General features: G+C 45.2%; 1 protein-coding gene across 5 annotated transcripts; it reads right to left on the reverse strand.

Annotated features, from left to right (window-relative positions):
* Positions 1 to 2,769: 2,769 nt before the first annotated feature.
* On the reverse strand, positions 2,770 to 56,736 carry HLF (HLF transcription factor, PAR bZIP family member). 5 transcript variants are annotated; one of them, XM_041724830.1, is made up of 4 exons: positions 56,077 to 56,736; positions 53,258 to 53,593; positions 11,846 to 12,066; positions 2,770 to 7,164 (listed from the first exon to the last, which is right to left on the reverse strand). In XM_041724830.1, exons 1-4 carry the CDS (start codon positions 56,189 to 56,191, stop codon positions 6,949 to 6,951), a joined length of 888 nt encoding a protein of 295 aa, XP_041580764.1. In that variant the 5' UTR covers positions 56,192 to 56,736; the 3' UTR covers positions 2,770 to 6,948. The 5 variants fall into 5 exon arrangements, with proteins under 5 accessions (XP_041580764.1, XP_041580768.1, XP_041580766.1 ...); XM_041724834.1 differs by lacking the exon at positions 56,077 to 56,736 and adding an exon at positions 55,799 to 55,817; XM_041724832.1 differs by lacking the exon at positions 56,077 to 56,736 and adding an exon at positions 55,336 to 55,609.
* Positions 56,737 to 72,089: the final 15,353 nt, after the last annotated feature.

Below are 72,089 nucleotides of genomic sequence, written 5' to 3' on the forward strand. Positions count from 1 at the left end.
CCTGGGAATCACTAGGACTTCTCATCCCTGTGTGAGCAGGGGACATTCTCAAGCTACAAGTGTCACCATTTTAGCACCATTCAGTACACTGATTCAAAAAAAGTTCTCCAAAATCCCAATCCAAGGCAGCATAATTGGCTTCAAATTAGTGATGCTTCATGAATTTTATGATTATAAAATCCATCTCAGAAACACAATTTGTTTCATGAAGTGGCCACACTCCCTCCCCAGTTCACTCATCCATGTAGAACCCGGATGTCTTGAAAACACAGCAGTGACTCTTGAATCAAGTATTTGCAGAATGAAAATGCATCCACTAAAATATATAATATATGGTCTGACTCTGTCGTAGCACATCGCCAGCGGTTTTTACTAACAATTACTATTATTATTACAAAAAGGAAATACTGAATCCCTATCACACTCTGAGCATCTATTTTAAGTGTTTTAGATGCACGTTCTCACTTAGTTCGAGTAAGACCCCTACAAGGAGACTACTGTGATCCCCATTTTACAGTTAAAACTCAGAGCGATTTGGTGAACTGTCCATGTTGGATGGATGGTGAGTGAGGGATCTGGGACTCACGTCCAGGCTCACCTGCCCCCTGCTCACCCTCCTAACCACGGCAACTGCCGTCTACCTTTGCTGAGCACGGACTTGAAAGCGTGCACTGGAGTGGTGTAGAACACAAACTCTCAAATCAGCCTTTCAGCCTGGGCTTAAATTCTCCTACTTCCTTTCTTGAGCCCATCCTTCATCTGCAAAACAGGGATAAGAATATTACCTATTTTGTAGCATAAGGATTAAATGAGATGTGGCAGGTTGAGGGTTTAGGATTCAGTGACTGTTAGCTTTTCCAATTGTTTCCTGGCACTGAGCCAGGGTTTGCAGGATGAAAAGAAGTCAGAGAGAGGGGCCTTTGGTCCCAAGTCCTCACTGACTCAAAGCCCAGAGAGGCAGAGGAATCTCACCACCATCTTCACTCAGGCCTTTCTTCTCTAAAAGGTCCTTTTGATTTATTAGCAAGAAGCTATCTCCTGACTACAAAGGCAAGATTTCAATAATTCTCACCCAGTCCCTGGCTAAAGATGCCCAAAGAGACTTCTAAGCCAGTGATTTTCAAAGAGGGAACTTAATTCATATACTTTGAAGAGGGGGGCTTGATGGTTGGGCAATTGGTTATATTTTAAGTTTGAATGGAAGAGCCATCCCCCATGGGCAGCAGGCAAAGGACCCTGGGGACGGAGCGCTTGTGAATGACTGGGCTTCCATACAGCTTGGCTTCCTACCAGTTCCTGCCATCTTGGAGGCCAGAGCCTCTCCAGGCATGGGGGAGGCAGTCACCTCCTCTAAGAGATTTGAAGATGCCATATATAAAATCAGTCACCCAAAGAGAATCTTAAGGTATCTGTGTCTACTCCCACTCTCCTCAGAGAGGAGAGAGGTGTTTGGTGATGAAAGTAGAGCTGAACCCTAACTGCTCAATCTAAATGGGAAGATGCCATGGAGTGGATGCCTACTGACCTGTGTTCCAAGCCATGATCTATTAGGGATGTCAGAATACGAAACCACATCTATGTGGCATCCCTCATTCCCACACCTCCAGCCACCTGCTCCTTCTTCTGAGCAGGAGAATTGTTTCCTGTCCTCTTTGAAGGAAAAAAATGGTCTGAGATAGTGAATTGGAAAAATTGCTCCTAGCCCACATTCCCCTTCCCTGGGTCCCCATGACAGGTATTTGCTGCGGGCTTATGATCTTTTATGAAGCCATTCTCCCCGCAACCCTCAGAGGTAGAAATTATAACTTCATCCCACAGATGAGGAGGTCTAGGTCAAAAAATGCTTAGTGCTGCTCAAGGTCATACACCTGCTAAGTGACAGATCTGAGTCACCGAGATCCTCACCCCAGAGTCCCCTTCTCTCATGCCCAAGATGCTGAGTTCCTTGGCCTGGGCTACAGCCCATGCAGTGCCAGTGTTTGGAGCTCCCCAGGTGAGACTAATGGGCTGCCAGGCCTGGGCACCACTGCACTGCGTCTGCCCTTCTATAAATCCGTACACGTGGTTTTTATTCCATCTTGCATTACAGATTCCTTGGGGGGAGGGTGGTGGAAGGGGGAAGCTGTGGATCTCCCCTACAGAAAAATAAATATGTTTATATATGAAAAGTTGCATACAATTTCAGGTAATTATGGTAATTTTGAAGCTTCTGCATGGCTCCCCCGAGTCATGAACTCAAATTAAGGTCAAGTCTGTAAATCTTCACTTCCAATTACTTGGCCACACATGGGAGTTAGCTGGAAGCCTTTAAACAATTCATTTTCTTTCTAGTGACTCAGAATTACTGGATCTGCAGTCCTGGGATATGTTCCCGGTTTATTCTTATACATCCAACCAGTCTTTGGACTGGTTTTTGGGAACCAGTGCTCTAAATGATGCCCATCCAATGGGCCAGCATTCATTTCTGTCACCTCTACCTACATAATGTCAGACAAATTGCTTAACCTCCCACACCTTCTCTTTTCCCTTCTGTAAAATGGGAATAATGGTAGACCCCACCTCATAGAATTGATATGGGATTAAATAAAATATTCCATGTCAGTGTTTAGCAAAGAGTCTGGCACATAAGTACTCAATAAATAGTAATGTATCACTGATTACATAGTAATATTATTTATCATCGAAGTAATTAATCTCTAAATGGTCTCTTGGTGATAGGATTGGGAACAGAATCTAATTTCTAATAGACGTCAATAAAAATGCATGAAAGAAAGGAAAAAATTCAAAGTTTATTAAGCATTAAGAATAACAGACAGATAAAGGTTTGGACTTAACAGCATAAACACCACCAATATCTTGGTGTACAATTAAACTGACCTCACATTAGTTTGTACCTGTTTAACAGATGCAACCTTTGTGGTGTTGCCAAAAGGATAATGGTTATGGTTATTGTTACGTTTGGTAAGGTGCTCCAGAATTAAAGATGTTACGATTAGACTTAAATAGTCACACACACACACACACACACACACACACACACACACACACGCATGCACTCCTCTACCCACACCTGGCCCTCTGCAAAATGTACTGACTTCAGTTGGCAAGTCCAATTCAACCAAGATCTAAGATAAGGCTTTGCTCATTTTTAGAATGACATTATTAATTATAGAGAAAGCTAAGAGGAGACCATGGCCTCTCCAGTGAGGCCCAGGAACCCTCAGCAGGAAGCTGGCGCCCTGAGAACAGAAGAAATCTACCACACAGTTTCCTATCACCTGCAGCTTGCTGGCCCCGGGTTAAATCCCAGCCTCTGCATGCCACACCCGCAAAGAGGCCAAGCCAGCCTGCCTTGGGAATGCTCTGGTTAATTCTGCTAAAGTGTGAGTTTTCCTAAAAGGAACATTGGAGGGAAACTAGAGAAACTACAAAAAACAAAAACAAAAACAAAAACAAAAAACAAACCCAAAACCAAGCATAACTGCATGTTACAAAATGCCTGTTGTTTTACTCGGGGTGGGTGAAAGAGAGAGGCTCCACCTAAAATTCTTTTTGACTCTTCCAAAATCAGAGGACCTTCCATATGCACATTTAGAATTATTGTGTGTTCCCTCACAAAACCAGTGAGTTGGAAGGAAACTGTGGGTTATCTAGTAATAGAATCCTACCCACCCAATGCCAAATCCCATCCGTGCTGTCCTCAACCAGTTGTTCTGCTTTGAGAGATGGCTTCACACAGGCCTGTCACATTGGAAGACGAAAGGCCCATCACAGTCTTGCCCATTGGGTGTTTTGAATGGTCAGAAGGTGGGCACTTTCTCAAAAGGAGGATATGATCATTTACAGCCCTCCCACCCCTCCCTACAGCCTCCAGTGGCAGGGGCTGCAGGACAGGCTGATCAGCTGTTGCCTTCCTCTGCAAGTCTCGTCCACAGAAACGATAGTGTGACCTTGTCAGGAAGTCCTAGGCCGCTCATTCCAAATTGTGTCTAAATGATGTTGGCATGATATGATTTGGATTCATTTTTAATGGCCAAGTAATTAATCTCCCAAAGATGCTTATGATGAAAAGGTGAAAAATGACAACAGGACTTTTTAATAGCTGCAGTCTGCAGGACTCATTTGACCCTGGTTGATCCAAGTCACTCCAGATCGGGCCATGACTTCCCACGCCATTTAGCAGAATTGCCTTATTTACTAGTTAATTGCCCTAGACAGAAAGCAGTGAGTCCAGGAATGAGTGTTCATGTGTGTGTGGTGACAATGACCTACATAGAAGGCACGCATACAGACTCCAAAGTTTTTACATTTTAAGACGAGGTAGGTTTTCTGAAACCTCTCCTGGCACACCAAAGAATACGTTTTATTATAATCTTTTTATTTCTTCTGCAGAGAACATTTGCGATCCTCATTTGATACAAACAGCCTAATTCCAAGAAAGACCAGGGCTCAAATACGGTTTTTCAGCTACCATTTCATACTGTAGTGAACTTGGATGGTCCATGGTGCCTCACTTCTCCACTTAAAGATACTGCTTGTCTTTGTTTTAGTAACTACTGCCACTTAATAATTCTGCTGCCATTGGTCTCTTTACCTATAAAAAAGCCAACTTTGCATGTCCACCCGTGTCTCTTACTTAATATCACTTATTCAGTTCTGCTTCGGAACTTGGCCAAAGGTTTTATTTATTTTACTGGTCGTATACCTGAGCCATGCATTTTGATTCCAATGCTCTCCCATTTCCCACCACAATCTGTAGCTCGGAACAAAAGGGATTTCTAAGTAGGAATATCCTACTGGTCAGGGTTACCACGACTATGACCCTATAACAGAAGCTTTGCCGGTGGACTGACCAGGAAACCACCAGGTCATTAAATAATTAGATACTCTGGAGGCAGGAGAGTAGAAAATCCCACTGATGAAAGGGTGTCTTAATCTAGCACAAAATGTTTCTTTGCAATAACAGCAGAATCTCTTGACATTACACAACTTTGTGAAACAAAAGAACAATCATCTTTAAAGTCAAAACATCTATCAAATTATAAACCATACACATAACACCAATATCAACCTTATATTGCATTAGACGCACGTGCCCACAGAGGAGAACAGAATTGTCTGGGGTGCTTGCAGTGATTATTTCATTCCAGGAACTCATAACTTTGAAGTGAACATTTTCGTGGCAGATGCTTTTCCTAAAAAAACACTGTATCATCCAATAAATATTTGACTAACATCCACTTTGTGCTTTTGGGTGACGTTAACTGACTTCTCTCCGAGACCTAATAGGAAACAAGAAAGCTCCTTATATATTTTAGAGCAGGATTCGTCACACCAAGCTTCGATACTGTCATAAAATTTTAATTTAAAGCAAAAAACATGCTGATGTATCAGTGATAGGCTTAAAATATTAAAGACTTCAAAAACCCCCAAGCGCTTCTTCTCTGTACAACATTGATGAATATATATCTTTGCTATATAATTTTAAAACATGGAATAGTTTTCCTTTTCTCTTTGCTATATATAATATATGTCTTCCAAAATACATTGTCAGTATTTATATCTGAAAAATACTGTACAAAAAAGAACTTCCTATAATTACTCTGTATAAACATTAAACAATTTAATAATCTCTCCTTTTGGTCTATAGTAAACATTTAAATTGATTGGATTAACCACAGTTTGTGACAACACCATCCTCTTCTGAGATACACCAGTGTCTTTTACATTCATTTTTCAGAAGTCCACTTTATAAGAGCACATACGTTCAAAAAGCAAACAGAAAATTAGAAACATAAGCTCCAGAACCATTAATTTATGAAGCATTCAAAAATGACACCACTAGGGAAAAGGGTCTTACAAAACATCAACTTATTAACTTAATTAACTGATTTTTAAAAACGGCAAGGTGTAATTCACAAAAATATATATATTACCAAAAAAATGGGGAAAACTGAATCTTAAGTAATTGTTTTGAATATCAAGAGGGTATGGAAAAAGGTATCTAGAAAAGTGGGAGGGTGAGGGACGGGAGAAAACAAAACCAGACATATCAATGTCAAAAGCTGTTCCAAGATGCAATTTATTTTGGCTCCTACACTGATAAATTAACCCCTCGTTCTGACACCTGGCATTTCCCTGTGCTTCCCTGTCCTGGGGATGTTCTGGGCATGCTCAAATGCATTACTGTAATTTTTGTGTTTTAAAAGACAGTGAAATTCTTAGGTAGGGAACATATCCTATGTCCACTAGTAATACTCAGGCAGCATGCTCTAGCGTACGATAGGATTATTGCTTTAGGTACAGACGGTGCAAAAACACACTCTGTGTTCTAGAAGAGTACTCTTACTTATCTGGGGTTGGTAGAATTAAAAGGAAACTTAGTAGATAGCAGTAAGTAAATATGGGAATCTAATAAATCTAAACAGCACTTTAAATTTGAAGACAGTTATCACCAAAACGGAAAATAGGAGGAAAGCAACCTATAACCGAGAGAGAGAGGGCGAGAGAGAGGAGAGCGAGAGAGCGAGAGCTGCAGTGTAGTGCTAAGTGATTTCTGTGCACCTTATCAGCATGGTCACTTACGGGTTAAACAGAAACGAGAGCTCGTGGTCTGGACAGGTGAGAGCCACCAGGGCCCCGCGGGGTGATGCCCGGCAGAGGCCTCCTGGGGGCAGGAGGGGACGGGGGTGGGTGCGGGCCTCCGCAGTCCGGTAGAAACACGGCACCTTTCCTTTTCGGAACTGAGAGACGACGAGAGGGCTGCCTGAGGCGGCAGGTGCAAGGGCAGGTGCGCCCGGGCCGCACGGGGCAGGTGCGCCCAGAGCGCGGTCCGGGTCGAGGCCTCCGGTAAAGTGCTGATGGCAGAGAGGTTGGTCCGGGCCACGTGCTGTCGGGCGGGAAACACTCGGCCCCTCCGTTCGAGAGCCGGCCCACGGGACCGCCGCCCTACAGGGGCCCGTGCCTGGCCTCGTACTTGGCAAGGATGTTCTTGCATTTGCCCAGCTCCTTCCGCAAGTCAGCCACCTCCTGGCGCAGGGCCGAGTTCTCCTTCTCCAGGAAGGACGCCCGGATTGCGATCTGGTTCTCCTTCAGCCGCCGGGCGTCGCGGGAGCGCTTGGCTGCCATGTTGTTCTTCCTGCGCCGGGCCCAGTACTTGTCGTCCTGCTCATTAGTCACAGGGAGGGAGAGACAAGGCGTTAGGCTTCAGGTGTCCTCCCCGGGCCCGCCGTGACCTCGGCATCTGCCTCCCGCGCGAGGGCGCACCTGCCGGGCCGGGTCCCAGGGCCGCCCTTCTCTCTGCCCGGCAGGTGGGTGCCCGCCCAGGCCCAGGCCCAGGCCCAGCCAGAGGCCGACGGGAGGCCGGGGGCCCACCTCACAGCCCGGACTACACCAGGCCCCTCTGCGCTCTTGGGGAACAGTGTAAGAGCCTTTGCTCCCACGGGGGCTGGCGGGTCAAAGTCCTTCCCACCCTGTTGCAAGGCCACCTGGCGCCCTGGCTACCAGCCGCGGAGATGCACCACCACCGATGGACCAGCCCCACTCCTGCGACCTCGCTGTCCGCCCGTCTGCACGCATGTGCACACAGGCACGGGCACAGCATGCTTACGGCGGCATTGCTTCTAATGGGGAAACTAATCAGTAGGAGATTTAATGACTATATGATGATGGGAGTCATACAAAAGGATACTCTGCAGCTGTTACAAATAACGATCCAGCTGAACCAAAGAGATGTTCATGACATACCACTCTGTGGGTGGAAACAACGGCAATTTGCTGATTAATATGTATGGCCTCATCCCACTTTGGTTAAAAAAAAAATCATAATATTGTATATTCATAGAAAGAGGCCCAGAAGGATTTGTGCCAAGCTATTAAAAGTGGTGCCTCTACAAGGGGGATTGCAGGAGGGACGCCAAGGAGAGAGGTAGGTAGGATCTTTCACCTTTTCTATCTTTCTGATCTATGCCTTGGTCATTAAAAACAGAAATTAAAGAACAAACAAAAAACTTCCACCCGCCTCTGATCAATATTGATGGCTAGCATTTAAAGAATTTAATTTCCTATTTAACTCTTAGGCCTTTATTCACCTGGGTACTAGTTAAACACGGTCAGTGTGAAAGCACTGTGTGCAGTCCCCCTCATCATCGCTCTCCTTGCCAAAAAAAAAGGGGGAAACTTTCCGAGGAAGATGAAGAAATATAAATCTTCTTTTAGGCCTAACCAATTCATCTGTGGTGCCACCTGGTGTGTTCTGCAATTCTCTCTTTTCAGCAACTTGCAACAGCAAATCCCTCCATCCTAGCAAGGCTAATCCTTACAGTTACCGGTCACCTAGAGTAAGTGAGTTGAAGACAGTTCTCACCCTCCCCCCAGGATTGTGAGGGGCAGCTGGCATTGGAGGAGGTCACATGAGTGGGGACCAAGGCTGCAAGGACGTCTCAAGATCAGTGGTGCATCCCATGCCTGCCCATTACCCTTGACAAACATGTGCCCTGCAGAGAGACACGAAGTGTGAGAGAGAAGGCAGGTGCAGGCACCTTCTGCCGGCCAGCAATGATCTGATACCGGCACCTTATTTATAAAGCACTCCTAGCTTTCTTCATGTTTCATAATAATACGTAACTAAGTGAAAAAGATGATCTTCACAATAGCTGGTACTAGCATCCTTCTTCCAGAGAAGAGGGCTGTCCTTTGAAGAACAGCTGGCTACGTCAGCTCGGGGCTAGAATGGGGTGGCCATTGGTGGGATTTGTTGTTGTGCTTGAGGAAGGGGACAGAGGACTGAAGGAAGGGGAGAGAGGCCAGGCCAGCTGAATGGGGTGATCTAGGAGGAGCAAAAAGAGTCAAATGACTCCCCTAAGGGCATATTAACAACAGTGAAGGTTCCAGTTTGGATGGCAGCTGTTGGGTTACTTCAATGTAAGCCCCAATCTTAACCCCTCATAGTCTCGGTAAATCTACCACAGTCAGCGTTCCTTGGTTGTGTGGTTTCCAAGATCATTCAAAGGAGGAGGAACTGACTTAGAATGTATCTGAACCTGACCCAGGGGAACAGGAAGGAGCCTGGGAGGTAAAGGGGTGGGGTGCAAGAGAACAAGACCCTGGGAAATGGCAGAAGCTGGGGGCGGGGTGGAGGGAAGGGAAGGGGTGTACTGCTGTAGGCCACAGACTTAGAGGTGTGTGACTGGGTGTTAAGGACCAGGGAGTCAGCAGCTTTTCTCAGGATAACAACCAACTTTTCTGTCTCTTAGAGTTCTTTTTGCTTCTGTTTTCATTTCACAGCCTCGCCTGTCCACACAAGCAGGTGAGCTGGAAAGGTGTAAAATGGAGACCATCTCGGGTGGGAGGGGAGCTAGGAGGAGGAGTGGAGCAGAGGACGCAGAAGGTCAGAATCAATGATGGAAGAGGGGGCTGCCCTGGACCAGAAAACCAGCTTCCTTCCCTTTGTTACCACGGAATGGTTGGAGGAGGGGGAAGCAGGACATTGAGTGGGGCCGACAAATTTGGCACTGTCCTCTTCTCCCTTGTTCCCAGGAGCAGGTGCCATCTGCTTACCAGGTTACCCCACCCAGCAGGGGCCCCCCAGTCCTGCCCCATCATCTTCCTGAAGGTCTCATGTTTGACATTGCCTCCCCTTGCCAAACCCCTCATGACAAGTCAACGATCCCTTTTTCTTGCCAGACTAGAAGTTCCTTGAGAGTAGGAACAATGTTAGTTCTGGCTCACTTCTGGATATCCCCAGGGCTTGGAATACACAAGCATTTGAAAAATATTTGTCAAGTGAGTAAATGAGCAGTAAAAAGTATTAAGACATCAGAGTGATTAAACTGATTCTCAGCTAGGAATCCCAGGACCCACATTGCTCATTCCTCCCAGGAGACACATGCTAACCCAAACGAATGGTTCCAGGGAGGGTGTAGGCACCTGAGGGGAAGACTCCTCTCTGCCAAAAGAAGAAACACGTTACAGCTCTGCTTCTTGTTTCCATATGAGATCATGGTCTGTGGCCTGAGCCTTTACCCACAACCAAAGGAATCCAAGGACACTTGGCAGGAGAATGTTCCTGCCCGCTACCCACCTGCTATGGGAGAAGGTCAGGCCTGGCCATGACAGCAGTACCGTGCATAATTCCAGCATAGACTGTTTTCCCATGACCTCTTTGTTGCCAGGGTTACCTGGGTTATTCAGTAAGTCTGCTCTTTTGCTTTGAACTTGTAAATGTGGAGACCCCGGGAAGGTCTGGCTGCAAATTAGAGCTACTGCTCAGGATTATCAAAAAGAGATCCATGCTGCCATGGTTTAGCTGAAGAGATGAGCTCTAAGATACACACAGGACCAGACAGCTCAGGGGAGGAAAAGCGTTCAGCTGAAAGAAGATACCCTACTGCCCAGGACCTAGTCCCAGTGGTTCTTTCTTACCCTTACTCTGACCATCAGTTCCCTAACTAACTGGCTTAGTTTTCGTGGTGTGTTTACTATGAACTTCACTCTTTGGATTATTAGGGTGACAGCTACTAGTCTGTCACCCAAGGGCCCCTCTTGTAGCCTGTGTCCCAGCCAACATCCCGCAGTGATATTTCTGGACACTAGAAGACTCAGGGACGAGGCCTTCCACTAACTAGCAGTGTTCACCCTATTTTACCCTACTTCTTGTTCCATTTCCTCAACTGCAAAATGGTAATTTTGATGTAAGGAGCCTCTGAGGTCCCATTCAGCCCTGACATTTGATGAGTCCTCCCCACTCAAAATAATCTTGGGTATGTAGATGACAGCAGTGATTTCAATCTGATTTCCTTTTCCTCCAGTGCTCTTTCTAGATGGCAAAAACAGGTACCTGGTCCAAATTGGTTCCAAGAAGATATGCCCAAACTCCCATGTTCCCAGCCTATAATGACTTCCCATCCGCATCACAATTAATTTTGAGAAATGGGCAGGTTAGAAGCTAGAAAGAGGCTAATTATGCCTGGTTTCAATGCCTCGATTGTATACAATCATATCCCTATTGTCCATATGATTGGAAGGAAGCATAAACAAAAAATTCTAAGCCATAGCTAATCAGAAATGGTTCTATTTTGGGATAAGTGGACATGGCATAATTTTGGAGAGAATTCTCTTCCTAATTATTATTAAATGTGTCAGATTAATTTTGTTTTAAGTTGTATCAGACTTTGTCAGATAAATCTATTTTCCTTTATAGATAATGTGTCCTCTCAACATAGCAGAAAAGAAACAACAACCTGAAAGTAACCTTTTCTTGAGAAACTCAAATGACCATTGTTTAAGAGACAGAGTACACAGTACATATAAATTACACCAGGGGACCCACAAGCTTCCTTAAGAAAATCCCACCCAAGTCATCCATAGGTGGAGAGAGGCCCGGTTTCCAGTTGTTACTCTCTGAGGCCTATACGGAAAAGGCAGCAATTACTTATCAATAAATCTCCTAAGGGAAGTAACCCTTGGAGGACTTTGTGGTCCAGATGTTCTTCACAAATAATTTCCTTTCTCTTTCCAACCCTGAAAGATTTTGGTTTGATTTTATTGGGCTTTCACAGGCTTCCCTGCAGATAGTAGCAGGTTTGTTTCCTTCATGGGTTGTAAATCACTCCAACATTTTACGGCTTCTCCTTATTTCTGTGCTATATCAAGACATGAAAGGCATATTTCAGAAGGCACCCAGGGAGAAAGCAACTTGCCTAGAGTCACATGCCAAGAAATAGGATCAGAAATCACAAGTCCTTTGTTCACTCGCTTATGTGATCTTCCTGGAGGTCACCCTTTTAATCTGCCTCTTGAGCCCACCTTCCATTTGCCCAAAGCCTGATGACCAGTTCCAATTTACCTTCAGATCATCGGGGATGAAGACTTTGCGCGCTTTCTTAATCATGGGCTGTGGCTTCAGTTCTTCCTCAGAGAACTTGCGTTTGCGAGGGTCAAACATTTCCTGGCCAGGGATGCTGGAGAGGGCCAGATCTGCTGGGTCTGGCTCGTAACCCACCGGGACCTGGATGGTGTCAGGATCGATGGGACTCGGTGTATTGCGGTTTGCTGGCAACAGCTGACCTGGAGCAAGACAGGAGCTTTAATTCAGAAATACTACCGGAGCCCCATTAGACAGCTACCAGATGATACTCCAGGATAAGTGGCAAGAGGCTTCAGCGTAATACATGACTAACATTGTTCATTGTATTCATCCTCACCACATTACTGAGGACCCAGCAGGTTGAGTATGACTTTCCTCATGTCACATCAGGCAAAATAAAGACCCACACACATGTGTGCAAACTCAATTTTAAAAAAATACACGCACTCATTCCTCCCTATAACACATTCATGGAGCACCAGCTGTGGGCCAGCCACTGATTTTTACCTAAATTTAAGGTGTCTTCCAGGCAAGTCAGGGAATCAGACCCATAACAAGTCAGTTAGAATATAGTGAAGGTTCTGGGACAGAAGTGTGCTTCCAGAGTGTGGGGGACGGGTACCTAACACAAAGGTGGTTAGGGACACTTTCTAGAGGTGACACTTGGTGTAGGTACAGCTTGAGGTAAACAGTAATTAGCAAAAAAGGTAATCCAGGGACAAAAACAAGCCGGAGGGTTATCTTTTGGATAGCATGGACACAGAGCACAAGACAGAGCAGAGAGAGGCATAAATGCAAGAGCTGTAGTCAGGCGGGTGGGCAGTGGGGCTACTTGAAAAGGATCCCGAGCTCCCAGTGACAAGCAGAGCTTGAGGCTGGAAAGAGGACTCAGGCCGTGTGAGGGATGGACTGGACGAGGCAGGGCTGGAGACAGGAGCTCAGCCTCCAGCTGTTGTGATGACCCGCCCAGGCGGGTAGTTTCAAGGAGCATTTCACAAATTAGAAAGGACACATTGGAGAGGCCCCCACTTCTACGGGAGGGTACTGCAGGCCCAACCAGGGAACCGCACAGACGTCCCAAGAACAACAGAATGTGTCCTACTGGTGAAAGTGAACTTAATGACAGACTGCAATGTTTACATAGGCAGCTCTGAATCTCAACTTCTAATTTCATCTGAATTCTACAATTGCTCCTTTCACACCCAGAAAATAAATGAGAGGATACAGCCTGGCTGTGTTTGGCACACCGCTCCCCCAATTCCTCATTGCTAATGGTTGGACGATGTGTGAAATATCCTTCAGGTTTCATTAAAACCTACCCCAGTTTGAAGCACGAAGCCACTGGCTCACATTCTAGCTGAACTGTAAAACCACGCTCATCTGTTTTCTGGAAAGGCCTGGTGGGGAGCCTGCAAATGAATGTTCTGGGTGACCTTTCAGGTCCTCACTCTGCTTTGAGCTCTCTTTGTGTCCTGCTTGCCAAAGAGGAAGAGATGGGCCCCTGAGGCATTGGCAGAGGACAGAGATTTCTCATTAGCCAAGCCGCAGCTCAGCTATAGCTTCTAGAGACTGCTGGGTTCGGTATTGGATGGTGTCAAGCTAGATTTGATCTTGTGCCTCTTGACATTGCCTCAGAAAATGAGCCATATCTGAGTCAAACAGGGATTTTATTTTCCCTTTAGAAATTCTCTTTGAACTTAGTAACAAAGCTACCCAATGCCCTATCACCACCGGCACCATTCCACCACCACCTCCCCCATAACACTAGCACATGCTCAGGCATATGCACCCTCTCCTACCCTCTGGAAGCATCTCGTAATTAATATTTCCCAAACTTAATTGCTTCAAGTTATTTCAAGTTCCTCCTAAGTACTTCAGAATTCTATAATTATGCTATATTGCAATGTTCTCCTTTTTGTTTTATAAATATTAAACTTGACATACATACACACACACACACACACACACACACGCACCCCTCCTCTACTGGACAACATGGTCTTTCATGTTTTATCTACTTTATGCCCACTCCACTCCTCACCGTGGTACCTACTTCAGAGGTCAGCTTCTACAAAGAGTATTCCTCATTTACCAGTGGCCCTCTGAGATGCTGGGCTCTGACATTCATTCGTGGACATTCTAACAAAACCCCCTCACATTCAGGCAGAAACTTTCTTCGTATTCTTTCTTTAAAGGCAGTAGGTCAGGCCTACCTGCAGAATGCAGAAAACCTAACTGGACCATAGATGAGGTCAGTGGCTTCCCCAGTGTCAGACAGCAAATGGCAATGCACCCAAGTGAACCTGAGGAATACAACCAGGTCCTCTTTCTCCCCAAAGATACCCTCATGCCATCTTGTTCATCTCAATGTTTTACTGGGTTAACTCTGTTGGACTCATTTTTCCCTCCTTTATTCCAAAAGGTCAACACTGCCATTGGGTAATGGAAAGGAGGGTCTTTAATTTTGTCCTACCTTTGTGGGTTTTCAAAATTTTAATGGAAAAATTTTCAACCTAAGAGTGTATCATTATATAAATTTTTAAAATTACTGAAGATGTTCATTGCAGAATTTCAACAAATGCAGAAATGTGTCAAGATGTGTTCCTGTCCCCTGTCCATCTTGCTCCTCTTCCCAGAGGTGACTGCCTTTAACTGCTTGGTGTGAACCTTAGTTTTTACACAAATAATTTAACCCAAATAGGATTATACTACCCGCATATCTTAAATCACTTTTTCAATATACCATATACCATGTCAGTGCAGAAAGAACTACTTTGTTCTTTTAAAGGGTAAGGGGCACCTGGGTGGCCCAGCTGGTTAAGCATCTGCCTTCAGCTCAGGTCATGACCTCAGAATTCTGGAATCGAGCCCTGCAATGGGTTCCCTGCTCAGTAGGGAGTCTGCTTCTCTCTCTCTCCCTCTGCCCCTCCTCCCTGCTCTTGCATTCTCTCTCAGTTAAATAAATAAAATATTTCTATAAATAAATAAATAAATAAATAAATAAATAAATAAATAAAATCTTTTAAAAAGGGTGGGGGAGGATGAGTATTTACCTGCTTATTCCCAACAGAGAAGTTTTTAGGTATTTTTGTAGAAGGGATTCCGAGAAGTGGGGCTGCTGGTCCAAAAGGTACGTGCATTTTATAACTGTACTGCTAAACTGTCATATCTACTTACACTTGTACCAGCATTTGAGTGCATTTCCACACAATATTAATTTTTTAAATGTTGGCAGTCTGATATACATAGATATCACCACTGTTTTAATTTGCATTTCCCTTATTACTACTGAGACTGAACATCTCAAGTATTTATCGAGTATTTATTTCTATTGCTATGTACTACCTCTTCCTGCCTTTTGTCCCCTTTTAAATGGATTTTATTGCTTACTCGTTTGTAAGAACTCTACAGACTGGATATAATTCTTTCATCTGGTTTATCTACAGAAAATATTTTCTCCCAGACTATTGTTTGTTTACTGACTTTGCTTATAGAGTTTTTCAGTATTGGCAAGACCTCACATTGTAATATAGTAATATCGTGAAGTCTCCTTTATGGCTTCTAACTTCTGTATCTTCCATGCAAAAATTATATATGCACATAAATGTATGTATCTATATATACATATATGTATTTTTTCATATATGTATTTATATATGTATATTACTCTATACTTTTCTCTGAACAACTATAATGGATTTTTAGAATTGTGAGTCACCTAAACTTTAATTTTATTTATTATTTTTTAAAACATTTTTTTAAAGATTTTATTTATTCATTCATGAGAGACAGAGAGAGAGAGAGAGGTAGAGACACAGGCAGAGGGAGAAGCAGGCTCCACACAGGGAGCCTGACGTGGGACTCGATCCTGGGACTCCAGGATCACGCCCGGCCAAAGGCAGGCGCTAAAGTGCTGAGCCACCCAGGGATCCTGAATTTAATTTTGTGTATAATATAAACAAGGGGTTTTACTTAATGTTTTCCAAATATCTTTACTTTTTTTAAAATTTTTATTTATTTATGATAGTCACACACAAAGAGAGACAGAGAGAGAGAGAGGCAGAGACATAGGCAGAGGGAGAAGCAGGCTCCATGCACCGGGAGCCCGACATGGGATTCGATCCCGGGTCTCCAGGATCACGCCCTGGGCCAAAGGCAGGCGCCAAACCGCTGCGCCACCCAGGGATCCCCCAAATATCTTTATATAATGGTATCAGTAAGGCTTGATATTTGACAAAGCAAATTCTATACCCTTTACTGTTCTTTTTAGAAAAATTTATTTGGTATTATCCTTATAGTCTTCACAATGAATTCCAGAATATATCTACTAAGTTATATTTAAAATTATTACTGAGATTTTTGAATGAAGATTGCATGAAAGCTATAAGTCAATTTAGGGACAAGTGAGGTCTTTAAAATTTTGAGTATACCCACAGCATATCTATCCATTCTTATTTTTATTTTTTTGTCTTTTTCTTACATCTAGCAGTTAAAGTTAAGGCTTAAAGTTTTCTTCATTTTAACTATTCACATTTATTGCTAGGTATATCTCTTAAACGTTTTGTAGTTGTTCCTAGTGTGAATTTTCTGTTATACCTCCTAATTGGTTAATGCTGGCATAGAGGAGCTACTGGTTTTAAAAGGCTGGGTTTAAATCCAGCCACTTTACTCTCTTATTAGTCCTAATTGCTCCAGTATTGCCAACTTAGTTTTCTACAGGAAAACTAACACAATCTTATCGTCTGCCTCTAGGGACAGTTGTTGCTTCCTTTCAGTGTTTGTAATTCCTAGTTTTTATAAAACTTCACTGCATTAGCTAGACTCTGCTACAAGGAGGAGTAAGATGGGTAGAGATTACTGCTTGTCCCAGCTTTTAAGGGAAAAAGTTTTTAATATGAAGTGTTCAAGTATGAAGTTTGTTCTAGCATCCTGACTGCCTGACAAAGTAAGGCAGTTCCCACATATGGTACCGAGAGATTTTTTTTTTTTTAATCAGAAACGGTGCATTAAATTTCCTCAAGTGCCTTTTTTAGAATCTGTTGAGATGATGGTGTGGTTTTCTCCTGTATTTGTTAACTCTGAGCCTGGGGTTTCTCCAAGGCTTTCTTTGAAAGATCCAGGGTAGACCAGATCAACCCCATGATGCAGACTCTGCAGTTTGCTGGCACATTGTTTTCTTCTTTTTAAAAAACATCTTGATGAAAGTCACTTCCAAAAGGGCCAGGGAGGATTTCTGGAGGAAAGGGTGGAACAAAAGAACTTCAATCTGGAAGAAGATTAGAAATGACCTTCAAACCCAGAATTGGCCTCCACTTTTGTCACAGGTCAGGCATGACTAAACCTCCAAACACTAGAACACACGATTGGCTATTTCTTATTCTTATATGCTTTAACAAGAAGTGAGCACCTTGAGTTCAGTTAGCTGATTGGCTAGAAGTCATCAGTGAATGGGAACAGCAGCAATATGTGTCCTGTGTCCTTATCTCTTTTCAAGTCAATGGTTTAATTTATGGCTGCGTCAAAGCAATAATAACTCATAGTTGTATTTGCTATTTCATCCTCAAGACTTATTGCCACACCTCCAACCTTTCTGTTTTGCTTCTCATTCAGGCAGTTAAAGAAAACAAAACCTTAGATCTGCAGCTGTAATGTCAGGACAGATGATACTCCAGTGTTTATCACTGATGAGTATTATTCTCTATGAAGGAAGGCTGAGAGAAGAGAAAGTAATCTGGTTTTGACCAAAGTGTTCTCTATTAGCACAGAGGGTGAACTTCCTTGTGATTCAAAGGTTGTTCCCAGATCTTGGTCCAAGCTCTTTCTCTCTCCATAACCAGTTTGTGGTCCGTTGCTTGCAATCACCTTCTGAACCCTGGATGGTCATAATTTGATTTGAAATAGCACCATTTACCCTCTTTGCACCCACTGCTTTCAGAAGAAAACTGCCATTGAGGTCACAGCCTATTTTGCTACAAAACACCCCTGCTTCTGAGAATGTCTTATGTTACAGGGGGCCAATTAACTTAGAAGACTGTGTAACACTAGCAAGTTTCTAAAGAGTGCTCACGATATGTGCAGAGATTAAATAAAAATCTCACAAGTACATCCTAAGGATATGGGCTTTGTGGATTCTGAGGCCAATTAGCCAGTCTCTGTTCCGGCGGCAGGAACAGCTTTCTCATGTTCATCAACCAGGTCTGCATAAGCAGCTACCTCCTAATGGTCAAAGGCCTCACCCTTCCCTCTACCCATGTTCTGTTCCATGTGGCTTTGCAGTTCCAGGCAGAGCCTCTCTCTCTAACTCCTTGAATCTGGGCTGGCATTGTGACTTGCACTGGTCAACAGAGTGTGACAGCTGTGACAGTGTCAGTCCTGTGGCTGGACCTAAAGAGACTTTGCACACTCCTGCTTCTTCTCTCCAGCACTTCTGTCCTCCCAGACATAAGCTCGATCTAGCCTACTGGGGAGTGAAGGGCACATGGGCACATGGAACAGGCCAGTCTAGGTCAGCTCCCTCGTGGTGAGTACAGTCGTGGTCAGCAGAGCCATGTGACCAACCCACAGCATTTCCAGGTAAGTAAACAATGAACCTTCATTTATGCATGTGACTATTTGGTAGGTATAAGCATAAGAACACATGAGTGATCTACAAAGCTGAATTACTGCCTACGGGGAGATGCTTATACAGTAACTTTAAGAGTCTAGCAGGATTTACAACATACAGGATGGCAGTTAAAGTGAAGGGAGTCAGACTTGGGTTAGAATTCTGGTTCTGCCACCAGTATGGTACAAACCTGGGTGTTGGCGAATAAAGGACCAAACAGAAATACCCCACCCCCAATTTCCTAATAAGGTCTGTTTTAAAGAACAAGGATTATTGGTCCTCCCCCCCCCCAACTTTCTGTTATTTCCCTGAGTTTTGGTTTCTTCATCTGCAAAGGAATTACTATGCCAGCCTCAGAAGGCTGTGTGAAAAATGAATGAGATAATGTATATATAAATAAAGTGCTTAACACAATGCATAGTGCCTGGAAAATACTCAATAAATGATATAGATATATACATAATTACACAATGTAGATCCTATAATCACAGATACTTAAAAAAAATTAAAGACTATGCCCCCTTGTCCAAGCCAGCCCAGTCTCCCCCCAAACTACTGTCACATCCCCCCAACCGCTCTTCCTCCTTCCATTTGTGTCTCTACAATGCACTCTCCACGCAGCTACCAGAAGGTATTCTAAAAATGCAGACCTATGCAGGGCACTCCCCCATACCAAAACCCTCCAAAGGCTTTCCATTGCCACATATGATAACATTCAAGACTCCTCCTCACTCAATATGCTTAGCCATGCTGGCCTTCTTTCTGCTCCTCATATACCCCAAGCAGGACCCCACCCAGGCCTCTGTACTCAGCCTTCTTTCCGTGTAAACCATTCTTCCCCTGCTCTCTGCCTGCCCAGTCTTCCTGAATCATTGAGACACCAGCTTGTGGTGTCTCCTTGATCCTGTGACTTAACCCCCTCCTGCACCCACCTTTCCAATCACCCATCTAGTAACCTTTACAATATTTATCTCCAGGGCACCTGGGTGGCTCAGTGGTTGAGTGTCTGCCTTTGGCTCAGGTCGTGATCCCAGAGTCCCAGGTTCAAGTCCCACATCAGGCTCCCTTCATGGAGCCTGCTTCTTTCTCTACCCATGTCTCTGCCTCTCTCTCTCTCTGTGTCTCTCATGAATAAATAAATAAAATCTTAAAAAAAAAACAATATTTATCTCCCCCCCAAAACTGTCTTTTGTATTTGCTTGACGTTTGTTGACTGCTTCCTTCCACCTAGATGGAAGCTCCACCACCAGGACAGGGAACCTTGTCTTGTTTGCTGCTTCTTATCCCTATTCTATATGGAGCCTGCATGGAGGCGGCATTTGGTACAAACTATTGAGTAACCAGAAATAAATACTCCCAGATCCCAACAAGGACTGTTTTAGGGAACAGGGACTATTTTCTCTTTTTATTATATTTTGCAAATTGTCTATAATGAGCATCTTTCACTTTTAAGGTCAGAAACTAAAATATCATTTTTTTTAAAGAAGGGACTCTGCTTCACTCTGTACATAATACTTTCAGGAGCCGGTGTTAAATGTTGTTCAAGAGAAGACCATTCGAGTCCCTAGAAAGGAAAAGGAGGAAGAAGAGGAGGAGAAAGAACAGACCAAAGAGAAGCAGGAGAATGAGGCAGAGGAAGAACAGGAAGAGAAGGAAGAAGGAATCAAAAAACTAAAGCAGAAACACAAGGATGAATGAAAACAGTGAAGGAGGGAGGGAGGGGGGAGGGAATGTGGAAGAACAGAAGGGCATAGAAAGGAAGAGAAGGGAGAGGGGAAGAAAGATGATGGGAAAGAAAAGGGTTAGCTGAAGACTAAAATGGGAAATGTCTTCTGGATCCCAGCTGCTGGGAAGTGGACGTGACCCTGAGACTGTTCAGATGTCCTGAGCCACCTTACACAGCCGACACATGGACATGAGGCAAGACCGACTCTCTCTCTCTCTCTCTCTCTCACACACACACACACACACTGTGTCAGATTCAGACAAGGTTCCCAGTAAGCGCCATCCATGACCATTGAACAGGTGCCCCAAAAGGCATAATGCAAAGATGGCTTTTGTCTAAGCAGCTCTTCTCCCACAACTCTCTCCACACAGTAACAGACCATCAACAGAAGTCTGAGGTAAGCTTGATGCTGAGAGGCCAGCTCAGTCCCTTACGTGTGACCATCAGGGAGCATGCGGTGCCACCCCGGGGGCTGGTAGGCAGGCGTGCCCAGCCACTGGGCAATCATTCTCCATCATACCGATGGCTGACTGGGGGGGGGGGCGGGGGGGAGGGGGCGGCACTTATTCCCCACCAGGCCCCACTGACAGGCCGCCTCATCTAATCCTCACAGGAGCTGTGTGAATGTGGAATTATTAGTATCTTCTTGTTCCAGATGTGGAAAAAAAAATGGAAATGATTTAAGACAAGTTCAGAAATGCTAAATAATTTGCCAAAGGTTGCCCAATTAGCAGATGAAACAGGGACTCACCTCCCCATTTTTCTGACTCTGAAAGACAGGTTTTGTTGTTGTTTTGTTTTTTAAAGATTTGTTTATTTTAGAGAGGGGGGGAGGGCAGAGGGAGGGAGAATCTCAAGCAGACTCCACACTGAGCGCAGAGCAGAGCCAGATGTGGGGCTCAATCTCATGTCCCTGAAATCATGACCTGAGGTGAAATCAAGCACCAGACGCTCAACCTACTGGGCCACTCAGTGCCCCTGAAACCCAAGTTTTTAATTGTGCAAATGCCCCAGAAATGGAGGCCAAAGGGCCTAGCTCTGCATCAGTGGAAAGTGAGAGACTTTGTGCTTCAGGAGTGAGAGTCCTGTAGTGGGACCTGGACTAGGAACCTAATGTAGAACATTCCATTGAACCATCAGCCCAGCCCAAAGGGGTAGATAGTGTCCCACATTTTATGGATGAGGAAACGTTTGTCAGAGAGGTGAAACCAACTGCATAAAGTCATGCAGCTAGAAATCTGCAGGGGCAAGGTGAGGTGGAATTCAGACTCAAGTCCACTTGATCCACAGCCCATGCTCTTTCTACTCCGCTTTCCTCTCAAAGGAGCAGGAGAGCATGGGGAGGACCCCTCAGATTCCCTTCCCTGTAGCCCAACATGGGCCAGCAGCAGATGGACCCCCAAAGAGGTGGAAATAGCCTCCATGGACAAGAGCCTCCATGGACAAGAAGCTATGGGCAGCCAGCCACTCATTTCCTTGCCCTCTGTTCCTTCTTCTCTTCCCTCCGCTCCTCCACTGCCTCAGTCCCCCTGAATGGCCAGCCTGTGCTAAGGGCACGTCTCTGACAACACCACTGCTGGCCACGGGGTCGGAGCTCCCTGCAACACTATGTCTCCTCACTGGCATCTTTAACAAGTTGCGGGATGGCCAAAGACCATGGCTCACAAAGAGAAGGGTGAGGGTTCCTGGCAGAGAGGGTGTCTAACATATTGTTGTGTGGCCATGAAGTTGGTTGCAAAGGTCGCTCGCTTCATGGGGAAGGCATATTCTTCTACATCTATACCCTTAAATTGTCACTATGCCAATTAGTGCTTGCTCTGGGTTTGGGCAACGAAAGACAGCTGGAACTCTGTTCTGAGGCTCAGCCCCAGCCTTCATGCCTCTGCTTCGACCTTCCTGGGAGACAGCGCGGCTCATCAGAAAGCTCAGACAGACGTGGACGCATCACGACTTTGCCCCTGTATGGCTGCCGCCGAGCAGTCTTGTTCCCTCATCTGCCGTGGGGCTGGACAGGGTGGGCCGTGGAGGCGGGACGGGAGCCCCGCAGCAGGCATGGAATCCACGTGTCCCTCCCTCATGCTGCCTGGCGCCGGTTCTCCTGTAGCTGCAGCCCAAGCCACGGTGTCCCTCTCTGTGACCCCATGGCCAGGACAAGCACTTTGCCCTAGGACTGTGCCTCAGGACCCGAAATGGCCCTGACTTGACTCGGCAGCTCCTAACTTGGCAGGAGCTGGGACCGGATTAACGAGGCCTCTCATTCCGAGCCTGTTTATCACCACGCTTCTTGCCAACGGTGTCAGCAAGAAACCTGCCTCCTTGAACTGAAGGTGAAGCCAGAGGAGCTCACAACCACAGCCTGTTGCAAGTCAGTCAAACGGCAGGCAGAACAGAAGTTCCAGCCCAGTGGTCAGGGCCCAGGTGGGCCCACCGGCCTTCTCGCCATGGCCCCTGAGGCCCAGCACCCTCTGTCTCCTCCCCGGTGGGCCAAGGCCCTCTCCCCATCACTGGCACAGCACCTGAGAGTGCAGAGAAGTCAGACTGGCCAGAAACGAACTCAGTGTCAGAAACTGAGGCCTAAGTGAGGCGTATCTCAGATGGGGCAGCCCTGCCCCTGGGGGTTTTGAGCAGGGAACAAGAGGCATCATCCTCCTCTCACACACTCATGCCCCTGCCCCTGCCCCCACTCCACCCCAAAGCTGTGGAGCTATAGTGGGAAGAGATCGGCTCCCTCTGCAAGTGCAGGGAGTGCACAGTGGGATGAAGACCCAGGAACTAGAAGGTTAAGTCCCAGCCATCTGCTGGCTAGCTCAAAGTCTTCAAATTGTTTTGTGCTCCAGCTCTCCCTTCTGAAGGGGGGGAGGCCCAATGCCTCCCAGAGCTGCCAGGGTGATGATGGAAGTGACAAAAAATGACCATTTCACACACCAGACTCCACATACCAGAAATGCAGTAACAAGAGACATGTGGAGAGGACAGAGCAGATCCTGAATGTCCAGTGTCAGACCCCTGCCATGGGGTGCGTGGTAGGGATGCCATCCAGACTGGCCACCTTCCACAGAGGAGCAGTTGACAGAAGAGGCTCCTGCTTGCACCTGCCACTGCATCTGGACCTGGTTCAACAGCATGTTGCATCTCTCCAGCCTCATTCCACCCTCCTGACAACCCTGGGTTGGTAGGAGGCAGGTAGGCAGGACCAACGGGCATCTTTTCCAATGGAGAAAGTGAGCCACGAAGCAATTTCCCTGGGTCCCCGTAGGATGGGGCTAACTTTGATCAAGTAGAGAAACAAGCTCTCCCAACCTGGAGTCTATTTTCAGAGGCTCTTTCCATTTTTAATGACAACGTGCACCACTAGAATCAGCACCACCTAGGTCCCCAGAGTCTCTTTAATTGTCTGAGTTGGTGAAAATGTGCAGGCCTAGTCATTTGAAACCGGCAGTTTTCAAAGTGCTGCCATGGCGAGTAATTAAACTGTCTATTCTCCTTTGGGCTATGTTAAAGTTTTTGTTTGGATTTAGGGGAGGGAGTGAAACAGGAGACCAGATAAGGGGCGAGGCTGGCTGACGCTCCCTGCGAACCCAGGAACCTGTGGCAAACAAACAGCCCATACTCTCCCTGAACAACACCCTTCCTCCTCCCCCAACCCCCAAACCAAACCAAACAAACATAGGAAGAAAAACAGGATTGCTTTAAAGCCCTAGTTTCCGGATGAACATGAATAGGATTCAGGTGTGTCTGTGGTTCTGCAGCTTCTCAAGGAGATTCACAAAAATTCTTTCCTGTGCAGGACTCCAAGCTGAGCACCCAAAAGTAAACATGCTTTTCCAGAGCCTCCTTGCCTTGGCCCCCAGCCAGCGCTCTCTCCTACCAAAGTTCACAGAGTCCTGGCCCCAATCTGGGCGTCACTGCACATTGCCCCCAGGCTCACCGTCACCTCCAGGCCAGGGTGTTTAGACCAAGCCCATCCTCTAAGCTTCCAGGGACCATCAGCCTCTCGTGCCTGCCAACTGTCCACTTCTCCATTCTGTCAGGCTTCAAATATTAACCACACACCTCTCATGCTGGAGGGAAAAGTGAGCTATGGATCCGAATCTGAAGACTCCATCGGTGATGGAAACCTTGGAGAGGTTCCCTGGGCTTCCCTTTGGCCACCCATTAAATAACAGGATGCCAGGCTGGAATGACAGCAAAGGCTCATTCCAGCTCTGGAAATAAATTATCCCTGGAAGCTCACGGGAGGTTTTCCTTTGTGGTTTAGATTCCCATTTGGGGGCTGGTGCAGGCCATTCTATGAAGGACCCAGACCATCATAGTACCTTCCTCCCTGGCCTCTCTGCCACCTGCAATCCTGTCAGCCAACAGAGCTACCAGGTTACTCTTCCTAGAACATCTCCAGGATCAAAGGTAGCCAGCCAATGGCTCCCCACTGCCCCCCATTTTCACTGCCGACAGTCATGGTGCCCTCACCTTGTAGTCTCTGCTCAAGCCAAGCTGCTCTGCCTTGCTTCCTGGACATTCTTGCTTTATATCCGCTCTACCTCTACCTGTCCTGCCACCCACTGGGATTTAATTCAAGCTCGCCTCCTGCTAACTGCCCGTGTTGGTGGCAAATTTTAACATCCCTCACATTTAATGTCTCTATCATATTGTACTACACACATGCCAGCCTAGAGTTTTTACCAGATTAAGTTACTCTACAACTTCTAAGCAATCCAACTTTCTCAGATTAGAAACCTTTTCAGGGGAAGGCCAATGCCCTCAAAAAGATTGGCTGATTAAAACATTCATTTGTGGGAGTGCCTGGGTGGTTCAGCATCTGACTTTTGATTTCAGCTCAGGTCGTGATCTCAGGGTCCTGGGATTGAGCCCTGCATCAAGCCCCGTGTTGGGCTCTGGGCTCAGCACAGAGTCTGCTTGAGACTCTCCCTCTGCCCTCCCCCTGCCATGCACCCACACTCTCTATCTTAAATAAATAAATTAAAAAAAAAACAGAAAGCATTCATTTGTGTAACAAACATTCACTGAGCACCTACTATAGACTAGGCTCTGGGAATTTATAAATAAAACCCAACCCCTCGGAACATACAGACTGGAGGTGGTAACAGTGAGCAAGCAGATGATTAGAATACAAGTGCTAAGTGCTCTGAGAGAGCCTTGCCCAGGGATCCAAAGGTTGGAGTTCAAGGCTGATCATTAACCCAGATACCTGCAGGGACATCAGGAATAGCTTTCTCTGATAGAGCGGGCATCTTGGTGGACTCCTGAAATTGACCAGACGAGTCAAGGGACAGGAGGTGGTCACGGCAAAGGGAATAGAATAAAGCATGAAGATGCGAGAAAATTCATGGGCCAGTCATGGAATTGAATGGTTGGTATGACTGGAGCTCAGAGAGCAGAAAGGAGTAGTAAGAGTGGAGACCAAAGAATGGCTGCAGGTGGTCAGATCTTATCCTCGAGGGAATGGGAGCAATTGATGAAATATTGCTGTGACACCCAAGTGGAAGAGAGATCAGAGGGGAGTCTAGAGATGAAGGTCCCACACCAAAATGGTAGAGGACTGGGTAGGTTCAAGAGTTACTGATGAGGAGGGTTCACTATGAGCCAACTCAATATGGGGAAAAGAGGAAAGAGCAAGATAAAGACAGTGTCTGGCTGTGGGCCCATTGAGTCTGGGGTGCTGGTGCATTCCAGATGAAGAAGCTGGAGCACACGGAGCTCAGCTTTGTACATGAGTCTACGCTTCAGGAGAGCAACCCTAACGACACATACAGACTTAACCTTGAAATCCCCCCAGGAGAGGACACAGAGAATGAGAAAAGATCCCAGGGAACCCCTGATGCTTTAGGGACATTTAGGGACAGGGAGAAAAGCACTCCGTGGAGGATACTTCGGAGAGCCCAGAGACAGAGGAGGTAAACTAGTTCTTGGACAAGCTGGTGAAATGGGACTGACCAAAAAGATGGTTCTGCTAATTATGTTGTTAATCCCGTATGGGCAGTCACTGTGCCTCCTAATCAAGGAGCTACATTATTACCTCCATTAAACAAATGAGAAACAATACAACAAGACAGATCAAATAATTTGCTCAAGGTCAAATAGTTGGAAGAGCCTACATTCATATTAGGGCTAGCTCCAAGGCCCAAACGTTCTTTCTACATCTCTACCTGTATGCACACATATCCCTCAGCAAAAGTGGTGCCAACGGCTGGTGTCCAACAATCTCCTCCAAGCAACACTCCCTGGCCCCTACACGTGCCACAAGGATCCAAGGGTTCTGACACGTGTTTTGGGATGTTAGGTGTCTATTATTCCAAACTCTTGGGGGGTATTTTGTGAGGGGTGCTCGCAAGGGCATTTATACACTGAGCAACCCAGCCTAACAGAGATATTTCCCTTTGCTGTCTGTCCACCACTCCTACTGCCTAAAGTTCCCATGACTTTTTATTTATTTTTTATTTTTGATCTGGCAAGTGTATCTTTGGAGGGTATGGGCAGTGGAGGCAGGGAGGCTGGGGGATGAAAATGCCTGGGGAGATCCCCTCTCCAGACCACAATCAGAGATGTCTGTACCACAGGCTGTGTATATCACATGGAACAGGGACATTCTCTCTTTCCTTCTTAGTTAATGATAATTCTGAAAGGTTGCTAAATAAGAGTTGCTAGGCAATAGGAACTGCCTAGAGGGGTTTATGCTAAGCCAGGGGTGTGGATTCTTGGGGGGGAAAATGTCAATTTAATTCCATGGAGTCAGCTGTTACCTAAACAAAATGGATGTTGTGCCTTCAGTGTCTCATTTGTGGTGAGGTGAGCAATCCCCTAATAGTACCAGCCCTTGTGATTGCTGCCCCGGGGGCGGGGAGGGGGAAGGGGACTTCAGCTTCATATAAGTATTCACTGCACAAGTCTTGTCATCGCCTGATGGCATACACCTTTGTGATGAGGCGTCACAGAAAGGATTACATTATAAAGAAGTGACAGCTCAGGCTCAGTCGTTTAGGGAGAGGGAAAGGGAAAGTTATGGAGTAAAATATATAGTTACAGCCATCTACTGATTTTTACATTCAAATGCAAGCCAAGGCTTGGGAAAAGACATACACTCAGGTTTTCTTAAGTAAATTCAAGTCCCACATAGGGGGGAAACAGCCAAACAGCTGCTGATTCACATGAGTAATAAATGTGGAGGGGTTTATTAAATCTAGTTCTTACCACCATGTTGGTGGGGAGGGGGACACAATAAATTGTCCCCATATTTATAAGCCTGCAGTAAATCAGCCTATCATCCTACAGTTCCTACACTACAATAATATCCTAGACCAGTTTCTTAGAAATGTGCTGTTTCAGAAAAACTGAAAAATTTCCACCTTGCACAAAGGGTCTGTAGCCAAGCTAAACCCATCTGGCTCCTGCCTGATGTGATCTGGGGAGAAATCACAATGGGACAAAAATCTACCTTTACATTTCTCATGAGGTGAGATCTGTGTGCCTCTCGGGTAAACAGAAACTAGATACTAAGTCATTATGGGCAGCCCGGGTGGCTCAGTGGTTTAGCGTCGCTTTCAGCCCAGGGTGTGATCCTGGAGACCTGGGATCGAGTCCCGCGTTGGGCTCCCTGCATGGAGCCTGCTTCTCTCTCTGTCCCGCTCTCTCTCTCTCTCTCTCTCTCTCATAAATAAATTAATTAAAAAATAAATAAAAGCCATGTCATTATCAAACACTTTCTCCTTTAGTTCCTCAAGCCAGTGCCCTCTAGGAACATGCATGGCAAGGGAAGCCCCACCATAGTCTGAAATGGACCAAGAATATCCCAGTACCTCTGGAATCCTCTGCCATTCTGACGTGGTGATAACCCCCCATGCCAAAAAGCTCAGATTTCCTAACACGAAACTCCCTTCGCAGAAGGCAGTTCTGACCTAATCACTGGGGTGAGCTGGTTGACAAGGACACCAACTATAAAGATATGCCATGAAAATGACAGGTGGGAGGGGCAGGAGACAGTTTCCTTAAAAAGGAAAAGACATACATGCTGTTCGATGAAGACAAATGCTCCTTGGGTGGGTCGGGGGTGTGAAGGGTGAAGGTGTCATGCGGCTTCCTAAAGCCACACAGCCAGGGGCACCGTCTTTGGCAGCAGCTCAGTGGACAGACTTACAGAAGAAGATGGGAAGGCATGGCCTCAAGGGGAAGGATTAAAAAAAAACCCCGATGGTTGGTGAATTTTTTTTTTCTGAAACGGTATGAAAGGTCAATAACTGAATAATTCTTTAAAAGATGGATAATTCTTAAAACCAGTTTCCTGGAGAAGAAATGCCTATTCTCATTCTCTTTCCCTCCTCCATCCCTCCCCCTACCCCAATCTATTGAGGCTAACTAAGCACGAGAAAAAAGACAATTTAAATTCCCAGAGCTGGCAAGCCCGTGTGCCAGCCTGGGGACTTTTCCTACTGATATCAGAGAAGGAGGAGGTATTGACTTTTAATACCCACAGACTCTACCTACTATTTCTGATGGAATTGGAGGCCATACCACAAGAACAAAATGATTCTTTCTTAAAGGTCTATAAAAAGAGGAAATGAGTTATGGCTAAATAATTAAAGAATAGTGAGAAAAGTCTCAAACTGTACCTAGGTGTTCACTCTCTGGCTCTTGTAGTTTGAATCCTACACTATTTTAATACTCATTTAATGTTTATATCTGTCTAAAGAAAGACCTCCATCCAGTTCAACAAGATCTTCAGAGAAGATGGATGGTTCCATTTCTCCAACCCACTGACCACATGAAGGGAAGTCTTGCTGTATGGATCTGAAAGGGCATGACCAAGGCATCATCACTGAGAAGCACAGTCTCTTAATTTTATTCCGTCTGTGTAAGGTCACAGTTCCCAACCCTGGCTAAGGACCAGATTCACCTGTGGAGCTTTTAAAAAAATGCAGGTGCTCAGCACCCTTCCCACTTCAGTCAGAAGCTCTGAAAAGGGGACCTGGGATCCGTAGCTTTGTTGTGTTTCGTTTGTTTTGTTTTAATGAAAGAGGGAATAGTCTTTTCACACACTTTTGGTGGGAGTATGAACTAGAACAATTCCTTTGGGTCCTATACATTTTGATCAAGCATTCCACATCTAGGAATTTAAATGTTGGATATGCCACACGCATGTACAAGAAAAAAAAAAGGCAACCAAGGATGAAAACAAGCTAAAGGTACTTGCTAAATAAATTACAGCATAGCCTGACAATGGGATTCCATGCAGTTAGTAGAATAGCTATATATGTTATTGTGGAAATGTATCCAAAAGGTATTAAATAAAAAGGGGAAATTGCATAACATTTTGTATAGCGTACAACACTAATCTTTTTTTTTTTTTTTTTTTAGAGAGAGAAGCAAGCGTGTGCACACATGTGTGAGCTGGTGCTGGGAGGAGGTGAAGGGGCAGAGGGAGAGGGAGAGGTAGAGAATCTTAAGCAGGCTCCATGCCCATCTCAGAGCCCAAGGCAGGGCTCCATCTACTGACCCTGAGATCACGACCCGAGCCAAAATCAAGAGTGGGACGCTTAACCAATTGAGCCACCCAGGCACCCTAGTATGCACACTGTTCTATATATAGTGTGTATATATACATATATTTCCATAATCCCCCCCACACACGTGCTTATAATAACAAAGAAAATGGAAGAGTGTCCAAGAAACTGTTGACACTTAAATCTGGGAATGAGATATAAGAACTCAAGCTGTACACGTGTACAGTTCTGACTTAATTTTACGACGACCCTATATTACTTTTGCAATTCAACATTTTAAAAGAAATGGTTTCAAAGAGCTCCACTGGCAACTGGGGCCAAGGCTGAGAACCAATGATCTAGGGGAAATAGCCCCTGTGGATGGAAGGCCAGCAGACACTCCAGCTTGTTAATAAGGAAACCCACCACCCACACAGCATTCACACCATGTCATGCTCCCCACCTGCCAGAAGATGGCGCCCCAGAGGCAATCATCCAGCGCTTCCATCAAAACTTGTCAAAAGCAATTTTTCATGAACCCAAGTCTTTTTACTACTCTAAGGACGATTTTATTTATGCCCAAAGCATTCTTTGCTGCTGCTTCCATAAACAGAGGTTTACACATATTTATGTCACATGTATTTTTTCACAGAAATCCATGGGCTGTTCAATATACTCAAATACAACACTGGGGAGATGTTTTCCTCAAAGGAATTGGCAATGCTTGCTCAGACCACCCCCTCCTCCTCCGCACCGTTTCCCTGTTGTCTTTGCTCTGGTTTACTCACCTCCTTATCTCATTCCAGAATCAATGCCACAAAGGCAAGCCAGGCGGTAGTCAGCCATGTGGGGCATTTGTCCTAAATCTATCCACACCTTTGGCCCAGAAAGTATGGGGCACAGGGCAGCCCAGGGCAAGTGCCACGAGTTTTTCTCCCCTCCCACTAACACTGATTTTCTGGAAGTGGGTGTGTTGCCACAGCAACTGTCAAATCACATCAATTATGCCGCCTCTAACCTCCCAACATCTTCTTTAAACATACCACGCTCAAGACACGTGGCTCAGCTGCCCTGGAAGTGCAGAGCACCAGGTCCCTCACCATACAGCAAAGTTTCCCTTTTCTGAGTAGGAAGGAGCTAGCCCCTTTGTGGATCAACCACCATATGCATTCGTTTTATGCTTTTATTTCCCCTATTTTCATTCCAGGTCAGTGTTATCACATGACACTATGATCTGAATTGTTTGCTGTGAGCTTTTTTACTGTGCATATTTAATAGACACTAATTCTTAAAATCAGTCAAGAAAAACTCAATGAGTCACTTAAATATATCCTTCCTGGGATCCCTGGGTGGCTCAGCAGTTTAGCGCCTACCTTCGGCCCAGGGCGTGATCCTGGAGACCCGGGATCGGGTCCCACGTCGGGCTCCCTGCATGGAGCCTGCTTCTCCCTCTGCCTATGTCTCTGCCTCTCTCTCTCTCTCTCTCTGTGTGTGTGTGTCTCTTGTGAATAAATAAAATTATATATATATATATATATATATCTCCTTCCTATTGACATAATTTTGCCCATTCTTCAAGACACAATCAAGGATCATCTCTGATATTCCCTCTATACCCCATTCAGAGCTGACCACTCTTGCCTCAAGAGCTTCTCAAGTTCAAGGGACGGTTTATCTTTCTTACGTCTGAAACCCCAATACCTAGTTCAGCGCCTGGTAAACAGTTTGCCCTCAGTAAATATCTGGTAAGAAAATGTGTAATTGCACTCCAAAACAAATGTTCATTTGCTCGTGGTTCTCCATTAATCTTTATTATGTTATTAAATAACAGGGATAATGATATGACGACTGGGTATCAGACTTGCAATTAAGATCTAAATAACACATCACAAATCCTTTTTAAGAGGGAGAATACAGAAAGTTCATTCCCAAGACTTTTATACCATCTTCTTTTTCATTCTTGTTTTTTTCTGATCCAAGAAATGCATTGAAAGGGAGGCTTCTCCATATGGGGAGAAGCGACGAAGCCCCAAAGAAGGAAGCCACCACATTCCTGGAGTCCTCACCAGGCAGCCTGACATCTGGTCTGCACTCGGGGAAAAGAGGCCACATCCTCACATGGAGATCTATTTTTGCATTCCGAACTGCTGATGCTTCACTCATACAACTTGCCTCACACACAGGAAGGGGAAGGGAACCAATATTTACCAAGTGCTGGCTGCATGCTCTATGCTGCTTCATATACGCAGCTCTCAAGGAGATATCAGCCCCAGGGTCTGAGTCTGTCAGGAGCGCTCACCAAGCATGTTTCTGAGAAGCACACGGAGGTGAACACAGAGTAAGCAACTGCTTCCATTCATCTAGCTGATGGCAAATGCAGAGCTGATGCCCAGCATCATCACGTACCCATGCATGCTTCCCCACAGGACTTCTTAGGGGGAAATCTATGTGTCTCCCTGTTGTGCTGGGCCGGGTCAGCAGAGGGTGGGCACCAGAAGGATGAATGAATCCTGTCTTGACTTATACAAACCATGCTGTGGGCTGAGCTCAGAGGCATTAAGCATTCCTAACACCCCACTAGAGCATCCCTAGATCTCCTGGATCAGTATGTTTATTATTTCATGGTGTTTCACATTTAAAACTATATTGGAAGGCACTGTGGACTTGAGAATCCTACCAAAGTGCAGAATTCATTTTTCAGTCAAATCCGTCCTGATTTTATTGGTAAAGCCTGTATTTTGAAAATCAGCCTCTCCATGTCCTTTAAAATCAGACTCCCCAGGAACTGGCCAAGAACTGAGTTGGCCACAGACACACACTCAGGTCAGGTTGTAGTGGCTCCTTCTGCCTTCATTCCTCCCACAGCTAGTTTCCCGGTCCGAACGTCACTGTTGTACCACCGACACAGGTGTTCAGAGGTCCCGTGAGTTCTGCTACCTTCCGCAGGCCACGTGCCTTCTACCAAGAAGCAGTGGCGGGTTCTGGTGTCTGACCACGTGGCCTCGTATTCCAGCCCTGCAGTCCACTAAGCATGCTCCCTTCAGCATTTATTCGGTTCCCTGGGCCTGTTTCCTCACCTACTAAAGGATGCTGGTAGTGCCCCCCTAGTACTAATGACAGCAGTACCCAGAGGTTGTTTTGAGCTTTAATGAGATAATACACGGAAACCACTTAGCTTGGTGCCCAGACCGTAGTAAGCACAAAAGAAGGGTTAGCTCTTCCTGTGTCATTGCTTTTCCACCCATCCTGTCTGATGGAAGCTCTATGTTCAGAGAAAAAATGGAACCCACTGCTGACTGATCCTCAGGATGTCATCAGTCAGGAGACAGCGTGCAGTGACAAGCTGCTGCACACCTGACAGGCATGTCGCCAGTGGCTCCCAGAACCCCGCGTCCTTAGGGTGCTCCGGCTGCACCAAGCCCTCCTCTCTGTGTTGGTTTTGTGTATTTGTCTGTTCGTCCTCAGCATGGAGGGAGGAAGGTATGTGCCTCCAGGGTTTACGGATGCTCCAAAGTAATGTATGCACCCCCAGGAGCACTGCACGCCCCCCACCCTCCAAAAAAAGTGAAACCCTTCTATGGAACTAGCCTGGCCTTTTTTTCCCCTAGACTAAAAACAGGCTAATTTATTGATACCATGGAAACAACATGCAAGGAAGGGGTTAAGACCTGAGGAAACAGACTTTTAATTATTTCAGTGCTGCTTTATGAGTTACCACATTTCTCTTTTTAAAAAGTTCCCCAAGGCCACAACTCAATCTGTAATGTTTAAATTCATAGACAACTGTGTACATACGTTTGTATATGAATATATAAGGTCAGTATGTCAAATGGTTAATTCTGGGAGACAGGAGGAAGGGTGTCTGCTATACACTTTTTTTTTTTTTTTGTATTTTAAAACTTTTTTCAAAATGTTTCTGGCACCTCAGTTGCTTGAATAATTCTCTGCACACTATTCTAGCCAGAGACCTTTGCCACCTCACGCTGGTGGGAGGGCTGGGCTTTTCCCCAGCATACTACTAAACTGAAGCAGAGTAAACGGAGTAGCAGAGGCACTTGTGGGAAGGGCCCAGCATCTCTGGGCGTTGCCGGAAGGTTCCTGCTATATTCCCGGCTGTGGGCGCACAGCACATAGGGCACTTAGAATGGATTCTGCAGGGAATGCTGAAGACATGACAAATGCAGGGACCAACCAATTCCAACTCCTGGCCCAAGAAGCCCCTTTCCCCTTCAGCAGGGCCATGTCTGTTTTAGCACCCTACCCGCTGGCTGGTGTGGGCAGAAGTGCCATTCCGTAAACCAATCAAATCCTACACTCAAAGTAGTTACCCCCGAACGTACCACACACCAAGGAGTACCTCCCAGGTCTATGAACCAAAGAAATATAAGCTGGTGTTTTTAAAAAATAAACATCTGGGCAGCCCGGGTGGCTCAGTGGTTTAGCGCCGCCTTCAGCCCAGGGCCTGATCCTGGAGACCTGGGATCGAGTCCCACGTTGGGCTCGAAAATACTCTTCATCCTTGACTATTAAATAATTAATTGGAAAATAGCAAAACGTTCACACAGAAGAGCAGCTCACGGGAGCCTTATGAGCAGCTCTGGAGCTCTCACCTTGTCAGCGGGGGTGTATGTCTGCACTTTGCCTCCGCCGAGACCACTCAAACTCAGCTCTGTCCCAAAGGAGCTCATCCTGGCATGCTGACCCTTTGCAAAGGCTCACCATGTTGAACATAATCCTGCCAGCGCCACTGAAGATATATGAAAGTTTGCACACGTTCTCTTTCAAAACCACTTATAATGAAAGTAATGTCTTTGTTATTTCAACAAATGTTTACTGAATGCCAACTATGGTATAAAGCATGTGTTCAAGTGCTGAAGATAAAAGCCTAGTCCCTATCTCTGAGAAACCGAGAGTCAGGTGCAGAGTCAATAAGCACCAACCGTGTATATGCAGAAGTGCTTTGGGAGACAAGAGGATGGGGTTCAACACGCCTTCACCGACTTCACTTTGTGCAAAATGAAAAAAAAAAATCCTGAAGGATTAAAATACTCACACTGGTATGAGGATAGGCCAAACTCAAGACCAACAACTTAACCCACTGATTTTCAAAGGTATATAGTCAGTTCTGAGTGATAACTGCCCTGCCATTATAATGCATGAAGAAATGCAGTGTGCATTGCCTCAGTTAATTATAAAATGAAATTACATTCCCTGAACACTTCCCCGAGTGAGGGCAGGGGGTAGAAGCCTTGAGGTGGTGTCTAGCTGGGTGGCAAATGGCAACTAGCCAGGGCTTACACATTTACTGTGGCTAACCTACCAAGCAGAGAATCCACTAGAGCAATGGAAGAACTGACACCTGATGCTGGCTACAGATCCTCTCAATCATCTGCTAGAGCTTCTGTTGATTGAAAAAGAAAATGTGACTAAAAAAACACCTGCCTGACTTATAAGGGGAAGGGGAACAAAGCTTCAAATAAACTCCTGAACATCAACCATTTCTCAATACTTTCAAGAGACCTCTCTGAAACTGCAGGGCCACAGCTATCTCCCCCAGGAACCTTCTTTAACCTCACCTGGACTGATGTGACTGCAACAGTATTACTCGGTGAAGTAGCACTTGGTTCACCCCCCACGGAGCTGATGCATCTACCAGCCACGTGAGAGCTTGGCATTATTTTTACAGCTAATTACCAGCAGGTTTTTGAGACAGGTGGAATGCATTTCTGTCACTCCCCTTCTGCAGAGTAAGCAAAGGCTTCACCAGGTGACCAGCAGGAGGCTGTAGCCTGGTCCCCGAGGTTCTGGGCAGCTTTTACAAATGAGGGGGCTTCCCACTGAAGCAGCGGCCGGGCATATGCACCTTGCTTGAAAAACTCTTTTTAAATCTTGATTCATTGTTGCAGGGCTGGATGGTACAGCAACAGTCCAAAGCAGAAAACACTAGAATCAGAACAAGGCTCAGCGCTTGGGAAATCCCTACAGAATTTATGGGTTGGCACAACTGGGAAGGAAGAGTTTATTTTGTCACTTGTTACAAGAGAGTCTTCTATTTCACTGACAGAAGAGAAGTTAGTAATTATTCCCATAAATCTTTGCTTTTGAATCATTTTGGTCTTTCCTAAGGAGGGCTTAAAATTCCAGAACCAATTTTATTTTCAAACCTAATGCAGGCACCCATAATAACTGAGTATAAGGGGATATCAAAAGAAATATATTATATCGCCTCTTTCCTCTGATACCTCTTCTTCAAATTAGATATATGTTTCCCTGGAGGAAAAATGATCAGCTTGGTCCGTAAGAAAAGTAAGATGGAGATGGGACCAGAGGTGGAGAAGTAGGGGGTGGGGGTGGGTATTACAAAACAGTAAAGTACAAGGGGTGCGCAGAATAAATAAAAATAGACCAGTGAGGGAAAACTGAATGGAAGGGGTCCATTTGTTTATTTTAACAGCGTTTGCCATTCCAGGAGGCTTGCTGAAGTTCCTCCTTCAGTGGTTGGCCCTGGACCAACATCTGAAAGTCTTAGATCTTCAGAAAGAAAGATTTGGACAACGAAGTTGTTTTATCTGGGAGGGTAACTAGTTTGCTCAAGAGTTCCTGGACTTTGGTTTTGATGTTATTACCTTGGCCTAAGCTTCACTGTCCCAGGCGGTCCTGGCTGTGTTTACTGATTTAGCAAGGGAAACAAGAGGTCCTGGGAAGGATGGGGCTATCTCCCAGGCACAGCTTCCGTGTCTGGCTGGATCCCTTATTACCTGGGCACACCGAAGATGGCAAAGATGGGGAAAAGTCAAATATTTTTTTAAAGGTCCTATCTCTCTACACTCATAAGAGGGAAACAACACTTCTCTAACTTACTCCCCAAATAGACACTGCCGTGGATGTTCTGCCAAAGAGTGATGCGAAAGTGTGTTCCAAAGTGAAATGTAAGCTTGGCCCAGTGCCCAGCTCTCGACTGTATTTTGCAGAGAGAGCTGCAGGCTGGTGTACCGAAGGAACACATTTCTCTCCACGTGACTGCAAGAGCCAGGCAGCCCAAGCAGATTTCTTTGTGTTAATAAAATGTGATCTCTAGACGGTACACACCAGCAGCCCTGGGAAGACGTGAGCCAGGGAGAAGGACCCAGGGAAACCCATGGTCCTGGCTGAAAAGGGACCGCAGGTGCCGGCAAACTCAGTTGTATCAAGGCAAGGCATTCCAGGCCTGGCAAATACAAAATGAGAACAGAGTCAGGGAGGAAAAGACATATTAGGTGCTCAGGTGAATGCTGCTTAAGAAATAAAAATAATCCACGGGATCCCATCAAACGTGATCCTATGCCAATGTTTATCCTTTCTTGGTAGTCCTTCATGGACACCTTCTCAAGACTAGGAGTATACTTGGGATTCTGGGCACCTCCCCACAAAACTGAGATTACCCCAAATATGGCAGTTTGACTCTTATGTTAATAGTTTTTTTTTTCTTTTAATTTATTTATTTATGATAGTCACAGAGAGAGAGAGAGAGAGAGAGAGAGAGAGAGGCAGAGACATAGGCAGAGGGAGAAGCAGGCTCCATGCACCGGGAGCCCGACGTGGGATTCGATCCTGGGTCTCCAGGATCGCGCCCTGGGCCAAAGGCAGGCGCTAAACCGCTGCGCCACCCAGGGATCCCTGACTCTTATGTTAAATTGTAGATATTCTGATCTGGTGTAAAGGGTGGCAAACACACCATATTTCTATTTCCTCACCCCACAGGGGCCCAGCAAACACAATCAACTTTCTATGAACACAAGCAACCATGGGGCTGGGAATCATGAGCAACCAAAACATCTACATCTTTGGGGATCTACATCTTTGGGGAGGAGGTTCACAGGCTGAGGAGGGAAAGTGGGGATTAGCCACCCCTGCTCATTGGGCCTCCTTTTCACACAGCAGATCACTTAACCTCCAGAAGTTTCCAATTTACTATGTCCTCTGGCCAACTTGATCTTTCCAACGTGGAGAGCGTGTGGAGGCTGGAGGTCCCAGGGACAGAGTATCAGGGCCCTAGGGAGCTTCTGAACCTCTCAGGGACAATGTTAGAGATTGCAGGACTTGACACGCTAATGGGTTCCTCTGGTTAAAGGGAGTGGAAAGTCCTAGAAATCACTGCTCCTCAGCTCTCCTCCCTCTGCAGGAGGAGCCCAGCCCCCCGGCTCCTTGACCACGGTCAGGCAATCAGCTATAACTAGCTAATTATGGAGCAGCTGAGTTGATGCGCACCTTGCAGGCCCAGGTGAGCCTTCACCTTGGTTAATCTGCAAACCAGTTAATCGGCCTCAGGATAATTGAAAGTTAATCGTATGCAGAACTCAAGTGCAGTCATTGGAAACAGCAGGAAACCACAGGAGCAGAGTAAGTGAGGTCCACTCTCTGCGAACTCTCTCAGTCCACTCTCTAGATTCTCCACTGACAATGTTTAACCTCAAAGCCACCACCCCGCTGCCTCACACACCCCTGGACCCACCTCTTGTCACCCAGAAACCTTGACCCCAGGGAGCACACAGTAATTTCTCAATAAAATGTGACCATTATTATTCCACTGGTGCAGCACATGGATCTAAAGCTAGGAGACATTTGGGTGCCTATGGGAAGCACACTGGGGGAGCTGTGAAAGCATTACAGGTTCAAACATCACCAGGAAAGCAGATCAACAGCACAAAAACATGAAGCTCATTCTAAAACTGAAGAGATATAAACTTCTGAATATTGGTTCCATCAGCATGGATGACAGAAGGTCATCCCAAGCCTAAGCAAACTAGTAAATTCTCCGATGCCTTCTTAAAGAAGGTGGTGGCACTTCTGCTATAAATGTTAAGAATCACCGTGTGGGGGACTGGGGGCCCAGCCCCCTGGTCACTTCAGGGAAATCTGCAGCCAGGACTGCTGGCCACAGCCTGCCAGGTTTGGTGGTTTGTGGCCGCCTCTGCTGCTGCAGTGAGCCCCCACCCAAGCCTGACCTCCACTGCAGTATCCCCTGGAACCTGATGGGGATGCTGGTTTTGTAATTTCTGTCCCTCTTGTAACTCCTGCCCTGTGATCATGGTGCAGAATCAACAGACTTCACTTCCATTCTATTAAACTAACCGGAATAAGCCTCTCGCAGAGAGTGAAACAGTATGTGCCAGGAGCTTGGAATAACACTTTTCCGGGACACCAGAAACCGCACTGGCCCAAGTCCTTGATCTTCTGCCCAGAGGAGGGATGAGTACTCCAGGATCTTCCCAACCTGCTCTGTAAGGGCAGCAAATACCTGGCACAAATACTGTCCCACCTATGCCCATGGCAGACATCCCTAATTCATCACAGAACTCTTTCCCCTAAGCCCAGACCAAGCTTGAGTCTTTCAAGATGACATTCCAGGCACCTAGCAATCCACTGCAGCCAGCTGGGAGGTGAAACCTACTGCCATGGTGGGGAGGGGAGAGCCCCTATGAACCTGAATCCAGACATGCAGGGGAGCAAGCCAAAAGCAGAGCTGGCCACCGCCCTTCAAAAGAGCTAGCTGTGGGCCTTGGGGTTTTCCTTTTATTTTTCCCTTTCTCTTTTTTTAAAAATTATTTTGTCTGGCTAATAAACCACTGCTAAAAAATCCAACTCCTAGAGCGATAATTCCAGCCAGCAGAGCCTACTTTCAGGGTTACTCGGGAATGCTGAATACCAGAGAGAAGCCAGGGGTTCCCATTCAGAATGAAGACCATTTTTAAAGAAGAAACTAGCTTTAATACTGTTGCATTTTTTTTCCAGATGTGTCAGATGGTTTTTTGCCTTTCAGCTTTAATTTTAAACGCCATCATTCTCTATGAGTGGCAAAATGTCAGATTCTTAATCCATCTGCTTGCTTGGGAGCAGTACCATCACCCTGAGGCTCTGCATTTTTTGCACCAAAATTTGAATGTTAGTCTTCCAGCTCATAGTAGTCTTAGAACAGAGTCACAGAGATAAAAATAGCACCCATGTTTTACAGATAAGAAAACAGAGGCCTTGAGACATTCTGTGACCAGGAATACACAACCCAATCCTGGCCAACTTGCTCTAGAACCTCGATTTGGTGGATTTCAGATTCAGAGCTTTTTGTAAATGGCCTACCTTCAAACTGCTGCTACATGTTTTCTCCTCTTTTAAGATTTTATTTGAGAGAGAGCAAGAGGGCATGAGCTTGAGAGGGTGTGCTTGAGCTGGATGAGGGGCAGAGGGAGAAGCAGGCTCCCTGCATACTGCGCTCGATCCCAGGACCCTGAGATCACGACCTGGGCTGAAGGCAAAAGCTCAACTGACTGAGCCACCGAGGCACCCCCATCCCCCCAATCCCCCTTCAACCCAATGGAAATAATAATGCTAACCTAATGCATACTTTAATTTGAATTTACTTTGGTCAATTTTCTAATTGGCTAACATATTTATGACATACTTATAAATAGAAGAATGAAGGTTATTCTCATCTTACAGATGAAGGAGTAAAACCCAAAGAGACGTTGACCACTCACTTAAGATATTTAATAGCATAGCTGTGACTATAAAAGAGGTCTTTTAGTGTACCTAAAGAAGCAACACAAGGCTTTGCAAAGACTCAGCCCAACAACACAGAAATCTGGGAGAGTCCAAAAACTGAACTACAAGTACCTTTTAGAAAATAATCTTTAAATACCAGATTCTTAGGGCACCTGGGTGGCTCAGTAGGTTAAGGTGTAGGGTGTAGGTTAAGGTGTAGCTTCCCTACAAGCTGGCTGCCACCAGCTCAGGTCATGATTTCAGGGTCCTGGGATCGAGCCCCACTTTGGGCTCCCCGCTCAGCTGGGAGTCTGCTTCTCCCTCATGCTCTCTCTCAAATAAATGAATAAAACCTTAAAAACAAAACAAAACAAAAAACAAAACAAAACAAAAAACAGATTCTCACTCTGGAATGAAAACTGAGTGACAACTCAACAGGCACGATCCCAGGTCTGTTCACGGATTAGCCCATTTAATGTAATTTAACCCCATGATCATCCTGCGACTGGCTGCCACAGACCATGCTAGAAAAGGTGGGGGAGGGGCTCAAAATGTAAGTGACTTGCTCAAGGTATCATGGGTTCTCAGGAGACCTCGGACTCCAAATCCAATTTAATCTAGTGCCTAAGGGGTCCAACCGTGACATGCTCGTGCTATTAGGACTGTGTTTCTTTGAATATCTTTATCAAAGCTTGTTATTTCTGCCTTAAAAATGATTTCATCCTGATCTCCATGGTTTTTGGCCACTGAGACGTGCCCAAATTTATTTTTAAGCTGCCTGTAATCAGAGTGGAAGGGCTGATGAAGAAAAGAAAAAACGTACTTTGGCGACATAGCCATAATATGCAATCCTCCTGGGAGCAGACTAAGCTCCAGGAACCAACATCATTTCTAATATGAGCTGGTTCCTACAACCTCTTCCATTAAATGCTTAGCATCATCCTGGCTTTAACACATAATGGGTATTGCTATGATTTCCTATGCATTTAGCTGATTTAAACTTAGGAGCATTGTGCCCACTCTTTTATAGAAGCACAGAGATATTTCATTAGATGTAAAAATATGTGCAGGGAGCTCTAGCTGGAATCAAGAGGGGGAAATCTTGCTTAGTTTGATGTACTTTGTTAATCTTAAGACAGGACTGTTGTACCTTGAAAAGCTTTATCCTGCCACACCCATATGTACAGTACACAAAGTACTATGTCAAGACCTATGCCAAGAACTCCACATCTCTAATCTGGTTAAAAAACAAAGTCATATCAGGTTAATCCCAATTCTTAAATTAATCAAATTCTCATCATCCCCTTTGTGTAAAAACTATTTTCATACTTTTCTTCCAAATAATTTGGTTTTCTCAATTTCCTCACGTTCCCATTCCATTTCAAAAGAAGGGTCCATTTTTCCTATCTGGAGACCTCCCTGCTACTTTTCCATCTTATAGCGAGAGTTAAGAAGAAAGCGTCCAAGGGATTTACATGAGGAGGGGCAAAAGACCAGAGAGTCGGCTACCACTGGGGACCTACCGCCCTGCTTTTCCTCCAGCCAACAACTCATCACCAACAACTAGGAGGCTGCTAGTTCTCCAACACGTGATCTAAAAGTGTCACCAAAGAGAAGCCCAACTCATAAATCTTATGGCATGAGGGAAAGGCTTGAAAACCCCCAAAGAAATGTACATAAATTCCATTTCTCCCTTTCCCCCCTCAAGGTCTTTTTTTTTTTTTTTTTAAATCTATGATAGTCACAGAGAGAGAGAGAGAGAGAGAGAGAGAGAGGCAGAGACACAGGCAGAGGGAGAAGCAGGCTCCTTGCACCGGGAGCCCGACGTGGGATTCGATCCCGGGTCTCCAGGATCGCGCCCTGGGCCAAAGGGAGGCGCCAAACCGCTGTGCCACCCAGGGATCACCCCCCCTCAAGGTCTTTTAGCCACAGAGTCAGAGGATGGTAGGGGGATGGAGATGAAAGACACAGCCCTGGCTTGTGGAGCATCCATCTCTTAGCAGAGCCACCCAAGAAAGCAGAGGGACCACACCAGGGCTCCCAGGTGATGTAGATCTTTCTACAGAAGTCAATACACAGGATTCTTAGCCCCACTGTGCCTCATTACTCTTCCTTCCCTACAATGACACGGAAGGTGGGGAGCCATTTCCAGGCCATCGGTGCTGTAGCACAAGATGCTCTCCCTGACTTAAGTGTCCACACGGTGATGTTGGGGACAGAGGAAGAGAAGAAAGAATAGAATACAGATCCAAGTGATGAAAGCTACCACTCATATGCTGAGCACCGCTCAAGGGCTTTGCATATATCACCCCATTTACTCCTCCAGGAATTATCTGGTATAGAGCAAAAAACAATGACAGAAGATTTACAGAGCCAAGATTGAAGTTCAGGTCAGAGGTTTAATGACCATGTTATGCTGCCCTTTGATGCAGAGAGGGGAAGAATGAGAGAAAGTTGCTCCAATAGATGATGATTTCATTAGTCGAAATCAAGGAGAAAAAAAAAAAACACCCAACACCATCCTTGGGGATTGGTCTAAGACATCCTCTCCAATGGCACGTAAATGAACCATACACTTCTGGTTTCACACACTTTTGGTTTCAGTTTATATACACACAGGTAAGGTCTTTAAAGACTAGTTTGTACTCAAATAAGTTAAATGTGCCTAGGACTAGATTTGCATAATTAATCTGCTTGGTGATATCTTCTTCATAAAGACAATAAAGATGTAAACTTCAGTTTAATCAATTAAAGGTCAAATGATCACAAAATCTGAATCAATGGGATGTGACTATCAGGAAAGCTTGAAGGTAGAAAGAGAAACAGAATATAAATAAATTTAAATTGCTTCTTCACATCTAGTTTTTGTAGTAGTGAAATTTCATTCATCTTCAAACTTGTAAGGAATCCAGTAACTAAATGCCACTAAATGGCCCATTTTGTTTGAGTAAATTTCACTTGCAATGCTAAAAAATACTTATTTTTTGACACATATAAATATTATTTTAAAAATCATTCAGGTGGTCATTGGCCATTTGAAATAAACACGGGCTAGATTCTACCAGAAAAAAAGACACTTACGTCTCCTGGGAAAATGTATTAATATAAAGAAATCAACTTTAATGAAATAAATTCTATGAAATTCATATACAATCAGTTTTATAAATGTATCCTCAGAAAGTCTATCAAGGCTTTATTTCTCTCTACCTGTTCTATATCATCACTCTTTCCTCTCTACATCTTACAGTGGCCTTTGGTCTCTTAAAAGCAATATTATTTTGACTGGATCCAAGATCCCCATCCTATTTTTAAACTTTTCTCTAGTAAAAACCTCCATAATCTCCTTAGTGATACTAACAAACGAAGCCCACAGCATAATGAATCCATTCTAAGGTGAATTAAGTCTTCTGTTTAATCCTCAGGGCAGATGGAATTTAACTGTTTGCCACTCTCCTTAGAAGTATTCTTCATATCTTGGGGTATTGAGATCTCTGAGCTGGGTAATCTGATTACTGCATTTCTAGATGATCGTGTTCATCTGGTTTACAGCATGGATTCCCATTGGTCAGGGCCAGGTGGCATCCTTCCCCAAACAAACCTTACTTTTCCCATTCAATTCAATTCAATTCAAGAGGCATTTATTGTGCATGAATGGACAGCCTCGCTTCTTAACTCTTTCCATTAAGTGCAGAGGCAGTGACAGAGCAGCAACGAGACTTTCCTTCTCTGCTCTGCTGTCCAGGCCTAGATTCCATAGCAAAGACATCAAATCAGACTGTTAAGCTCAGAGCTAATTAGAAAAGAAAGCATTGCTCTTCCCCACTCAAGGAGTTTTCTGCCAAAGCACTTATTTTTGCTGATCCATTTATGCAATCCCACTTTCTAAGAGAACATTTTGTCACAGATGATTTAGTGTTGTAGCTCCCTGGAGCATCTTTCTGCAGCATGCACTCATTGTTTTTAGGAATCTACGTCTCCCAGGCAGGATTTGAGAGGGAAAGGGGTTTAATTAGCCACAAGCCATCTCTCATTATAAGACCCCAAATTCCAAAGCATTCTTCCAAAAATCAGTAATGAAAAAAAAATCCCAGATTAAACTTCTAAAAACAAAAGTTTTAGGAACCTTGTGTGACAGCGGAATTGGTGATTTTTCAGGACAGAAAGTGAGACTGGATTCCCATTATGAGCTCGATGGGTAGGGAGCTGAGAGTAACGATATTTGTTAAAGTCAGGAGAGAAAGAAAACAAACATTTTAGGAATTTCCACCTTCAGTCACGGAGTGTGTATCTACCAGAAGCCAATTTCACAGAAACAAGCACTGTATGGTTTTCCCCCAACAGACACTCAATTCTGCCAACACTCCTGTAATTGTCTACTGTACATAGCTGGAGGTGAAATTGCACACATTGACTGTTATTTTTTATTTAAGTTAACTGGTTTGGGTTAGGGCAACTCCTCCAGCTTTCTGTAATCTTGGCTTGATATCAGAGTATACTTCAGGGGTGTTTGGGCAAGTCACTTCATGCATGTGCCATTCGGCGTCCCCATCTCATCCCCTAGACCCTGTCCCCACAACACACACAAAGCCCCTTTGCTGTAGCACCATTCCCAATGCAACACACACACACACAAACACACACACACCATATCCACCATATCTAAGCATGATGCACAATTAATTCCGGTTTCAGGGAAGAAGGAAGCCACAAACACAAGGTCAGGACTCAAGAATGCAAGACTATAAAGATTCCTTTGTCTCTCAGGAGTAAAATTAATAAGCTGGCCAGAAACTTGGCTAAGTATTTTTAGCTGGATATTACTGCTGCAGGTAATCCTTATAATCAAGTACTATTTGTATCACTGAGGCATTAACGTGTTCTTTTCTCACATACGTATATACACACAGAGCTACAACCAAAAAAAACCACACTCAGAAGTCAGTTCAATACACTTGTTTGCAAACCTAGTCAGCCTATAAAAGAGGCATTTAAAAAATGATGAATGTTAATGGGTTGGGTTTATTAAAATCTATTTTTCTCCTCCTATGAGACCAGGCCTGCTTTTGGACTTCTAAATTCTGAACCATTCAAATCCCTCAAACGATTTCCTTGCCAAAGAGTGTTTCCCCCAATCACTGAAATCATAAAGCCCAAAATGATGGGCTTCATAAGTGAAACTTAAACCCTGTGTTTTTGAATTACTTTCTCTAGATCGTTAGAACATTGTGTTTGCAAAAGCTGTTTGATGTTCAAGGGAGAGTATTTATTTTCAAAATAATAATAATAATAATAAGGAAGTCCCGCTCTGCCACAGGAAACTATTGTGAAGTATCTAAAAACGTTTCAAATCCGACCTTGAACCCAAGTGGAAATATCCACATGCCACTTCCCTCCTCGAAAACCTTCAGTGGCTCCCCACTGCCTACTGGATAAAGTTCAAGCTCCACAGCCTGGCATTCATGAAGCTGCCAGCCTGCCTGGCACCTGCCTCTCTAGACTCATTTCCCCGACTCCTTCATACGGATCTCCTGCCCCAGCCAAACTGGATCTACACCTTGTTCCCTAAACACCCCGAGGGCATTCCTGCCTCTAGAACCCTGCCACACCATCACCCACTCAGCATTCTGGCTCTCCACCTCTCCTTCCCAGAGCCAACACAGGGTCTAGCCTCAGGAACTCTTACCCGGGGCAGTAGCTGCTTCCTGTGAGGTCTGGTGGTTTCTTATTGTTTGCACTCCTCCTTTATTTATTTTTAAACATTTTACTCACTTTCTTGATTACTCTTCACCTCCTCTTTCCAGGAGATTTATCAGAGGCCTCTGTCCCCATTATATGGCACCAAGGACATCCACTCTGTCTTGTCACTCATCCTTTTACCTAAAAATCCTACCTTCCCTACTAAATTGCCATCTCTTTGAGATCAGAAGCTTAACTGTACCCTGGTCTGTCTTCCCCAGGGTACACCACAAAGAGAAAGCTGACGCTATATCTGGGGACAGTCCACGTGGCTCCTAAAACTTCCTCTGTTGTTCCTTAACCTTCCCATCATTTACAAGTGAAGAGTAACGGGATTGACTTGTGATCAAGGCTGGCCCCTTATGTGCCAGGGGCGATGCTGGACCCTTTGTGCACATTAGCTCTAGAAAGCTCACATAAACCCAACCAAGATGTTACCTTGTAGACGAGAAAAGGAAGGTGCAGAAAGAGTAAGGATCTATCCATTACAGGGCCATTTGGGGGGAAAGAGGAATTATTATTCTGGAATATTTCTGTAAAATCCTGCTTATAAGCAGGAGGATGAACTAGACCGCTCTCCTCCTCTGGCACCATAGTATGCCTTTTGGCTTGACTCCTGAGGTCCTTATATTGCCTTTTAAGTATAATCACTAATGCCTATGATTAAAGATTCAATAATAACATTGACTGATTGATTACTAGCAAATATGTCAGGGAGAAATCTTCTAATCAGGAGCTTATTTGAACTACATGTTGTCTGTTTCGGTTTTTAACCTCATGAGCAAGGAGGAATGATTACAGGTTACACTTAGCTACCCCAGGTTATCTGAAACTCAGAGGCTGAGAGGAGCAAGTGAGACAATGTAGAGGAGGAGAGGAGAAACTGAAATTCCTTGACCAGAGGCCTTAATGGGCTAGGGAAGGGAGAGTACGCAGACTCACCAGGAGACCAATGCTAGGTCCTCCTAGGAGAAAGGACATCAGATGGTAATGAGGCTGCCACTCACAGCAGTTATGAACCGTTATTGAGCGCTTACTGTGTGCCAGGCACTGTGCCAAGTACTCTACATGCACTGGCTCACGGGATCTTCACCAACCCCATGAGGCAGATCCAGTGATTATTCCAAAGTTCCAGATGGGAAATCAGAAGCAGATCATTTAAACAACCTGCTGGAGATCATGAGCAAACACGGCAGTCATGATTCACACCCAGGTTGGTTGGTTTGTTGGACCGTAAGCTCTAAGACACTGCTCTGTTGCCCATACAAAGCTGTCTCAGACAGGGCCATTCCGATGGGTATTGTGGCAAGTATTTAGGTCTTCAGGAAATTTAAGTTTATTCCAAAACAATGGTTTAGTGGCTTCAGATCAAAACATTTGCTGGAGGAATACTAAATATATGCTAAGTGAAAGATATTCTCAACCATTTCCATTACAGAATCAACTGCAGACCCTGTCCCTCCTGGTCTCTCTCTCACATGTTCTCTCCCAATGCTTTTTCAGTCCTAAATTTCCCCTGCTACTTCCCTCTTCCTTCCATTTTCACTGTTGAGACATAAAAAATGACTCCCGGGTAAGAGTGATCAGTGTGGTTGCAGGAGAGGATCCAGAGAAGCCTAATAAATCACTGCTATCTTTTCATTCTCTCGCTTTCTACATACATTAGGATGTTATCAAAGCTTTTCACTTCCCACCTTGCCCACCTCTCTCTCCCCCACCTAGCTCTGTCTTCATATTGCTATTTTTCTAGTCTGGTAGGCACAGCGCTCAACTGGAAACACTCTGCCAAGACCCTTGGCAGGAGCTGGCCTACAGGAATCCTGCCCGCCACAGCAGTGCACAGAAGACAGGGCCTCTGGGCATACGGGCAGGAGAGAAGGCCGAGTTTGGGGTCTGGCTACAATGTTGGACAGAGCAGGTTTCCCTGGCATATGAACCACCCTACAGGGCTCAGCTTTCTCATGCCAGGGTCAGGATTACAATTTCTTGCTGGCACTTGCTGTGGCTCGCCTGGGAGGAAAAGCAAGGGTTGGGGTGGGGGACGGAAGCAAGCCAGCACGCCACCCAGAGTTGGGCAAGCTCGACAGGGCACAGCCACGTGCCTGAAGCACACGGTCACACAGGCAGATGGCCAGGGTTGCCAGGGCTTGCACGAGAGCTTGGGGCGGGGGGTGCTGGGCACTGAGCGAGTGGCTGTTTCCACACTGGCAGAACAGGAGCTGCTAACCCAGAAGCAATGCTGCTGGGTTAACACCAGGAAGTCACTTGTCCTAACCCAGAATGAAGGAGCAAAGTCAAGCAGGCTACACAGAAGAAGGATTGGGCATGCTGGAAAAAAAAAAAAAAAAGCATGTCCTATTTTTGCAGAGAGAAGGGGACTGGATGAAACAAATCCCTAAATGGAGAACGGGGGTTGGGAATACAGTCTAGTTCTTTCCCTGCTCCCATGCCACTGACATCAGAACAACAGCTCCAGGGGCTGAGTATTCGTGTGCCACACACCATGCCAAACTCTGTCAGGTGCTACCTCATTTAACCCTGCAAAAACCCCATGGGAGGGGGGACTATTTATCATCTCCACACTATTGAGATGTAAACTGAGGCTTAAAGACGACGTATGGAAATTGTCACAAAGTTGCATAGCAGGCCAATGTAGGTCCAGGATGTGAACCCAAGCCCCCAGGCCCAGAGCTGATGCTCTTAACCACCACCCTGCCCTCCATACCTACCTGAAAATAACCTCTTGCCAGAAGACTAGGAACTACCGTCCAGGAAATGTCACAACAGGTCAAAGTTAAGAGAAAAGGACAAGTCTGTCCTCTACAGGGTGTGGTGGGGAAGGTCAACTCTACCAAGAAGCAGAAAAAAGTCTGCCTGCCTCCAGAAGAAAGCTGACTCTCTCCCCTTCGTGATGTCCTTGATCCCAACGAATGCAAAACACTTCCAAGATGCTTGAGGCACAGTGCACAGCAACTATCAATCGTGATGCTCCCAACCTGCAGACCTATCAGTGTGCTGGATGGGAAAATATTGAACTGCACACCCTTAAGGGTAGGGAGAAACCAAAGCTTCATCTCATGATGTTGAGAAAAGCAAGAGAATCCTGTTGCCTGGGCAGAACTGCCCATAAATCCCAGAACCACCAGCATAGAACTCCCCTCTGTCATTACTCAGATCCCATGGCCAGCATGTTCCTTCCACACCAAAACCTGATTATAAAGAAAGGTCAGCAGAAACAGAGCACAAATTCCATCTTGCAAAGGTACAATGGGTTCTCCCCCACCTCCCCACTCTTCTTTTGCCACCCACTTACGCCCTCCTCTTCCCCCACGCCGCCACATGGAAGGGTTTTCACTTCGCTCTGTAACCAGCCTTCATCATGACCCCGACTCTGTGCTCAGAACTAGAAAGACAGCCTTCTTAATTCTCAGCTGAATATGGGTCTAACAGTGGTAGGACACCCCCAAGCTATTCAAAGAAAAACCACCAGAGGAAACGATTTCAAATCTGGCTTTACAAGCATGTGATTTAAAAATAACTCTGCCTTTGTCTGCTACAGATGACTTTCCCTAAAGGGACTGCTGTCCTTAAAGCAATCGCTCAATTCTCTGGGCAAACAGATTCTTATTTTTTCCAGTACCCAGTGCATACCTCCAGAAGAACACTCCCGGGTACCATCTCTGATAGCATCTGTAAGGCAAACATCAAAGTGGTCAGGATGACTCCTGCCATCTCTGCTGACCTGAGGCTATCCAAAATGTTGCACCTTGGATGACAGAGAAGACGGTGCAGGTGGCTACAGCATCCAGCAAGCACCACTCTTCCTGAATCAACGTGTCAGCCCAGAAAGCTTAGCCATCACCCAATAGCCAGCCACAGGAGGTTTTGACAGATCCCTGGGTTCTTCAAAGAAAACTGTATTTTTTCAGATATTTGATTTATTCTTTGATCAGACAGAGGAATAAGGATAGGTGCACAAACAGGAAAGGGGCTTGGGGGGCAGTCACAGTAAGCAGTAAGAGAATTCATAAGAATGTTCAACCGGCCATTCCAAGACACATTTGGGGCAGACCCAGAAATACATTCGTTGTCAACTTATGGCTTAATTTCCTTTCAACCAGACAGGTAGCACTAATGGCACAATGCTACTTAGCATAATTCAAAAGATGCATGCTGAGCAAATACAGAAAACAAATGTTTAATGAAATTGCTTTGCAATTATCTCCTGATTTGCCGGACGTCTTAGTTTTATCAACTAACAGCATAGAACTGTGCTCTTATTAACATTATATTTCTTCTTGGCAACCTAATGTCGCCTGACCTTCTCAAAAGTTTTGCCAGAAAACATTACAGGAGGCAAAAAGCATCCACGCGTGCATGGCAAGATCCTGAGTTATGCCTAGATTTTGCTGTCCAAATTGAAAGTCTACATCATTAGTTCTCAACAAGGGTGATTTTGCCCCCAGGGGTCATCTGGCAGTGACTGGAGACATTTTTACTTGTCACAGGGTAGGGGCAGAGAGGGCATGACTGGCATCTAAGGGCTAGGAGCCAGGGATGCTGCTGAACATCTTACAACACATAGGACAGTGGCCCACAGCAAAGACTTAGGTGAGACCTCAACAGTGCCAAGGTTGAGAAATCTTGACCTAGACTGAAATGATACAGTTCCCAGAATGCTCAAGGCCACACATGTGCTCTTCCCTTCTGAGGACTTCTTTTCCTCAAGATTAACTTGGCATTTCTATTCTGGCCACCACTGTGATTACACAGAACGATCAAGAACTTTCTTCCTTTTTAGTTTTGTTTGGGACGTACCATCCATCAAGTCCATATCCCTTAGATTTTTATTTTGCATTATAATCTTTATAATGACCAACACTGCACGAGTTGTTATAGCAGAGTGTTATTGTCTTGGTACTTGGTATTTAAAGAAGACCTTTAAACTTTTTTCCCCCTTCTTGTTAAGAGTATTATTGAGTTTTCAATTCAAAGAAGAAGATTATTTTGAAGTATGTTTCCATTACCAAAAAAAAAAAAAAAGACATTTAAATAAAGAGCTTACTTCTAGATTCTGGTGCCCCCCTTTGATCCTAGTGCCTTTCCGCTGTGACCAAACAAAACTTTCTGCTGAAAATCAGGAGTCTTTTATCATGGGTTGGGGGACCCCAAGTTTTTGAGAGTTATTAATACTGATTCTAGCAAGTTCTGACAAATGGCTTCTAAGGAAGCCTTCAAATCTCAAAACCTGATTCTGAACTCTCAGTAGGAACCAAGATGTGAGCATACAATATTCACATGCCTTTGGGGGAAAAATACAGTATTTCAAACATGGCACTCACATTTGCCAGGGGATAGAGAAATACCTGTCAATTGAGTATAAGAGTTAAGGATGGAACACACAAATCCAATAAATATTGGCCAAAATCTCTTGATATTTCTCTCCAGAAGTGGGAAGGGTTATATATATTCTTCCTAAGTATTTTAGGAACATATTTCAGAAGACAATTAAAATCAATGATAAAAGTTGACACAGATACAACAATGACAACTGTTCTCATTAAAAGAACATCTACTGCTAGTCATTTGACCCTTTATACGTATTACGTATAATTTTCACAATAACCCAATCCCATAAAAAGTATACCCTTCTTTACAAAGGTAAACTGAGGCTCTGAGAGGTTACATCACTTTCTAAAGCACAAAGTGGTTAAGTCTCTCTGTAGTGACTGAGATACCAGGTACCTTCTCACTGGGGCTCCAGCCCCTTCTCCTTGGTTTATTTTTTTTATTTTTTATTTTTTGTAATAATAAATTTATTTTTTATTGATGTTCAATTTGCCAACATACAGAATAACACCCAGTGCTCATCCCGTCAAGTGCCCCCCTCAGTGCCCGCCACCCAGTCACCCCCACCTCCTGCCCTCCTCCCCTTCCACCACCCCTAGTTTGTTTCCCAGAGTTTTTCTCCTTGGTTTAAATGGTTATTCCACTGACTATCTGTACCTAGGAAGACACAAAACCATGGCCTGTCCAAGGCATAAGAGCTTGGGGTCACATCAAGGAATTTGTTGCCCAGCTTCTGTGGTGGCCTCCTGGGATGGTCAGAGTTTAAGACTTAATTCCATTCCAGCCAGTGGCCTTGAGTTATCATTCAAAGTAGGTTACAAAGATGGGGGGGGGGGGCGGGAGTCCAGCACAGAAAGACTTTAACTCCAAGACTAATATTTTAAGGCAGGGGTGTTCTCTTCCTCCTTTGAATCATTTCCTTCCATTTTAATCTCACTCTGCATGTCATAGAAATTCTATGTGAGGCAAGGACACGGAGTTCAGTAATCATCTCGAGTACAAGTCCCCCATTGTCCTGCTTTCTGCCTTCCCCTGCAGCAAAGGCCCTTAGCTCGGTGACCTTCCTGACAATTTATCCGGCTGAATCTTTGTTCCTGGTCACCTGTACACGTGAAATGCTTTCTTCCCGTTCATTTTGCACTTCGCAGCGTTAACGGCATGAAGCCAGAGCTGAGCCACCTCAACCAGTGTTTATAGCTGAGCACTGAGCAGTGGGTTTGGAAGTACTGGACATTTCAGGTGATGTTTCTAATGTAATATTTCACCACCACTCACAGTCAACCTTGTGGGCTTTGACAGACATGGAAATGAAAAAAAAAAAAAAAACTAAGAACAATTTGGTTTATAGGAATAATGGGGTTCTGGCCCCAAAGAAGGCTAAACCACGCTAAACCATAAGAGGTGCTTTTAGATTCAATTCCTCAATCAATGCAATCGCAAGAGGAAAAGGATGAAAAAGGGATCAGCCTCACACTCCCTTCAAGTGAGAGAAAAATGAATGTAGGTGAGCCACAGACTTGGAGAGGGTCCTACTTGCATCATTCAACAAGATCCTATATCTATGTATTTGGGGAAGGAGGGCAAGGGGCAATAGAGGAGGTGGGTGCCTACAGTATCCAAACCATTCACTGTAGGCCAGGGTCTCTTAAACTGCGGTCCTCGGATCAGCTGCATCAGTAGTCCCCGGGGTTTAAAATGCATATTCCTGGGCCCTCACCCCAGACCTAAAAAATCAGAATTTTGAGAGGTAGGTCCATAGAATCTGCATGTAGCTGACTCTCCTGAACATACAGATAATCACTGATGTGGGACAACCAGGGCTGTGAGTGAAACACAAGATTCCTCTTTCAGAACTGGCCCGTCTCCTAGACTGTGAAGATATCCATGCCTTCTCCCCACCCCTTGCCCCCATCCCGTCCATCCCTTTCACCCTTTTCCCCATCTGAAGGGAGAATCTTTTTAGAATTTACCTGGTCTGATGGGGCTCTGCATACAGTTCGGGGACGGGATGCCAGGGTGAATGGGTGCAGAGGCCCGACTGCTGAGGTCCATGACCGAGGGGGCTGAGGAGGAAGCTGGCTGCAGCCCAGGAGGGTGAGGACTGTGGTCATGCTGGGATGGGCTGGGGGGAATGCCATTTTCCGACAAAAACTCCTCCAGGTCCATGTATTCCAACTGGAAAGTATCTCCGTCATAGGGAAGGGTTTTGTCCCATAAGGTGGGTCCCAGGAACGCCGACTGGGGGACCGTCGGGCTATTACTCTCATCATCCAGCTTCTTTTCCTTGTCTTTATCTTTACTAAATGCTGCAGAAAACGGGGAAATTTGGACTTTAAAAAGGAAAAAAAAAAAGTGTCGCTTCTTTAATCGCCCCTCCTAGCCTCCACTACAAAACCCTACGTTCAAAATGTTCTCACAAACACCAGGGTTTCTTCTCTGGCTGCTGGCTTTTGTGGATCTAGAGTTAAAAGTTCAGACAGGACATGGATCTCTGCCTGTTTTTCAACATCTTCCTATTTACTTTGGAAAGAAAGCATTAGTCCTTGGGACGGGGCTACAAGCTGATCTAGGATATAAACAAGGGAATGCATTTTGAAGAACGTGATTTGAGGAGACAAATAATTTAGATCTACAGTGAGAAAGTCACACCTGCAGTTACATACAATTGCTGTGATTTTTAAGAAAACAGCCAATAACCAGGCATGATTTCTCTTCCAGGAAATTCATTACAGTAACAATATGAGGTCATTCAGACTTAGCCAGTGAGCTGGGGATTCTAATTTTGGTAAAGTAGGGACTCTCCACCCTCCTTTGAAACCATGCACTGAGGGGTGCCTGGGTTGCTCAGTCGGGTAAGCATCTGCCTTCAGCCTTCAGGTTGGGTCATGATCCCGGGGTCCAGGGATCCAGCCCCACATCAGGCTCCCTGTTCAGCAAGGAGGGAGGGGCAAGAGGGCTTTTCCCTCTGCCCCTCATCTCACTCATGCTTGCTCTTTCTCTCTCTCTTGCTCTCTCTCCCTCTCTCGAATAAATAAAACCTTTTTTTTTAAAAAAAAAAAAAGGGGGGGGGGCAAGAAACCATGCACTGAGCACCTATGATATACCTGACTCTTTCCACATATAATCTCCAAAAATCTCACAATAAATCTGCAAATAGCTATTATTCCCATCTAAAATGAAAACATAGAGGCTCTAAGACTTGAAGGAACTCGACCATCGCCTCACACTGGCAGAGGAAAAAAACTGAGAACTTCCTCAGCCCACATATGTTTGTTTAGAAAGCCACTGGGGCACCCTGTATTTTACAAAAGGAGGTTTTCTTTTTTATGTGTTTTTTTTCCCCTCCTCTTCTCCAAAGGCTTAAGTGTGATCCAATTCACAAAAATTATACATGTATGCAATCTGTCAAAAGCACAGCTATTGGAAAGGTGATTCCATACCTAATGATGGAGGCATGCAGCTATGTCCTACCTGGAAGTACCGCTCACCCCTGGACGTCTTTAAACACTGCTCTGGATTTTGCCCATTCTAGTACTCAGGCGCGGGTGGAATCTGGGATTAGGGAATCTGGCTTCTGAGTTTCTTCCTCAGAGAAACACAGCCTCCGCTGCCATCCATTCTAATCCTCTAGTCTCATCTCCTGAGAATTTGACTTGAAACACCCACAGATGCAAAAGACTGCAGGCAGCACCTTCCTCCCAAGTGCTACTCCTTAAAGGAGTTAAGAGGGAAGCTCAGCTTTGCAGAAGGCGAACCAAACCCCTCAACTTTTGCAATGCAACAGGTTGTCCCCCCCCACCCCACCCCCCCACCCCCCCGCTAGGGGAGAAGATGCGTACTCCCAAGCTATTTGTAACCAAATGATCTTTCCAAGACTTTTACACTCTGAGCCGCAAGGTTCGCATCTGCTCCTGTGACATCGAAGGCATGAAACCGCATCAGCCCAAAGGACGAGTCCCTGGCGGCACCAGCTCGGTCCCGCGCCTCCTCGCCCGACCCCTCCTCTCCCGCTCCAGCCAAGGTTGCCTGGGGGAGGTTTGGGACTTACCAAGAAAAGGCTCAAGCCAGAGGAGGCTCCTGCGCGGTTACACGTGAGCCTGCTCCGCTCTCCCCTCCCACCGGGAAAAGTGCACGGGGAAAGTGTCAGGGCTGGAGGTGCGCGCGGCTTCCCGCCCAGAGACCACTCCCCCCGCGCCCCGCCAGCCCCAGCCCCAGCCCCAGCCCCAGCCCCAGCCCCCACCCCGCGGTTCGAATTCCACCTCGCGAGCTCCGGATGCCGAGTAACAGCCACAGTAGCCGGATCCCGATGCCCAGGCTACGCGGCAAGACCCACCCGCGCCCCCCGCCCCGCGCCCCGCGCCCCGCGCCCCGCGCCCCGCCAGCAACTGAACCAGGCCCTCTGGTTTGTCCTCCCAGCCCGCCGAGCCCTGCCCTCGCCAGGCGGCTCCTCTGTGCGTGCGGGAGAGCCTCGAGCTAGGGAACACGGACCTGCCAAGCTATAGGGCTCCCACCTGCGCCGCTGGGCCGGGACCCGGGGAGCCCGCTCGGTCCCAGAGCTACTGGAAGCGCTGCTCAGGGAGGGGATTTCCGCCCCCCCCACTCACTCATCTTTTGGTAGGAAGGTGGGGGGGGGTGATGGGTGAGCTCTTCGAATTTCAACAAAGCAGGGATAGGGTGCCAGGGGACAGGGAGGGAGAGGATGGATGCTCCAGCAGGGCTGCGGCCGGGGCAGGGGACCCGGGAGCGCCGTTCCTCCCCAGAGCGGGGCAGCCAGCAAGGCAGCGCTCACCGTCTTCGTGATGAAGGGGGAGCTTCAGCGGGTTCTCCAACAAGGACCTGAGCACGCCGTAGGGAGGCGGAATAAAGGAGGGGTTCAGGGGGAGCGGTCGGGACATTTTCTCCATCGCGATGCACTCAAGATTTTTTTCTTAAAAAAAAAAAAAAAAAGAACAAGAAAACCCAACCGCCCCCCCAAAACACACACCCCAAAATGTTGCTGAGCTTTTTTTTTTTTTTTCCCCCCCTCCGTCCTTTGCCAAAAGTACTCGCTTTCAAGGCGGTGGAGACAAGAGAAAAAAAAGATACTTCTGTCTATATTATAAATACATCTGCATCAGAAAATAAAAACAAAAAACTTTCGGGTTCCCGGTGCAGACGGTCCCCCGAGAGCGCGCCAAGTGCCCGGGGGCTCCTCGGCGACTGGCAGGATGCTCTCACCTGCCTCGAACCCCTCGTCCTGCAAAATGTTCAAAATTGCGAAAGAGAAAGAGAGAAAAAAAATATGCAGATGGCTGCAGAAGGGCGGAAGGCACCGCGCCGGCCCGGCCCCCACGCGCCAGCACCGAGGCTGGGCGCCGTCCCACCCCACCCCCCTCCCCGCGCCCGCAGCCGCTGCTCCCCCGCGCTCCGCGGCCCCGCAGCGCCGGGCTCAGCGCATCCGGCCGCCCATGTGCCGCGGCCCTGACAAGAGTGACGTCAGGGCCCGCACCGCGCGCCGATAGGCGTGCAGGGGCGGGGCTACGCGCGGCCCCGCCCACCCGCCCCGCCCGCCCCGCCGCCACGTGTTTAGCGTCGTCGCGCGCGCGGATTTTCCAGGACCCTGCAGAGCCGGCCCGCCGTAAAGAGACAGGTGCCAGATCTCCTGGGTCACCGACCTGGTCAGGGAACCCCACTTTTTCAGGGTGGGAAAGAGGAATGAGGAATTTTTATCAGTGGTTTTCAACATGGAAATAATCTGAGGAGTTAAAAAAAAAAAAAACAGCAACAACAAAAACATAAGCCCAGATGCTCAGGCCGCATCCCAGATCAATTAAATCAGACCTCTGGGCTGACATCCAGGCATCATTAGTCTTTAAAGTTCCCCGGGGTGGTTCCAATGAGCAGCAGGTTTGAGAATGACTGGTTTAGATCGAATGCAAGATAAATACTCTTCTAAATATTTCTCCTGGCCACAGCCAAGCTTGGCACCCTCTCACTCTTGCCCCGTCCCCAAAACTATTGAAAAATAACTACTTGCTAGAAGTTCTCCTTTTTTTTTTTTTTTTTTAAGATTTTTTATTTATTCATGAGACACAGAGAAAAAGAGAGGCAGAGACACAGGCAGAGGGAGAAGCAGGCTCCATGCAGGGAGCCTGATGTGGGACTTAATCCCGGGTGTCCAGGATCAGGCCCTGGGCTGAAGGCAAGCGCTTAACCGCTGAGCCACCCAGGGATCCCTAAATGCCAGAACTTCTAATGAGATACAAAAGTAAAGTGAAAAGGGGAATGAAAGAGGGAGTGCTGTCAATGGTTTCCCACGTTGTCAGGAGGGCATTCAGAGGGACACACATTTGCCTGGGGTAGAGGGCAGAGGACAGACACACACCCACAGTAAACGGGGTTTCAGAAATACTTGCTGTAGGAGAGTACAGATGACTGTGCCCTGCTTAAGTTTCAAGATCTGCAGAATATTAAAATAATTTTGTAGGGTCTAGGTCTTCACTGCCATAGCAGCGGCTTCATCATCTGGCCCTGTGGGTTCCAGCCCTCGGAGCTCAGGGTCGATGGAGCGCTGCACAGCTCTGGTGTGTGGAGCCCTCTCCCTGCGTGGGGCGGACGCTGGCATCAGGCCTGAAGAGCTCCAGGCAGGCAGGCAGGCAGGCAGGGTCTTCTCTCTCCCCACATCTCCTCACTAAGATCAGGGTAGCATGATCTGGGGCAGAGTCTGCAAGAAGTAATAGACACAAAGAAAATGTTCTTTCAAGGAGACACAAAGACCTTCGTAAAGGCTGTATGAGGTGGGATATGGTGGAGTCTTGATGGGTTCCACTTCCCTGAAGGCCCCAGGAGGGAGGTGTAAGAAAGAAGGCCCCTGGAAGCCAGAAGACCAGGAGGGCCACAAATGAGCACAGATTGCCCCAGGCAGGGCGACTTCTAGCGAATCCCTTCCCCTCTGAGCGGGGCTGTGATCAAGTGACCTCTACAGTTCTCTTCACTCTAAAACTATAATGAAAAAGTAACATTCTAAGATAGTGTGATGATGTTTCAAATTTTAGCCAAATTCTGAAAACATCAGACTTTCAGCTAATGCCACCTACTTTTGTCGAAGACCAATTGTATGCCAAGAACTATGCTGGAACTGGGGAGAAAAAGATATATAAGACATAATTCTAATGTAATAGGTTATGGCCTGACATATGCAAACGTTACAATGTAGTCTTAAAAGAGCAAAAATGCATAGATGAAGGTGACACAGGTACTTGTATGAGGAGAGGGATTCCAGATAAGTTGTCTGAGCTGGCACAGAGCTAAAGATCTTTCATCAATTTCCCAAATCCCTCCATTCTATTATACTATTTCTCACAGAACAAAAGACTCTTCCACCATCCTTTCAGAGTGGAAGAGGCTACTTCCCTGCCTTCATTCCCCTACCTACGTGTGAACCCACCAACTAGGAGAGCCGAGAGCAACCTCTCAGATTGGTTAGAAACGGATTATAGATTCCAGGTGCACAAAAGGGTAACAGTCCACTAGCATTTCCTGGCACCTCCAAAATGCTTCACCTGCTCTTGGTTCCCTGCACGTCCTCACTTTCCCACAAAACCCCTATCAATTCAAGTAATTTGGTTTCCCAGAGTGATCTTTTTCTTACCACTGGAGAGAGCCTAATACTGTGGCTTGAATTACATTTCCCATTGCAAATGGATACACTGACATCCTGGTTGATCAACCAGTCTTTTGGGAATTTGATTCATATAATTCAGGTCCTCTGATCAACTCTAGACATGGGCTGCATTGAGGACCAGCCTCGGAGACCAAGATGTTAAAGATACACAATATTTGCCCATGCAGAAATCAAAGGGATGGGAATAGGAAAAAAGAAACTCCAGAAGAGAATGGCATGGGGAAAGAAATGAAGAAAGAAAATTGGCAGACACAATTTGAGAACATGTTTTCATTCCTTTTGGATAAACAAAAAGGAGTGGAATTGGTACAACATGGGGTGGATATATGTCTGAAACTGCCAGGGCACTTGGGGGGCTCAGTCAGTCAGGCATCTGCCTTTGGCTCGGGTCATGATCCTGGGGTCCTGGGATGGAGCCCCACATTATCATCATTGGGCTCCCTGCTCCATGGAGAATCTGCTTCTGCTTCTCCCTCTGCCTGCCACTCCCCCTGCTTGTGTGACCTGTCTTTATCAAATAAATAAATAAAATCTTAAAAAAAAAAAAAAAAAAAGAAAGAAACAAAACTGCCAAACAGTTTTGTTTTCCGTATTAGGTGAATTCTCCTGCATTGCCAGCAGCAATTGAGAGTTCTGGTTGCTCTGGATTCTCACCAACATCTGGTGGTGTCAGTTTCTTAAAATTTTAGTCATGTTGAGTGGGTAGATAGCAATGTCTCGTTGTGCTTTTAAGTTGAATTTCCCTGATGACAAATTATGTTAACCACTTTTTCATGTGTTCATTATTCATTATATATCTCCCTTTGCAAAGTATCTATTCAAGCTCCTGGCCCATTTTAAAATTGGGTTGTTTTTCTTGTTTTTATTGAATTTAGGAGTTCTTTATATATTTTGGATACAAGTTCCCTTGCCAGGTATATGTGTTGTGAAGATTTTCTTCCTGTCTGTGGCTTGCCCATTAGTGTTTTAACATTGTCTTTCCATGAGCAGAGGTCTTTGATTTTGATGAAATTCAATTTACCAATTTATTTTTTATGATTATTATTTCTGTGAACTAAGAAACCTTTGACCACCTGGAGTCCTGGAGATACTTTCCTCTAAAACTCTTACAATTTTTCCATTTAGATCTATGAACTCTCTCAAATGAATTTTGTATATAGTATTGAGGTAGGAGTTGAAGTTTTGTTCTGTTTTTTTTTTCTTTTGTTTTGTAGGGACTTCCAATTGTTCTAATAGCAATTACTGAAAAAGATGTTCATCTCCCCCTTGAGTTGATTTGGTGGGTTTATATGACTGTATATTTGTGGGTGGTCAAAACCTTTGACCTCAAGGGACAAAATATTCAAGGATAGAATAATGTTATTTTTAAGTTTCCTAGGCTCTGATTGTTATCAAGCAACAGAACAAAGTTCATCAAAGTTCACTGCTAAAATAAATGGCTTGCTTTCAATGGCTCATTTGGTTTGTCACAAGACCTTCTACAAAGTTGTCCACATTAACTTAAATAAAAGCCTAGAGGCAGAAACAATGACCAACTTGCTTTTCATGTACATGAGCAAATATTCATCTTTTGGATGCTTCTGGTTACCACTCTCAATATTTCAATGCTTAAAAAAGAGTCAAAATAAAATCTTTTGTTAGAAAAGGGCAAACAAATAAATATTCTAAAAAGAACATCTGACAAGTCAGTGGAAAACTCTTCAAGGAGAGAAGGATATAGTAGATGCTCCTGAGGTGTGAAACTATTCTAAAAATAGGAATGATCATAAAAGAAAGGTTTCTCAGAAACTTCTTAAAAGATACCAGCACAGCCTGACTCTGCTCTGAAGCTCTGGAAATCAGCTTCTGCCCAGCCAGTGGTTTCCACCTGTCCAGTCATTTCAGGATTTTGAGTTCTGAGGTTGGGCAAGGAAGTCTTTCTCACAGCCCAGTGGGTGCAGATGGGAGGCATCCATGTCGGCACCAGCTCTGCAGGTCTGCAGAAAGAGCTTTGAGGTGTAAGAAGTGTCTGTGTTTCAGATTCCCAATGGGTGTGAAACCTTGCTGAGCATACAATGCCTGCCACTGTGCCCTACCAGGGGCTGGGAGCCTGGGGTGGATAGAGCCCAACTTTGTGGTTATGAAGGGCTTTATACACCAGCGAGCCAAACCTCTAGATGAACCTGTTTATCTTGTTGCCAGAAAGGGCACTTTGTCCAGGGAATTAATTCAGAAGCGAAAGGCATCACATGGGAGTTCAGCTGGTTAGGCCTAACCTGGCTTGTCCTTCTCCTTCCTGAAACCTCTAACCCGGCTAAAACACCGAAAAGAAAAATTATATTTCATTAACTTAATTCCTAGAGGCCCTCAAATCTATCAGCTTAAGACAGGAACATGCAAACACCCAAAACAAAAAACACGTGTTGGGAATGCTAAGCTCTCCTCCAGAGGATGAGTCATGTAAAAGACCATGGCTAGGCTTTCCTACCTCTTCTCTGAGTCTTGTGATGCTTTAGTAAATTCGAGTGGGAAGGACTAAGACAGCCATCAGAGGCAGTAAGCCAAGGGTGTGTGTTTAAGAGTCAGAGGCTTTATGGTGATAGGAAGGTAGGAGAAGGAAAACAGTGTAGGAGAGAAAGAAAGAAAGGAGTTTATGTGGCAAAAAGGAGAGAAAAAAAGATCAGTGCAGTGTGTTGCAATGGAATGGTTTGGGGCCAGACATATCTCGGTATTTACTACTACTCCTACTAAAATAATAGTAACAACAGTATGAAGAGAAGAAGGCTCATGTATTGTGCCCTTAACTGGCTTCTGGCACAGCATTAAACACTTTTAACATATTATCTCATTTATTACTCACGACAATGGAAAGGGTATGTAACATTTTTTTTTAAAGATTTTATTTATTTGACACAGAATGAGAGAGAGAGAGTGAGCGAGCACACAAGCAAGGGGAGAGGAGGTAGAGGGAGAGGGAGAAGCAGACTCCCTACAGACCAGGGAGCCCGATGACATGGGGGCTTGATCCCAGGACCCTGTGATCATGACCTGAGCCAAAGGCAGATGCTTAACTGACTGAGCCACCCAAGTATCCCAGGTATGTGACATTATTATCCTCATTCTATACATGAGGACAATGAAAGTCAGAGAAATTAGTGACATGTCATGTTCCTATGGCTAGATAATACATGGAGAAGTTCTGCTTACTCTGGAGCTTGTTCTCTTAACCTGGATACTGTAAATGAATGGCAAACATCCATCCAATAAACTCACTGGCCTTCTAACCGGTTCAAATTTTTGCCCCTGTCCTGTAACCTTGGATAACCTCTCTGATCTCAACTTTCTTTGTGTGAAATATAAACTGAGGCCTGTGTTTCCCAGCTTGCAGAGTAGCTAGGGAGACTAAATGAGATCACGCATCTGGAGGTGCTTGGTAAATTGTGAAGGGCTAAGCAAATGTGAGGACTTGTTAATTGGGACATATCTGCATTTTCTGGAGATGCTCCCACCTGTGACTGCATCTCTATGTAGTCTGTGATCTTGGAGGCTACTTTCCATCTGAACACATGTGTTCTTTTTTCTTCACCTCCTTCTTCCTCTCACCAGGGCGGACACCTTCTACTGCTTCCAGGATCCAAAAGAAATTGGAGTTTGAAGATCAGTGGGAAAACAAATACAGTAGATTCCAAAGAGCCCCTCAGGCAGAGCAGGCAAGGATGCCCATTTCCTTTATCTTCTTAAGGGGTGAGAAGAATAGGAATTTGTGGATTAATTAACAAGTGAAAATTATTTCAAATCTAGGAGATATAACTGAAGTTAGAAAACAGTTGAGCGGGATCCCTGGGTGGCGCAGCGGTTTGGCGCCTGCCTTTGGCCCAGGGCGCGATCCTGGAGACCCGGGATCGAATCCCACATTGGGCTCCAGGTGCATGGAGCCTGCTTCTCCCTCTGCCTATGTCTCTGCCTCTCTCTCTCTGTGACTATCATAAAAAAAAAAAAAAAAACAAAAAACAGTGAGCTATAGAGGTATGGAGTCACCATGAATCAGAATTTAGTATTGCTCAGGATCCAGGGTGGATCAAGTTTAGCAAAATTGACTTACATCAACCACACTCTAGAGTATAATTTCCAAGCTAGGCTTTTAAGGTGCAACAGAAATACACAACCAGGTGCCCTGAGGTGATGGATCTCTGGTTAGGCTAACCGGTAGAGGGGAAGGCTATAAAACTGCTAGGAGCGTGCATGGACTCATGGACCAAGTACAAGCATCCTGCAGACCTGGGGAGAACTAAAACAATGGGCTCTCATCAAGCAGGAACACAGGACCAGCCTCTTTCCATTCATTGTGCCTTCCTCCCAAGACCGAGGTTCTGATCTGTAGACACTGTCACCATCCTATATGGAGTTCTTGCATTGGGCAGGGTTTCACAGGAGACATCTCATAACTGATTGGCCAACCAGACGCCTATAAATGGGTGTCTTTGTTGGGACATTGGTAATTGGTCCAATTACTAGAGGCCAAGGCAACTCCTTTATCTCAGACACATGGTACAAACCATATGCAACCAGATTAATTTGGCATGGCTTTCCTTTAGAAACATGCTCCAGGCATATCAGATATGTTTCAACTTTAAGCAGTACTTAAAAATTTGTGTCAGCTGGGCAGTGTGCTCCCTGCCCTGTAGGGACACTCTCCATGGGAGCTTTTTGCTAAGCATGGAATCAGAGTAAGAGGCAAGTAAATCAGATGGCCTTAATGACATCAGGCAGCGCCAGCCAGGTGCACAGAGCCTTGCAGTGACTTCTTTCCAACTGAGTAACTGAGTGGATTTGGACATTTCCACCATGGGGACTCACAGCCAGGGTGAGAGGACCAGGAGGAAGCATCCTGAAGGATCTATGCATTATAGGCATCACATCTGCTGGATTTTGCAAGGTGCAAGAGGCAACATTCCTGACTCTTTGGACTCTGCATTTACTAAGCCCAAGCACACTATTCCTTACCTGTTAATGTTTTTTATTATTTTAATTAAATTAATTTTTAAAAAATCAAGCACATAACATTAAGATTGAGCTTTTAGCAGGCCGGCATTCCCAAGACAGTACCCTAGTCTCTTCCCCACAGTGCAGAAAACACTAGTGGAAGGCTCTTTTGGGCCAAGTGCTGTGCTGGATGCTGAGAAGGAAAGCAAAGAAAAGAAATAAGGATTTCCTTGCAGTCAGGTGGGGAGACAGACACTTAACTAGATACCCATCTCAGTGCAATATGTATAAATTGATAGATAAAAAGGGAGTATGAACAGGGAAGCAAATAACTGCGTTGGAGCAGGTCAAGGAAGTCTCCATAGAGAAGTTTCAAGGAGGGTTCTGTAGCTAGAAGTTGATCAGGACAGAGGGAATGCCAGGTACAGGGGACACAGGCTTAGAAGTGCACAGTCTGAACTACAGGCTGTTCAGTTGCTGGAATGCAAAGTTGACTAGAGAAAGAATGAACTTTCTTCTACCACCATCTGCAGAGCCCTCACTGGGCCAGGCATCATGCTACCTGCTTTCTGTGCACCACTGCAGTCTAACATTGCAACAGCTCTGTGAGGCAGGTGTTAATACTTCTTATTGATGAAGATCCTTGGCTGTGTCATAAACGAAAGTCACACTGTCCTAGGAAAATGGGGGGCATGGGTTGAAACCTTTTCAATTGTCTTTTCATGGTCTCATGCTTCTCTCTTTGTGCTGACTTCATTCTCTCCCTACAGACCAGCCTCTTCCTGACTTTAGGTTACATGACTTCCAGCAGCTCAGGGGTTCATGTCTAGTTTTTCTCCATTACAGAGGGACAAACCCTCTGAGTTTTAGCTTAAGAAATCCAGGAAAAGGGCTCTGATGGTCCCAGCTTAGGTCAGCTGCTCATTCTTGGATGGAACAGCAATGGCCTATAGATGGTAAGAGTGTCACCACTCCAACTGGGATCAAATGGTTGAAGTGGAAGGAAGAGCAATTCCCAAGAGGAGGGAGTCTTTGGTGGACAACATCACAAATGCCCATGGTATTCTCCATTTCATAGATGAGGATATTTTGAGAACTTTGAGAGGTTGAGCAACACGTTGAGGTCACACAGCTAATAAGTAGCAGAAACTGGAAACCAATCTACGTCTCTTTCAGTGGTTCTCAGAGAGGATTTTGCCCCCTCCTGTAGGGTACATCTGGCAGTGTCTGGAGATATTTCTATTTGTCAGAACTTCAGGGTCCAGGGGTAGGGCTGCTCTGGCATCAAGTAGGTAGAGGCCAGGGATGCTGCTAAAATTCTACAATGCACAGGACAACCCTCAACAAGGAATTAATCTGTCTCACAGATGTTAATAGGGCTGAGTTTCAGAAACCTTGGTCTGTCTGAATACTGAGCCACCAGCACCCTGCAACTGCTCCCCTCTCCTAAAGGGCCCTGGTTGGCCTTTGGTGGATCCTAGGTCTCCTTCCCACATATTTACAGATAACCTGTTTGGGTATTACAACCTCATTTTTAAAAATGTTTTGATTCTTACATTTCCCAGTCACAGAGTAGCTACCTTGCTTTCAAGTGCTGGGTTCAAGTTCTGCCAGTCACCTATACATGCTAACTAAATGCAAAACAATGCACAAGTTGACCTCAGACCCTTTGAAGTGTTTTATCAAAATGAAAGTTGATAGTCTAACAAAACACTTTCAAACTATGAGGATAATATCCTATCTCTACCAAGAACAGTTTTTCCATGAGAAGAAAGGGATTTGCAACGCGGTGAACACATTCTTTCATCTCTCCTCAGCTGTTTTTGGCTAAGGATAACAGTGCAATCTGAAGCCAATGCAAGGTTCTTTTGGAGACAGAATTGGTGAATTTGCCTGTGTTCTGTGCTCTTTTAGGTGATGGTCAGTCAGGTGTGGCCACAGGAGGAGACAAGAGAGAGGCTCAGGAAAAGAAGTTTATTCACAGGTCCTAGAAACCAGACACAGGGCACACCATGGAGGGCCAAGCTGGGAAGCACTGTGCTGGGCAGAGGCAGAAGGGCAGCAGCAAGGTGAGAACCAAGGCCATGGCCTTTGTTGGAATTTACACAGGAAAGGCAAGGCAGGATGGGGTGAAGAATTTAGGATTAGCTAATTTGAATAATTCTGGTGGTCCCTAGTGGCTCAGCACCCAACTCTGGGCCAAATAAGGAACTTTAGGTTTCCAGGCTGGAATTAGAGGAAGAATGGCTCCGGACTGGTTAGTTTGCATCTCAAAGGCACATTTCTTTGCTACCTTTAAGAACAGGTTAGCCCCCTCACAATGCCAGATTTCAGGTTGTACTACAAAGCTGTGGTCATCAAGACAGTGTGGTGCTGGCACAAAAACAGACACATAGATCAATGGAACAGAATAGAGAACCCAGAAGTGGACCCTGAACTTTATGGTCAACTAATATTCGATAAAGGAGGAAAGACTATCCATTGGAAGAAAGACAGTCTCTTCATTAAATGGTGCTGGGAAAATTGGACATCCAAGTGCAGAAGAATGAAACTAGACCACTCTCTTTCACCATACACAAAGATAAACTCAAAGCGGATGAAAGATCTAAATGTGAGACAAGATTCCATCAAAATCCTAGAGGAGAACACAGGCAACACCCTTTTTGAACTTGGCCACAGCAACTTCTTGCAAGATACATCCACAAAGGCAAAAGAAACAAAAGCAAAAATGAACTATTGGGACTTCATCAAGATAAGAAGGTTTTGCACAGCAAAGGATACAGTCAACAAAACTAAAAGACAACCTACAGAATGGGAGAAGATATTTGCAAATGACATATCAGATAAAGGGCTAGTTTCCAAAATCTATAAAGAACTTATTAAACTCAACACCAAAGAAACAAACAATCCAATCATGAAATGGGCAAAAGACATGAAGAGAAATCTCACAGAGGAAGACATGGACATGGCCAACATGCACATGAGAAAATGCTCTGCATCACTTGCCATCAGGGAAATACAAATCAAAACCACAATGAGATACCACCTCACACCAGTGAGAATGGGGAAAATTAACAAGGCAGGAAACAACAAATGTTGGAGAGGATGCAGAGAAAAGGGAACCCTCTTACACTGTTGGTGGGAATGTGAACTGGTGCAGCCACTCTGGAAAACTGTGTGGAGGTTCCTCAAAGAGTTAAAAATAGACCTGCCCTACGACCCAGCAATTGCACTGTTGGGGATTTACCCCAAAGATTCAGATGCAATGAAACGCCGGGACACCTGCACCCCGATGTTTCTAGCAGCAATGTCCACAATAGCCAAACTGTGGAAGGAGCCTCGGTGTCCATCGAAAGATGAATGGATAAAGAAGATGTGGTTTATGTATACAATGGGATATTACTCAGCCATTAGAAACGACAAATACCCACCATTTGCTTCAACGTGGATGGAACTGGAGGGTATTATGCTGAGTGAAGTAAGTCAATCGGAGAAGGACAAACAGTGTATGTTCTCATTCATTTGGAGAATATAAATAATAGTGAAAGGGAATATAAGGGAAGGGAGAAGAAATGTGTGGGAAATATCAGAAAGGGAGAGAGAACATAAAGACTCCTAACTCTGGGAAATGAACTAGGGGTGGTGGAAGGGGAGGAGGGCGGGGGGTGGGGGTGAATGGGTGACGGGCACTGAGGGGGACACTTAATGGGATGAGCACTGGGTGTTATTCTGTATGTTGGTAAATTGAACACCAATAAAAAATTAATTTATTAAAAAAAAAAAAGAACAGGTTAGCCCCCAAGGGGATGGTCCCTCACCCTATCCCAACCAGGAAAAAATGTTAAGATGTCAAGCCATCATAATATAGAGAAAATTAAAATAAAAACAACATGGACTGGCTAGTGCAATTTGCTAACTCAACCAAGTAAGCTTAGATGCCCCAGTGCTGCAGTAAATCCCAAATATATGAGCATCTAATTATCTTTGCCATATAACCCTAATATCAATCCCTCTTTCCTCCTTCCCTCAAATAAACCAAACTCTTCCTTTTTTTCTATTACCTCCTTCCCATAATGGTACCAATTTACCCAATAACCAAGCTAAAAGCTGCAGAAATAACCCTCTTCTCTTCCTTATCCTCCAATTTAGCTTTTTGAGAACAAAATGCCATCCTTAAAGTCAAAGCCAGATCCTAATTATTTCTCAGAAATACCCTCTCCCTTGGGGCACCTGGGTAGCTCAGTTGGCTAAGTATCCATCACTTGGTTTTGGCTCAGGTCATGATCTCCCAGTTTGAGATCAATCCCAAAACTTGAGCTCTGTGCTGAGCATGTACCCTGCTTAAGATTCTCTCTCTCTCTCCCTCTGTCCTTCCCTCCCAGGTGCACACTTGTGAGCATATACTCTCTCTCTTTCTCTCTCTAAAAGAAAAAAAAGAAAAGAAAGAAAGAAAAAAGAAAGAAAAGGAAGGAAAAGCAAGAAATACCCCTCCCTCCTGTCCTCAATGCCATAGTCTTTGTGAAGACTCTTTCACCTCTCCCTTAGAAGATCCCAATGGCCTATTTACTGCTCTCCTAGCACTTATCCCTGTTCATTCCCACCCCAAAATAATCTTCCACTAAAATCACCTCTCAAAAATATTCATTTTCTTTTTTTCTTGCTTATGAGCCGTTCATGTCTCCACACTACATGTAGAATGAATCCCAACCTTCTTATCATGTGTAGACCCATTCTAGTTGAGCACCCATCTCCAGACTCATGTCAGGTTCCTGCCCAACTCCCTTCCCTACACCTATACCATAGCCTCACCAGGAGGAAGCAGAACGCAGTATCTAGATGAGTAGCTCTGGAATAAGATAGAGTTCAAATTCTGGCTCTACCATCTGTTAGTTGGGTGACTTTGAGAAAGTCACTGGGTTTTTTGGTGCGTCAGTTTCCCCAACAGTAGGATGAGAATCACAACTGTACTAACCTTGCAGGTGGGGGATTAAGTGCACTAAGACACACAAAAAACTTAGACCAGTGCCTGGCACAAAGTATAACTCGGTGGATCAGAGCTATCATGCCTTCACACTTCATGATCACTTTCTTGCCTACTCAATGGTCCATGCTCAGCTAAGCTGTCACTCCCTGCGGAAACTTTCCCAAAGCCCCCCAAAAAAGTTTGTCCTTCCTTGGTCTCCCGAAACACTTGTTTACACATCCATATTCCCTATAGCCCCTCGAGGGTGTGGGTCTTTCCTCTTGACATTTGTCACTAGAACACCAACACCATACCTACTACCGAGAAGACAACATGAAGATGCCCAATGACTGGGTGTGCAAATATGTAGATTTTGTGGCGACAATGCCAGAGTCAGCTGCCATCACCTAAACATACTCATAGGTTTTTACCAAGGATTGTTCCTTATACTCTCACATTGCAATTATTCTTACGTGCCTACTTCAGAAGGAGTGAGAAATATCATTTACAGAGTTCGGTAGCTTGGTCCTTCCTCCTTTGCCCCGTCAGCTTTTATCCCCAAATGAATGTTTGTCGTGTTTTTTTTATCAATGCTCCCAGATTCTCCATTACCTCTCCAGCTTGGGTTTCTGTTTACCTGCCCAAACTAAAACCCTGACCATTCAGCTCTCCTTCCTCATTTGTTTCTGCATACACTGATTCAAAGCTTTCCCATCCAGTGAAACCTGCCACCATGTTTTTACGCTTGCACTTCCAGTTGCTATACCGTCAGAGCCTAAGTAATTATAAGTCTCCAATAACTAGTAATCTGAGTATTTCATACAATCGTCTAATAATCCTGTATTCTTTTCTAAGAAAATGGCAGGCAGCCTGTGAGATTACCTTCTTTTTTTTTAATTAAAAACAAATCTTGAAATATCGGGCTATTTTCAACCTGGATGACAGACACCACACACAGTCTTTCTTATCATTAGCTGTCAAACTTTATACACCAAAGTTTAGAGGAAGCTGCTAGAATGCATATTCCCAGGGCTGCTGCTAAGGATTTTCCTTCAGTGGTCTGGATTTGTGTCTGAGTATCTGCATTTTCGACAGGGTATCAGGTTCCTAGGGCTGCCCTAACAAATTACAATGAACTAGGTGTCTGGAAACAACAGAAATTTTCTCTCACAGTGCTGGAGGCTGAAGATTAAGGTATTGGTAGAGCCATGATCTTTCCAAAGGCACTTGGGGAGACTGCTTCCTGGCCTCTTCTGGCTGGTGCAGGCTTCAGGCATTCCTTCACTTGTGGTCCTATCACTCCGATGTCTACCTCCACTTCACATGCCTTTGCCTCTCTGTTGGTACATCTCAAATATCCATCTTTTTCTCTCATAAGGATGCCAGTCATTGGATTGAAAACCATCCTAAAGATAGGGGGATTTCATCTAGTGATCTTTAGTTTTATCTGCAAAGATCCTGTTTCCAAATAAGACCACATTCACTGGTTAGGACTTGGACATATCTTTTTGGGGGTACAAAACTCAACCTACTAGAGAGAATTATTTTGATGTGTGGAGTTCTGGGACCATACTGTAAACAATGTTGCCCTATATCAGTGTTAGAGTTTATCTTGACATTAATTCTCACAATATCTAGACAGTTCTACAAGAGGATACTAGTAAGTTAGAAAAAAATGAGCAATAAAAGAAGGAATGCTCTCCCCTCTGGCAGAGCACATCTTCCTTTATGTGTTGCTGTGATGGTGGAGAGGGAAAGGGAGGAAAAGCAGGACTATTCAATATTGTACATGCTTTCTCTCTCTCTAAAAGCAAAGTTCTAGGCTCAGACATTGCCTCTTCATCAAGTATGCTGAGCCTACTGCTGGAAACATAAACATTAAATATATGAATGAATGAACACACAAAAGAATGGAAGTATTTCCTCTTCTTTCAGCTTATTCGGGATTCTGTATGTTGAACCTTGAAAAATAAAATCAACCCTTCCTCCCTATAATCCTTATCCTGGTTTTCTCCTTTCTATAGCTTATAAGTATAATTTTACCATTGAGATAAGAATCCTCCTCTTTCTCTTCCTGTGTGTTAGTCACCTTCCCCATCCTGTTTCAAACTAAAGAGGTCTTGAAAACAAAGGATCTACGATAATACCTGCTTTTTCTGCTAAAGTATGGGTGTCTTCGTTTCATGGTTGCAATCTGCCTCATCTACAAGTCTCGTCTCCTTTATCAGACGTTCACTTCTTGTACACCTAATCCTGCTATATCAGTTACAAATCCCTTACCTGGTGCCCCTTTTTTTAGACAAGATGCATTTCACCTTTTATACAGTCCTCAATCCCTTCTGCTCTGTGCAGTTTCCAGGTCCAAGAACTTTTCCGGAAGCTGCGACCTTCTCTGACATTGGGATTAGGGCCAGTCACTGGGTTCCATCTCAAAGCTCTGCCTCCCTCTCCTAACTCCATTCTCAGATACTATACCAACAGCAAAATTTGGCTAGAAGTACCCCTTTACTGGTGTCCACCTCTCCCATCCTTGTACCTCTGCTCTTCATTCTCCCCTTAATGAATCCAGTCCATGCAATGCTATGAATGAATTTCACAAATACAATGTGGATGAAGCCAAAGAGATCAGCCCCCCCAAGAGTATGTTCTCTATATAATTTTCTTTGGGTTTAGAAGGCAAGTTAGTAGTGGCTACCCTTGGGAGACTGACAAATGTTTAACAATTGGCTGTCCAAAAACCAAAAAAAAGAAAGCCATGTTTTGTAGTACTGGCTGATTTCTCTGATGTAAATACCCTTATTCTGGCCATTCTCAAGCCACTGATGTGATGTCACAGGATCCCGCGTTGGGACGGGCTGTGCTGTAGTAGGTTATGTGGGAGTTCCACTAGACACATACAAGAGAGGTATGTAACCTCAAGAGCATAAATAATAAAATGTAGTAGAATATTTAGGAAGTGGTGAATTTTGAATATTTATTACATTTTTGTGTGTGCCAAATGATCTTTCCAGCACCTCACTCACATACAAATTGGAAAGCCCCAACAGCTAATGCTACCTAATAATCCAGGATTAAAATAACTTCAGATGTTAAATTACACTCTTGATTTCCCCCATCTTCAAACTCTCCTAGTCTAGCCTATATTTAACTTTTCAACAAATATTTAGTGAGCTATGTTCCAGCATGTTTTTTTTCTTTTTGACAGTTCTAGAGA

Source organism: Vulpes lagopus, chromosome 12 (genome assembly GCF_018345385.1).
Source record: "Vulpes lagopus strain Blue_001 chromosome 12, ASM1834538v1, whole genome shotgun sequence".
Taxonomy (NCBI): domain Eukaryota; kingdom Metazoa; phylum Chordata; class Mammalia; order Carnivora; family Canidae; genus Vulpes; species Vulpes lagopus.

Bases quoted from the DNA above. Each gene is read 5' to 3' on its own strand.
- HLF (XM_041724830.1), bottom strand. From the start codon at position 56,191: ATGGAGAAAATGTCCCGACCGCTCCCCCTGAACCCCTCCTTTATTCCG. The intron at 12,067-53,257 runs GTAAATTCTAAA...GTCTTGCTCCAG, and splicing joins GCAGAGCCCCATCAGACCAG to GTCAGCTGTTGCCAGCAAAC. The intron at 7,165-11,845 runs GTAAATTGGAAC...ACTAATGAGCAG, and splicing joins TCATCCCCGATGATCTGAAG to GACGACAAGTACTGGGCCCG.